This window comes from Pseudorasbora parva, chromosome 8 (genome assembly GCF_024679245.1).
Source record: "Pseudorasbora parva isolate DD20220531a chromosome 8, ASM2467924v1, whole genome shotgun sequence".
NCBI lineage: Eukaryota > Metazoa > Chordata > Actinopteri > Cypriniformes > Gobionidae > Pseudorasbora > Pseudorasbora parva.
The window spans coordinates 8216017-8277082 of NC_090179.1; the positions used below are offsets into that span (position 1 = coordinate 8216017).

Sequence of the window (61066 nt, forward strand, 5' to 3'; positions counted from 1 at the left end):
CCACGTCATGCTTTAAAGACACGGGCAAAATCAACTGTAACACTTCCTCACCTCCATCAGAGCGTGACACGCGGCGATAAAGGACTCCATCCTTTTTCAACAGACGGTCCCATTGCCGAAGCAATGTGAGAACAGGCTTGGGAAGCTGCTGCCGCTCCACAAAACTGGGAAATATCCCCTGCTCCCAAAAGGCCAAAACCCTCCCAATATCAGGATCTGCCTCCTGTAGAGAACTCAAATCCTCCAAGGAGAAACTGGGGAATGCTGTGACAACTGCTTGGCTTACTTGTACTGCTGGTTCTACCTCTACTGCCTGTCTTACTACTGCTGGAATGATAGTACCTGGTAAGAAACTCTCCCGTACTTCCTGACAAAACTGATTCTGTCTAGAAAGGGCATCAGCGTTCCGGTTGCATCTCCCAGAGCGATAACGAACCTCAAAGTCGAAGGAGGCCAATTGGGCTGCCCAGCGTTGTTCAGTAGCTCCTAATTTAGCCGATGTCAGGTGGCTAAGGGGGTTGTTATCAGTATAAACAATGCACTTCTGACCCAAAAGGTATTCTCTAAATTTCTCGGTCATGGCCCACTTGAGCGCAACAAATTCCAACTTCATGGAACTATAGTTGGTCATGTTGCGCTCAGTGGGCCTAAGACCACGACTAGCATAAGCAATAGGACGCACCTTATTTCCCTGGTCCTGCGAGAGTACTGCGCCCAACCCACTATGGCTAGCGTCCACCTCTAATATAAAGGGCTGGGAGAAGTCTGCATATGCCAACACTGGGGTGGAAGAGAGCCTATTCTTCAATCCCTCAAAGCTCACCTGACACTGCTCTGTCCAAGCCTCCGAAAATACCTCATCTGCTCGTTTTCTGGGTCCCGAACCAGCACACACTGCAACCAGCTTATGTAGGGGGGCCGCCAACTTGGCAAACCCCTCCACAAAGCGGCGATAATAACTGGCGAAACCCAGAAATGAACGCAACTCAGCCACATTAGATGGACGCCGCCAATTAGCCACCGCTTCAATCTTTGCAGGGTCAGTCGATACCCCCTGAGCTGATATGACATGACCCAAATACTTTACCTCTCTTTGGAAAAATGCACACTTGCTTAACTTTACTTTAAGTCCTTCCTGTTCTAGCCGGCTCAGGACCACTTCCAAGCGCTCCAAATGTTGACCTACAGAGGCAGAATATACTATCACATCATCCAGGTATAAAAGCAAGGATTGGCACTGTTGATCCCCAAACAGCCGCTCCATTAACCTCTGAAAGGTGCCTGGGGCATTGCATAGGCCAAAGGGCATACGGTTCCACTCAAAGAGTCCGAAAGGTGTACAGAAAGCAGTCTTAAACCGATCTTTCTCAGTGACTGGAACCTGATTATACCCACTGGCTAGATCAAGTGTTGAAAACCAACAGGCACCACTCAGGGAATCCAGGGACTCATCAATTCGAGGCAGAGGGAACGCATCTTTCCTAGTTCTGGCATTAAGTTGACGGTAATCAACGCACATGCGTAGACTACCATCTTTCTTTTTAACCAGCACAATGGGAGAGGCATACGGACTACAACTTTCCCGGATGATCTTTGCCTCAAGTAACTGATTTATGTGAGACTTTACAACCTCATACTCGGACGGGGGTATCCGCCTAAACCGCTGTCGTATGGGAGTCTCATCTACCAAAGGGATATCATGAGAAATTAAATTGGTACAACCCAAGTCTCCCTCCTGGGCAGAAAACACTGACTGAAACTTATAGAGCAAAGCCCTTACCTGCTTCTGCTCTACCTCAGAAAAACTTGACAAGTCAACTGCTTCGACCTGCTCCTGTACAGTAAGTCCCACTTCTGCATCCTGAGAACCAACAACAGCTATGACTGGCTGAACCTCGGTCACACCTGTGGGCAAACTCACCACATAAACACTACTCAAAGTGCCAAGCAGAGAACGAGGATAAAGCATGACATCAGTCACACCAACATTAACCACTGGGATATAAGCTGTTCCTTGGCTAACCTGAACTACTGCCGGTGAAGACAACAATCCAACAGGCAAACCAAAATCAGGAGGCTCAAAAAGTACCACACCACTGGAATATTCGGAGGAGCACGTTGCAGGGACAAACTTGAGCATGCCCCCTGGAATGCGACAGGGTCTACGGCCCCGAACTCTAACCTTACCAATGCGACTTATACTAGTCATAGTGTTAACGTCTGAGCAATGTTGTAATGCCTGAGATACGAAGTGCGGTGCTTTTGACACATCCGGTAAATTGAAAAGGGCAGGGCCATGCTGTCCAAAGAGCTCCTGGTAACATCGTTTAAGAACATTCATTCCGAGAACTCCCGGAACCTTATCACACAAGCCACCAGGAGGATCTTTGACAACAAGCACCCCACAATTTGAAATCATTTGGCCACAGAGCGAAATATCCAATTCCATATAACCAAGATAAGGAATGGAAAGACCGTTGGCGGCACGGAGCTGTAACCATTGACAGGACCTGAGTCGCTCCTGACCCCAAGGTTCAAAATGTTGCAGAAAACAGCTTTCTGTAATAGTGGAGACCATAGAACCTGTGTCAATCAAACAGGGCACTGGCACTCCACCTACAGAAGCAACAAGATGGGGACAAGACGACATTAAACGAGACGTTGAACTATGACCTTTCGACAAACCAGAACCGATATAATCCCCAACCGAGCTGTGGCTCTGCAGCCCGGTGGGCATTAGTTTTCCGAATGCGCATGAGAAGGCTGCTTACCCCCAGTGAAAGGTTCACCGGAATGTGAAGTGCGCTGAGGTACCCGCTCCCCATCGCACTCTCGAGCAAAGTGGCCTGGCCTTTGGCACCGCCTACAAATTATGGGCCCATTACGAGGGACTCGGTTACGCATTTCTGAACCTTGCAATCGGGCAAAATTTTGCGCAAGCCGATTTAACTGTTCTTGCTGTACTTTTAACATTTCCCTTAACTCCCCTAATTCAGATGTTTGAGGTGAACTACGAGCCCCCGCATTTCCATGAACGCCATACTGAATTCCGTGTGCCAATGGGACAGATAAACTTCGGGACCTCGCACCCCCGGGCATCCCTTCTTGCTCCCATCGAAGAGCTTCGCTCCGCACGTCTAACAAAGTGGAATTTGGCTGTTGGCGCACCAGCTGCTTAAGCTCCCGTCTCAAAGTGCTATTATTAACATATTCAACAAATTGATCACGTAACACGATTTCAGTGTTTAACATAGCATTCGGAGACTGTTGCTTAACCTTCTCCAAGAGACTCATCAAGGCGAGGGAAAACTCCAAGAGTGTTTCCCCCTCTTGCTGTCTCCGGGAGAAGAAAGCTTCCTGTAGAGCTACATATGACAGTGAACATCCATACAACTCACGCAGCGCGCTGATAACTTTAGCGGGATCCCCACGCTCCTCCTCTGAACGATAACGTATCTCTTCTCGCGCCTCCCCCTCTAAGTGATCAAAAAGGAAGAAGGCCTGGTCTGCAGGGGACAAATAACGGGTTCTCATACATGCCATAGCTTCTTCAACCCATTCATTAATATCCACCCCAGACTTCCCACTAAATTTTGGGCACCTCCTATCTCTAGGTACAAACACATACCTGTCAGTTACTGGAGTATTAGTACCAGTCAGTGATGGAAGTATGGGGGCTGGGACAGAAGTACTTGGTCCTGCGACACTAACCCCTGGGGATTCAGACGCCCTTTCCTGACGCAATCTCTCGTTGTCAGCTCTAAGTTGAGCCACAAGCTCCTTAAGTTCTTGTAATTCTCCTTCCATTATTAGACCACGTACCTAAATTTTGCAGTACTCACACCAACAATAAACAGCACCCAATAGTTGAATCAGAAACTGCAATCTCCTGGGCACACGCTGCTGCTTTGTTCCTACAAACAAACACAAAAAGAAAAAGACAAACAACAACAAACACAAAAAAAAAAACAGCAACTTACACAAAAACAAAATATATATATATACGGTCTCTCGCCTCTGCCAGATATTTTGTGGACCCTGCCGACTGCGCCACATGTAGCAAGTGGCTGGTTTGTAGCGACTACGCCACCCCGGAACAACGGGGAAATAACCAAAAACACAGAACACGCAAATACGTTCCACCAAAAATAGGCTGTAGGCGAGAGTTTCCGTATAAACAATTATTTTATTAGGGTTAAAATTGAAATACAAAATTTAAAATTGATATGAAACATCAATATTAAATGGTCTTGGTCAAATCAAAAGAGGAAATTAAATAAATGTAGGGGGCTGAGGTTTCCTTAATGAGAAGCAGGCTGATATGGTGCATACAGTGCACAAAAGAAGAAAATCCCTCCAATCAGAATCACATCCACAAAAAGATCACTGCAAATAATGACCAAATATAGTGACACCGCAATAATGACAATCCATATCTAAGTGGAGCCCGTGCAAACCAGAATCAGCCCACTTCCCGGAAACAACCAGCTCCTGCAAAATACCAAAAAAAAGAGAACTCACATTAGAAAAACAAACATTTAAATAAAGCAAAAAAAAGAGAAATGAAATCAAAAAGTCAAGGTACTAGATGAAACAAGGATAATCAATTCTCCAAACAAATATACATTAAAAATAAAACATATACTGTCACAGAAAGATGGCATAAACTCAGTACTGATCAAGGCTCAAGGTTTCAAATGACCGAGATCACAAATACCGCATATAGCGGTAATTAACACTTATAAAGAGCGACTGTTATTCAACAGTCAGATAACAAAACTGAGGGTTCGTGACAGCAATAACAAATCAATGAACAAAACAAAAAGAGCATACAATCCAAACGAAAACTACTCAACAGAAATGAAACAAATCAAAACAATACAAACATCAAGCCCATTTGACCAGTGGACCAGAAGAATGACGCCCAAAGCAGCAGCGCGGCCCAGAGCGAGGGTTGGAGAGCGAGAGAGAGAGCTGCACAGTGAACAATAAACCCTTATGATTAGACTAAGTGACACTCGCGCGCACACACACGGATGCGTCAAACAGTCATATAGTAGCTCCTTTAAACTGTTGATTAACAGCTGATGTTCTGACCTGGCTATTGTGCTGCCATGACGCACGAGTGGGCACTGTAAACACCGCACTGGGGGTAAGCAGAACACCACACACACACAGCCTTAACGGAGCGACGTCACACTCCAAAAATCCAACACAGTGAGAGAAAAGGGGCGGGCTTTCAACCAAGACGCATTCCAGGGGGCATAAACAACAGGTTTATATACAAAAACGAGGCGGTACCTTATTGGACACGCATTTAATAAGGTGACGTTTCAAAACACGTGACCCACATCACTACATATAGAAGAATTTTTTTCAGCATGGCGGTGGAAGGTATATGACCTGCGGCCCTATGACCGTTTGCCCCTCATTCAGGCCATGGAACAGGCATGTGATCTTATTGAAGCAGCTTCAGTGCAGGGGTGGATTCGTCACACAAGGCGATTCTTCCAACGGTGCCTTGCCAATGAAGCCTGTGATGTGGATGAAATCTTATGGCCTGATCCAGCCAGACGGAGAGACGGATAGTTACAGTATTCTTGTTGCTTTTACAGTAGTTTTCTTTCATTTCTGTTTACATTTACTTTACTTTTCTTCAGAGTTGAAGTGTATGTACTGTAATTCATGCAGTAATTTTTATTTGTCTATAGATTTTATTTGTTTACAGTAATTGATATCATTGTTGGTTGATTACTGTAACTGATTATGGTAAGAAATACTGTACGTATTGAAATAAATACTTGAAATATTCAGTCTGCAGCATCAAGTGTTGTGGAGTGCTTGGTAAGGTTATAGTAGGCCTACAGTATTTGTCTACATTCTCCTTATATCTCAAAACAAATCATGAATAATGTTGTGAGTTTCTCACTATTTTTTGTCACCTAAATTATCTCTTACATACAGTAAGAATGTCTGGCCAAAAATCTTTTTTTTTTTTTTTTTTTTTTTTACAAATGTGTTTTTTATTTATCACAGCAGTGTGAAACTGGCTGCAATAGTGTATGAAAACAAATAGCATTTTCACAAATATGTGTATATGTTTTGACTGAAGTGTGTCATTTTGCAAACAATCTAGGAATTTTGCTAATTGATTGTGGTCTTTGGATAATTGTGATTTATATTTTGACAAAAAGAACTCCGTTTTCAAAATTGCGTGTAAACAATTGAAAATAACTGTAAACAATTTAGTAATCTGAACTGTTTGGATGCTATGCCTTTGTTACTTAGAAAACTCAAGTAAACATTACTTGACTGGTTTGAGTACCATTTTGCCAAAGGAAAAAAAACAAAAAAACAGGTGGGCGGGCAAAAGGCTGAGGCGGGGCAATTCTTAATCGACTTTTCACTCATTTCATCCACTTCTGCAGTCATCGTTCTTCTTCATTTACTCATTTTCCAGTCATCTAGAATGTTAGTCTCTTTAACATTAGTTTTCTGGCTGCTTTAACTGTGTTTATAAAGCACTTTTGTTATGGCATGAAAAGCCAAGAAAAACATGGTCAGATGCTTTGTCTCTTTGTTCATGATGATATAGTGATCACTGGTCTTGTTCAGAGTCTAAGACTATGTTTATGTGTTATTAATTTTGTTTTATCATAATAGTGGCCAGTTGATTCTATAGCATGAGTAGCACTGTTCTGGCAATCTAATTTGCAGAATAAAAAAAAATAGTGCACAAAAGGTTTTAATCTTTCGCAATTACTAGACACAAAAAGACATCAAGAATCAGTGTATGAATCTCAACAATGGTGACAATCAATGAACCGCTTCATGCTGCAGTGAATGCTGGGTACCACCAATCAAAATTCTCCCATGGGTCCCAGCATGCATTGCAGCCTGAATAAATTATGCATCTGAATTGTGAGATTTTTGTTTTGTTTTGTTTTTTTACTTATCACCATTGTAGAGATGCACACACTGATTCTTGATGTCTGTGTTTGTCTAAATAATGCTGTAGATTAAAACTTTTTTTTTTGTCCTGCAAATTGTTTGATTGTCACAACTATGCTTGAGTTTATAATGTAAATCACATTGCTTTTATTACACATACTACACAATTTACACATTACCTCTATAACCAGAGCATTAAAATCTGAATTAGTGATTCAGCCACTACATGACGATTATGTAATCATCATTAAAGAGCCAAATCAACTGGCCATGGTTTGTGGCTTTTCATGCCATAACAAAAGTGCTTCACAAACAAAGTTTAAGCAGCCAGAAAACTAATGTTGGAGAGTCAAGGGTCAAGAGCCCAACTAAAGCAAACACTGCTCACCATCATGGTGACTTCATATAAAACCAGTGGTGGAGGAAGTAATGAATCTCAGTACTTAAGTAAAAGTACAAATAACCAGAGCCATATTTACTTTAGTAAAAGTAGAAGTACTACAACGACAATCCTACTTAAGCAAAAGTAAAAAAAGTACTTGATTTTAAATGTACTTTTAGTATTTAAAGAAAGTACTTATATAACAATTTATTCTCTTAATGTCTATATTCTAATAATTAAAAAGAAGAAAACAGTATGGGCTGTGGCGTTTTAATTAAGTTAGTTTTTGGGTTAATGTAGGCTAATTGTGCATATCATCTGTTGCCCAGTTTACATTCTGACTCACAATATCAGGGCGATCTGCAGAGTTAAATATCAATGTTCAGAAGAACATTTTCATCAGCTTTGATGTATTTAAATCTTCATATTTAAGAGGATTAATCTTAAATATAGGATATGCTTCAGCTTTCTTTTTATGTTCTTAAATTTGATCAATAAATTAAATTAGAATAACGCTATATGGTTGTTAAATTAAATAATTTACACTGACAAATTACAACTGCATTAAATAATGTTATGAGATTGTTTTAACTATATTTTTAATACAATAAGAAACGTTGGAAAGAATGTTTAAACATTAAAGGGGGGGTGAAACACTCAGTTTCAGTCAGTGTCATGTCAATCTTGAGTACCTATAGAGTAGCATTGCATCCTGCATATCTCCGAAAAGTCTTTATTTTTTTAATAATTATATAAGAAAGATGCGCTGTTCCGAGTCTTTCCGAAAAAAGCCGAGCAGGTGGGGGCGTGTCGTGTGAGCGGAGCTAAATAATGACGTGTGCTCGCTGCTGCTATGTTGAGTCGAGTGCGTCGTAAAGCTGTGTCAACAGCGGGAAAAAAACTTTATTCAAAATAAAAATATGGCTTTTAATCAGATACAGCCATACATCTATGATCCGGAATCAGACCCAGAGGCTGCAGTTGAACAGGAGCAGCAGCAAAAACGACTAGAGCAGGACGTCTCTATGTGGTACAAGTTATACACTAACTATATAATATGCTTAGCGGCTTGTGTTATTTACATATTTATACTTGAATTATATCGTCGTATTTTTGTCTTTGAAGGTGTACATGTGGGAAGTGCAGTTGTGCACGTGTGTGTGTGTGTTTACGCGTGGTTTGTGTAGACAGTAAGCGGACTAAAAAAAACACAGACATTTGAAGCAGTCTCACTCACCCTTCTAACGTTGGGACTGCTCCATCATTCAGCATTAGGCGATTGGGAAAATCCGGCGTCGAGCTGGGCCTTGTTTATGAAACAGTCGGCACCGAAATGCAGCGAACAGATATAAACATTCGCGCAACTCAGTTGCTGATCTGGAAAAGCAAATTACATCCACTGTTGCCTTAACGCGGGGGTTTTGGCGAATCTGTGCAGGACTGTCTTGGTCTGGCAACCAAAAACGCACTTTTTTGGTGACATTGTTATGTGCACATCACCTGTCCAGCATCCTACAAGCCAGCGCTTTGATGGGCGTAGCCTGTTACTTTCGCTCTCTCCCTCTCTCTCTCTCACGCGCTTCCGGTAGAATTGTCCGTAAGGCCCATACAAGGAAATTCCGCCCCCATTAACGTCAAAGGGGATGCATGATCTCAAAAAACTTGCCGAAACTTATGACTAACCGGAAGTAGTATTTTTGACAAAGAAATACTCCCATCAAACGTCCACCTTAACTTTTGAAACTTTGTCTATGTTTAGTATGGGATTCCAAGTCTTTAACAGTGTAAAAAGATCAGTATGCATGAAACAGCATTTCACCCCCCCTTTAAACTAAACTACCAGTAGGTGGTGGCAGGTCTTAATGAGTGAGTCATTGAGTCGGTTCGTTCAAACGGCTGATTCGTTCATGAATGAGGCAGTCGTTTACGAACAGATCATTGAATCTTTGATTCAACCGATTCATTCAAGCGCTGAATCATTCATTTTAACACACTATTGAGAATGAGATGTCATCACGACACCGCGCACTACCCCCTTCCGCCATTTTGGGAGGATGGTCCGCCAGGTAATGGATTCCATGTACATAATTTTCCAAACTCAATGGAACATGAAGTTTTAATCCACCCCAGCCAATCTGAGAAAGCAGCTGCTGGTAAACATACACCATTATTTCACCACAGGGTGTCAGTTATCGTCTTACTAGTGACCGCGATGCTGGAGTGTGTTGACATCTGATGAACACGATCCTTTATTTATTTGTATTAAACATTTTGAAAACTAATCTGTCATTTTTCATTGTCAATCATTTTATTCTATGTAATTTACATGTTAATGCCAAAATGACAAATATTCAAAGTAACTTAGGCCTATAGCTAGTTGACTGTCATTTTCCTCTAACGATACATGTACATACTGAGCATTTAGTCTATTCAAGACTGGACGTAAAGCACCAGCGCACACAAACTTTCCTTTTTATTAGTTAAATTCATTTAGAAATGTAAACTTGTCATCAGTTTTGTGGTAAGTATGAGAAAAACACTGTTAATGAGAGGACGATCACTAGACTGTTGCAGGATGGGGGAGATATATTTATTTATTATTCAGAATGCACAAAAAATATATAAAAACATTTCAGGAACGTGCAAGGTAGTAAGTTAAAGCGTATAACGTTAGGTCTCTGTTCCATTCTGCTGCAGGCAGCTCGTATGAATTGACGTTTTTGATATCATCCAGCTCCTCTAAATACCTCTTCCTGGTGCTGGTAGCAATTTCTCCCTGTAGTTAACCTCCATTTCTTTTTATTTTCCATTTTAAAATTTCTCTGTTTAAAGGACGTGATAATTCCTTGAGCCGTCTTTCCTGCTCTGATCTCTGTATCGCTCTTACAGTGTTGCCCCTGGCAACCCATAGTCAGATCCCAAAATGGTGGACGGGCCCAAACACCGCCCAATTTGTCACGTGACAGCAAGCTTCCATGACGTATGTCCTCATTCTCAATTGCTGTGAGATGCGTGGTTCTGATGTGGAAATATGATCTGATCTTGGAAATATTTCCGCTGCTGTAATAGAACAAAAGCAGTTTATATTGCATCTAAAATGTAAGTGACTAATTTTAATTAATTGTTTATGGAACTGTCATGAAATCAGTGTCACATTTTCAGTTTTGATGGTATTCAGGAAAACAGCACTCTTGGTCATGTCAAGTGATGTTTTTTTAACTGTATTATACGTTATAAAATATAAAAACCTTCACATTTTGAATATTTACTGCAGTATGTTACTGGTATTCTCTTTACGAGCGGCGTTGGTTTGTTTCCATTTCTCATCGAGAGACTGCGCGATTGTCAACAGCGCAACCGTCAGTTCATACATTAGCCTATTATTATCCATTAATTATCCAAACAAACCTTAACCTGATAACCGTCACGAGGACGAGGACGTGCTGAAACTCTCTTTGCTTAAATTAGCTCAAAATTACTATCAGATGTAAGTAATTACCTTGACAAACTATACATCATTAAAAAGATCTAAGACTAAAGTTTAATTTTGTTACCTCTGTTTTATTCTCAAAGTCTTATAATGACCGTAATGTGTTAATATGTGCCAGGAGTTATGAATATGATCTTGGGCGTCGCTACCTTTTGATTGTAATATGCGCGTCATTTGCTCCCATTCATAAAAAACTCCTCCTTGGTTGTCATGAAGACACTCGACAAAACAACTTCCCTCAGGGCTTTTACTTCAAATGTGTGCAGATGTGGAGAAATATTGATAGATTCTCACATGTTTGAGTCAAATTTCTATACAGAGAAGTATTATTTATTCAATCTTTATCCAAAATCCGCGGATGTATGATTATGAGCGCAGTAGACTGTGTTATGCTGTGTTTTCAATTCATTCTGGCAGCCGGAGGGCGCTGGAAAGCTGTACTACTGAAAATTCACCCCTTATGGAACACATGAAGAACAGACACACCATGTGACATTCAGGAAGTATCTGACATGCCCAAAGCTGCTTTCTAGCGATCGTCAGATGGCTATTTTATGCAGATAGACACGTTTTAAGACAATAAACACACAATCGCGGCAATATATGGTTGGTCTGTGTTCTTTATGCCATGTTGGGTGGTTTCATAATAGATGATATTTATAATGCAATGCTATTCCACATAGCTTTTAGCATTGTATATTTTCTGTCAGATTTTTTGACCCGAAGCTACATGAGATCACATATTGTTATATAAAACACTTGACTTATAAATTATAAAGTGATATGAAGCAAGTTTTGAATAAAACATGATTTTAATCGTATAAATTGTTGTTTTGCTGGTGTGCTAAGCTAACATGCTAGCTTGCCCTAGATGCACCTGCCATTGAGTAAATACTTTATTTTTATGAACATTTTCTAAATGTAAAACTACTGAAATGCTTATTTGGACGAAATGCATTCAATAGAGTCTCAGTGAGGGTAAAGTGAGAGGTTTGATTTAGAAATGAGGTTTGAATAGAACAGTTTGAATAGAGAATCGTTAGTAATTATAATGCAGACAAAAGAATAATAATTAGAGCCATAACCAGTCCGCAGAAGTGTGAATGTGTGTCGGGAGACAAACTGAATGGGGCAGTTTGCACCTCTAAACAATAGAGGCAAAATAGAGAATGAAAGCTGAGAAGACATGGCAATAAACATCAGTTGATATTTCAGAGATATCTCAAAATAAAATCACATGAAACGATCTTGTAAAACGTTTAATAAAATTCAGAGTTTTAGACTGATCATCTTCAGATCTGAAATATAACATGGTCAGACTTGTGGCTTTAGCTGTAGTGCATTTCTAGATTTCTCCAAGGCCCACTTCAATTTTATTTTCATAAAGATATTTCATACAAATAAATTTCTAATAACTTTACAAAACTTTGAAGCTTATTATAGCTTTTTTTTATTATAAAAAATATTATCATTTTGACTTTACAGTAAACTGCCAGGTGTCTGCTTTCAAATGAGACCATAATTATGCTTTTAGTGCAAAGGATTCACAAACTGTATTTGTTTTAGTCTGAGTATACATTTCTTAGGATTTTTTCAAAATTTAGAAATCAGCTTAACAGGTTAATCTCGAGCCCTGAAACTGATCAGAAAATGTAACGAAAATGTGACGAAACGTTGTAGAAATGTAGTGGAATAGAAAGTAAAATATTTGCTGCAAAATGTAACGAAGTAAAAGTAAAAAGTATGCACTATTGATTCTACTTAAGTAGAAGTACAGATACGTGAAAAATGTACTTAAGTAAAGTAACTGTGCCTCCTCTAACCACAGACTTGTACTTGTCCGCCTAATTTTGAATTTCATAGTGCGCATAGTTCATAATTCTCTGGTAACCACAGTTGCCAGCGTTTTCCTGTATAAATAACAGTTTTTTGTTGTTGTTTTTTACAGTGTACACTGTTAAAAAAGATCCCCATAAAATGTACCGTAAAAAACTGTAAGTAAAGTAAGTACGTAAATTTTATTTATATAGCACATTTAACCATAGCAAAGCTATCCAAAGTGCTGTACAGAGTAAAGAAAAAAATACAGACTAAAACAATAAAGATAGAATAAAAAATACAAAATAAAGTAAAACAGCAAGAAAAACAATAAATAAATCAATCAAACAAACAGTCAGACAGAAATATAATACTATTCAAATGCTAGGCAAAAAAATAGGTTTTCAATTTTGCTTTAAAAGTAGTAATGGAAGGTGCAAGGCGGATGTCCAGGGGCAGCTGATTCCAGAGACGGGGGCAGCAGCAGAAAAAGCTCTGTCTCCCTTCGTTTTTAAACAAGATCATGGGATGGCTAAAAGAGCCTTGTCGGAAGATCTTAAAGTGAAAAATGATAAAAATGATTTAAGTTTGGAAATGGTTCGCAATTGATAAAAACTATTCTTAACAACAGAATTAATTTGTTTGGATAGACATAAGTATGAATCCAGAATCACACCAAGGTTCCTAACCTGGGTGGAAACTGGGAAGTGATTACCCAACTCCTTAATAAATTTTGGTTACAGTGCTCAGAGCTCATTCAGTAAATGCACAGCTAATTAGATGTGTTTTGAGTCTGGATTTGAATGTGGCTACTGTTGGAGCACATCTGATCTGTTCAGGAAGCTGGTTCCAACTACGGCTGGCATAATAGCTAAAAGCAGACTCTCCTTGCTTTGAGTGAACTCTTGGTATTTCTAACTGACTTGATCCTGCTGATCTGAGTGATCTGTTGGGTTTGTATTTAATCAGCATATCTGCAATGTATTTAGGTCCTAGCTCATTGAGTGATTTATAAACAAGTAATAGTACTTTAAAATCGATCCTAGATGTAACCGGAAGCCAGTGTAAAGACCCGAGGACTGGTGTGATATGGTCATATTTTCTGGTTCTGTTCAGAATCCTCGCAGCAGCGTTCTTTATGAGCTGCAGCTGTCTAATGGTCTTTTTGGGAAGGCCAGTGAGAAGGCCATTACAATAGTCCACCCTACTGGTGATGAAAGCATGAACCAGTTTCTCTAAGTCTTGCCTGGAAACAAAACACCTAATTTTTGCAATATTTTTCAGATGATAGTATGCTGATTTAGTTATTGCTTTGACATGACTACTGAAACTCAGGTCTGACTCCAAAATCACACCAAGATTCCTGACTTGATTTTTTGTTATCAGGCCTTTAGCCTCAAGAAATGCGTTCACCTTGAGAGTTTCATCTTTGTTTCCAAATGTAGTGATTTCAGTTTTGTCTTTGTTTAACTGAAGATAGTTTTGGCACATCCAGTTGTTAACTTCATAAATGCATTTGCACAGCGAGTCAATGGGGCTGTAGTCATTAGGTGATAGTGCTAAGTAGAGCTGGGTGTCGTCAGCATAGCTGCGGTAAGCAATATTGTTATTTTTCATTATTTGGCTCAGTGGCAGCATACACAGGTTAAACAGGAGTGGTGCAAAAATTGACCCTGTGGGACTCCGCATGTCATGGACGTCCACTCAGACTTATGGTCTCCTATACTCACATAATAACCTCTCCCTTCTAAGTATGATCTGAACCATCTGAGGACCATCCCAGAAAGCCTGACCCAGTTTTCCAGCCTGTCAAGAAGGTTGTGGTCAACAGTATCGAATGCAGAACTGAGGTCCAGTTGTACCAGAATTGATGTTTTGCCTGTATCAGTATTTAAGCGAATATCATTTATAATCTTTATGAACGCTGTCTCTGTGCTGTAATGCGGTCGGAAACCAGATTGAAAATTGTCAAATAATCCGTTTGAGTTTAAGAATTTGTTTAGTTGATTGAAAACAACTTTTTCAATGATTTTGCCTATGAAGGGAAGATTTGAGATTGGTCTGTAGTTGCTCAGTATGGAGTTATCCAGATTTTTTCAGAAGAGGCTTAACTATTGCAGTTTTAAGGGCGGTTGGAAAAGTCCCATAGAGAAGTGAGGAGTTCACCACCTTTAGGAGATTTGCTTCCAAACAGTTAAACACACTTTTAAAAAAGAAGTGGGGAGTGCGTCAAGGGCGCAGGTTGATGTTTTGAATGAATGAGGCATTTATATAGCGCTTTCAAATGTACAACTGTACACCCAAAGCGCTTCACACTCATGTCAGGGGTCTCTCCTCAACAGTTTTAAGGTGCTGTACTGTGTCTTCTAAAATTTTACCGTCAATTGTTTCGAAAGCAGACATAGTAATTTTCTGAGGTTTTGGTCTGATCTGTCTGACCCCAGAGCAACTCAAGGATGTTCTGATTGCCTCTCTGATATTTTTGATTTTCACTGAGAAGTACGAAGCAAACTCGCTGCATTTGCTGTCTGAGAGCATTTCACTAGGAGTGTGACTCGGGGGGTTTGTTAGTCTACAGTAGCAAAAAGAGTGCGCATGTTGTTAATATGTTTGTTTATAATATTTGAGAAAAATGTCTGTCTAGCTTTGCCTAGTTCAACATTGAAAGCATGAAGGCTGTCTTTATAGATTTTATAATGGACTACAAGTTTTGTCTTCCGCCACTTTCGTTCAGATTTTCTGCATTGTCTTTTCATTATTTGAACTTCTGTTGAGTTTCTCCATGGTGCCTTTTGTTTGCCACTCTTTTTCCTAACTTTCAAAGGAGCAATATCATCAATTACACTCTTAACTTTTGAGTTAAAGGAGTCAAGGAGAAAATCAACACAGTCTGCAGAAATGCTTGGTGTTAGAGATAAAGCCTTCATAAACAGCACATTAGTGTTCTCATTTAAGCATCTCTTTTTGACAGAGACAGATCTAGCTTCAATGGCAGGAGAGATTGATATGTCAAAGAAAATACAGAAATGATCAGACAGTGCCACATCCTTAATAACAATCGTATGAAGACCCTTACTGATAAGTAAATCTAGAGTGTGTCCACGATGGTGTGTGGGTCCATTTACATGCTGTGTCAAATCAAAAGTATTATGAACAGCGCTATAACTATAATGCGTTTGCTTGTGCCGGCGTCCCTTTATACGAGTGACGGTATGCCGTCACTCGTTACGTCATTACGCAACACCAATCAGGATTGGACTTTTTTGATATGAACTCAGCAGCGTCATGCCGAGGGCGTTCCCCGATGTGTCATCTACGATGACGCAGTGCGAGTTCCCCCGATAACGGGAACATCTGATTGTGTGACAATTCTTGCTTTTTGCACAACGTACTGTTATTACTTTTTGTCCGTGGTTGCGCCTCCAAGCATGAAAGCGGTGGAAAGTTAATCCATTTTCGACATTTCCCATGGTGATTATGTGTTGCGCTGTTACATCCCAAAATGCAGCAACGGTTTACCATAGTTGAAATAACGCCAAAATAATCAAATTAAGACATACGACTGAGAGGGAGTACGTCTAAAAACAGTGCGCAGTAGTCCAAGTAGCAGTAAAGGATGCCATCAACATGGCCGCCACGCCAAGTAATGACGTCATGACGCCCAAGCCCTATTGTCCCAGATTTGGTTTGTTTGATGGTGGTAAACCTAACCCTGACTCCTGAATATTTAATTTAAGTTGCATTTTATACTTGCACTGATGTTACATTTTAGCCATGTTGCACTTTGACAGTCAGTTTGAGATATAGGCTATATTAGCTTATTGTGCTTATTATATCAATTATTCAAATGATTCTGACAGTTTTTGCCTTTGAAATGAAAGGGGGGAAAAGTGTCCCAATCAACCTGAATTCACACTATACTCTTTGAAATCAATTACATTGCATTATATTGCTTGAAACCCCAAATAGCATAACATTATTCATTAGTTATTTGTCATTGTAAAAAAAAAAAAAAAAAGTAGTTCCAATGTAGCTAGCTACTTTTTGATCGTAACTTGTAGTGTAGCTAACTACTTTTTCAAAATGGTAGCTTGAATGTAACTACTTTAACTTACAAGTAGCTTGTAAAGCTACAGTTTCAGAGTAGCTTCCCCAACACTGCATTTAAGTAACCATATCCTTGAACTTGCTGGTTTCTTCACAGCACGACCACTTCCAGGTTTCGATTCCAGGTTTTTTTGTAGTCGACTCTGATTCCCGACTCCCACTGTAGGAGTCTATGGAATTGACTCCTCGACTCCATTTACTTTACATCAAAACAGTGTCAAAAATAAGATGAAATTGCAGTTGTTACACACTTAAATTATATCCTATTATTAAAACCACATACTTTTAACTGGACTGTCCAAATTAGTCCAGTTTAGCGATGACATGATGGTGGCTATCAACTTATATACCTAGCTGTTCCCGATACCTAATTTTACAAAGGAAAAAGTTATGAAAAAATATGTTGTCAAGTGATGGCGCTAAACAGGCATGATCATTGTATTAAAAGTAGGGCTGCCCCCGACAAAGGATTTACACATTCGAATCAGAATGGTCGATTCTTTCTATGGTCGACTGATAGTTTAATCATCTGTGTGTGTGTGAATGGGTTGGGAGAGGCACGATACTAGTCAGCAGGAGGGTAAAACTTTTATTTTTCTTTACACACCACAAAGCAACAACTTTTAATAAAGTGGCCAAAACTGCCTGCCAACTGACAGACAAACTAACAATGGCTTTCTTATTTAGGTTTTTTAAAAAAAGGTAATGTGATGGATAATATGCACGTTCTTAAGCCAGTTGTGTCTAAAGAGGATTGCACACCGGACGTGAAGCTCAGCATCTCTGGTATCTCACACCATATATCGTGCACATTATATACGCGCAAGCTCAATTTTAAATCGACTTCTGATAGAAGAGCTGCACGATACGTGTATTTTATAGCAAATTGACGATTTGAGGGAAATATAATATAAATTTAATATAAAAACCCTAAAATTGCGCTCTGTGGCACAGCAGGATTTTAAACAACTTTCTGAGTCCATTTTCCTTAGTCGTTGCGGACAGTCATCGGATGCCGCCTCCAGTGTGCATACACTCATTGAATGTGTTCGAATTTTAAAGGTGTGGCGCTAAGCTTTGCCGTGCCACGTCTTTAAAATATTGAGCACAAAATGGTATGATCCTCTTTTCATAACACCCGCAAAGATTCGACCGTGAGATCGGTGGTCGAATCTGGCTCCGCATATCGATGCATCGAACCTTGGGCACCGACTATTCGGGGTCACCCCTACTTAAAAGCTGAGTTAAAGATACTAAATACTAAAATATATACAATAATGGACACTTATTGATGTGTTCATTCTTGATGTGAGTTTTTTATGGTTAGTTTAATGATTATGAACACAACGTTAACCATGGAAAACCAAATCTATATTTATTCCATTAATATACCATCGATTAAAATAAACCTAGTAAAGTTTCTGCGACATCTTTGACACAATGTATAATGTCAGTCTCTGAATTCCTTGCTTCATTTCATTCACTTGCTTAAAGTGCACTCAACTCAAGTTTAATAGAGAATCAATAAATCAGTGAGCAATTTCAGACAAAGCAACAAAGTCGACACTGAGAGACTTTAACCCCAACTCTGGGGCTATTCGAGTCAAGGAATCAACAATTTTGTCACCCACCGATTTTGGGTGGAGGGCCAAATCAGGAAGAGGATATTTAATATTTAATATTTAAAAGAGGATATTTACATCGCACATACAGATCATCATTTTGAGCTAATCATTCATCATAGTAAAAGAACTTGTTTTATTAAGTTAGGAGCTATAAATAAGAATAACGTGTGATATTTAAAATACGCAAAGCAATGAAAGCATGAGCGCTGCGTATCACACGCACAAACAACACTTACAGCTTGTTTTGCTATTTGTTGCGCTTAACTTTGAAAATATTTTAATGGTGTAGCTATTTCAGAAAAATGTCATGGCATGAATTACGATATTCTGAAGGAAGCACTTAAAAAAATTCCAAGGACCACAAAAACAGCTAAATCTAAATACTTTGTCGAGCTAATAGAAAAAATGCTAATAACCCTAAGACATTGTTTAATATTATAAACACAGAAGTAAACCCTTCTATTTCAAATGTAGATTCCTCTCCATCAATATGTGAGAATTTTCTAAACTCATTTAAAATAAAAATTGAGAATCTTAGAGGGACTATCCCGCAATTGAATTGTGACTTTTTATTTCCTGTCACACAGACCAACGTTTTTAATCAGTTTGAACTTATTACATTTCAGCAGTTAGGAGAAATTGTAAGTGGATTAAAACCTACTGGTTCAGTTATTGATATGGTTCCTCCATGGTTTTTGAAAGACAACTTTGAGGCCATTGGACCAAATATTCTTCAAATTGTAAATAAAAGCTTATATAACGGGGGATTTTCCTAACAGGCCTTTGTGCAACCTATACTGAAAAAAACCTAACTTAGATCAGAGCTGATTTGACAAATTTTAGACCAGTTTCTCACCTTTTCTCACCTTTTCTTTCAAAATTTTTAGAGAAAGTGGTGTTTAGCCAACTACATGTCTTTCTAGAACAAAATAAGATTGGTGATCTTTATCAGTCCGGCTTTAGGAAGTATCATTCCATGGAGACAGCCCTTGTAAAAGCCTTTAATGATTTACTGATGACTGTGGATGCTGGAGATTCAGCAGTGTTAGTTTTATTAGACCTAACTGCAGCATTTGATACAATAGATCATATGGTGCTGCTTTCACGGCTAGAAGAGTACGTAAGGGTTGCAGGGCAAAGCCCTAAACTGGTTCAAATCATACTTGACTGACAGAAGTATGGCAGTACAATATGGAGCATATAAACTCAGCAAAAAAAGAAACACCCCTTTTTCATGACTGTGTATTTCATCAATAATGTTGTACAAATCCAAATAACTTTACAGATCTTCATTGTAAAGGGTTTAAACAATGTTTTCCATGCATGTTCAATTAACCAAAATCAATTAATTAACATGCACCTGTGGAATGGTCGTTAAGACCTTAACAGCTTACAGAGAGTAGGCATTTAAGGTCACAGTTCTAAAAACACAGGAAACTAAAGAGACTTGTCTACAGACTGTGAAAAACACCCAAAGAAAGATGCCCAGGGTCCCTGCTCATCTGCGTGAATATGCATTAGGCATGCTTCAGGGAGGCATGTGGACTGCTGATGTGGCTAGGGCAATAAATTGCCATGTCCACACTGTGAGATGCCTAAGACAGCGCTACAGGGAGACAGGAAGGACAGCTGATCATCGAAGTTTATCATCGAAGGAATGAACGTTATACCGAGGCCTGTACCCTGGAGTGGGATCGATTTGAAGGTGGGGGGTCAGTCATGGTCTGGGGCGAATATATCACATCACCATTGGACTGAGCTTGTTGTCATTGCAGGCAATCTCAATGCCTTGCGTTACAGGGAAGACATCCTCCTCCCTCATGTGGTATGCATCAACTTTTACACATACTCATCCGGACATGATCCTCCAGCAGGACAATGCCACCAGCCATACTGCTCGTTCTGTGCATCAGTGTAGAGCCCGGCCACCGAAGAGCCCGAAGAGTCTGGGACCTGATGGATCGCAGGGTGAGGGCTAGGGCCATTCCTCCCAGAAATGTCCAGGAACTTGCAAGTGCCTTGGTGGAAGATTGGGGCAACATCTCACAGCAAGAATTGACAAATCTGGTCCAATCCATGAGGAGGAGATGCACTGCAGTACTTCAAGCAGCTGGTGGCCACACCAGATACTGACTGGTACTTTTGATGTTGAGCCTCCCTTCATTCAGGACACATTTTTTCTATTTCTGTTAGTCACATGTCTGTAAAACATTTTTAGTTTATGTCTTATGGTGTTGACTCTTTCAGTGCTCATTCAAATATTTACACGCATTAAGGTTACTGAAAGTAAAAACAGTTGAAAGTCAGAGGACGTTTCTTTTTTCGCTGAGTTTACATCGCTTATATGTGGTGTGCCTCAAGGCTCCATCCTGGCTCCCATGCTTTTTTCCATTTACATGCTCCCATTGGGAGATATTTTTAGAAAACACAATATAGCATTTCATTGCTATGCAGATGATTTACAAATATAACATTAACTAATAGAAACTAGGTCTGGCCTTGCTCCGTAGAGGAGTAATTATATCCGAACAGAAACTGTTCGGACCAATGAAATCATCAGGACGGGCTTTAGACGATGACGGACAGATGATCAACAGTAACGTAATCATGCACGTCATCAAAGGGGCTTGGATTATATTTTTTCGAATCCTAAACGGAGAGCTTGTTTGTATATGCATTCACCTTCACAATTTCTCTCAGAAATGATGATCATGTTGGGTAAGTACTCTGTGTATCGTCAAATCATTTTATTTTTTTACAACACCGACAAAGATTGTGTATTCCAGCCTGATTTCAGCGCGCGTGCAGACAGGGTTGCCAAGTTTTTACAACAAAACCCACCAACTACTAGCCCTAAAACATAGCTTCTCGGGGGGTTCTCCGGGGGGAAATGGCATTTGGGGGGTAAAATGTGTGTCATTTTGGCAAGGTTGCCTGCTAAAATTTGCACTCATGGGTCTATATATCACATAATAGTCGCTTCAACCCGTGGACATAGAAAACAACCTGCGGGGGAAAAAATGCAGACTTGGCAACACAGTGCAATTGAGCTCTGTTGAAGTCTCTTCGTTGCTCTGATTGGTTGTAGGTCTGTCCAATTGATGTCTTTCCTGGTTCGGTTGAAACACGCCTCATAATCACAGCCCAATGGAGCAGTTTCAGACTCATATTCTGACTAGAATTGAGTATGACCACGTCAGGCTAACAAACATGTAAATTACAGTGTGAATTAATGCCTGATCTGTGATCAGTGATATCTGATGTGAGGCTAATTATTCAAGTTCACACAGATTTTCTTTCTAAATCATTTAATACTGTTTATACATCAGTGAATCAAGCCAAACAATCAACTTTACATTGTCTCTCTTAGTAACATGAACAAAATCTGTTATTTAAATTGTGAATTAACTACAGAAAGCGATCAAAGAACACTCTCTTTATGATGTTTGAAGCTTTTAATCACACATTGCATACACTTGCCTAAACTTCCATTATAATGAATGACGCTGTTATGCTGGACAGCGAAGCTCTTACTGTATTCGTATCAATGTTTTTTTTTTGTTTTTTTTTTTGCTGTTAGTCTTGGTGAAAGCATTTTGTGAGAGAAATTGCATTGCACTGACAATGCTGTCTGTCTACTCAGTGCTCATCATTGCAACCTTTCATGTGATGGGAAAAGAACAAAAAAATTATGCTATAATCAACACTTTCACAATTCGTTAATCTCGAAAGATGTAATAGCAAAACAATGTAGTAAAAGCATTAGAGAGGTTTCCACATGTAATACGTATTTCAAATGCAAAGATGTAAGCCAATCACAGCAGTGGGTGTTTACACTGAAGTCTCACAGCAGTCCTTCAAACAAAACATTGAAGCCAGGGGGCTAAATTCAGGATAGAAAAATGCAGTTTTTCCTAAATTATGACATTTTATAATGTAAAAATCATACTAACGATATAAGTACACCTCAGGAAACATAAAATAATAAAATAAAAAATCCACATCATGGTACCTTTAAAAAAATCTGATACTGTGGCAAATAGATCTGTCCTCTCCAATGTATTGCAAGCTACACATGACTATAATACAGCATCTTAACATAATGTACATATAATAAAACAAAAATTACATTTAAGAATAAAACCTAGATTTTTTTTTTTTTTTTGGGCCTCCATCTTAAATCTCACACAGCTTGAAGATGAACTTCTGACTTTAGATTATGTTTCTTTGTTTTGACACTCGTTGCAGGTGATTAGGACAGATTTCTATGGAAGAGATGCTTTATTGTGTTATGTTCGGTGTCACACTGCTGGAGCTGAAGATATAATTACCGTGATTGTGACAATCGACTAGAAAATCAAACTCTGATGTGCTCCTCTCCAGTGTGAATCCTTTATATTTTTCCAGTGCTAATCGATTGAATCTCTTGTTGTTGTGAGAGCACTTGATAGTTTGAGATGTTCATAGTTTTTTTTCCTACAGTGTTGATCTTCTGGCACTCTTTCAATTCATCATCATCTTCAGCCTTGATGTAGATGTGAAATGTTTGTTTACACTGAGGGCAGGTGACAGTTTCTGTTTCTCCTTTATTGTTCACGTCCATCAGGTTTAAAAGAAACATTAAAACAAGAGAGATTTTAAATGAGAGACAAATGTGAAATGAAAAGTAAAGCACAAAGTCAAGATCACTGAGTTTATTAATCAATAATCCCATTAAATCTATTAATCAACTGCTGTGTATGATGATGATCTACTTTAAAGTTATGAATATGATTTATATTAGAAATAACTAGTTTGGTCGCGAAACAATGTAAATCATGAACATCAGCATGTTTTCAACATCATGATTGAGAAATCAAGAATAAACACACACCTCTTTGCTCTTCAGTTTCATGATGTTTCATTCTGCAGGTTCTGGATCCCTTATGTTCTCACTTCTCACTCCTTGCTTTGTGGTATTTCTGCCAAAAAAAGAAGAAAAAAAAAGAAGAAGAAGAAGAAGCAAATATTACTTTCCAACAGACAGGATTATGAGACCAACCAAAAAAAGCATCCTGTCGCTCACCGTAGTTCTTAAACGGTTACTTCAGCAATTAGCATATGGCTTTGTATCAGTAGAAACCCTGGAGTATATTAAGATGATTGTGCCGTTTGATATTTGCGTCATCGGCAGAATTTTTGGCCAAAGGCTAAAGACTACAGCCAGCAGAGGGAAACATTTCTGCATGTTTTCAACCCATGCATGTGGAGTGGGATCTCACTCACAGCACTCGGCAGCTGCAGGCATTCACGAATGGAGCTATGGTGAGCAATGTAATGTTAACTTCTCAAATTAATTTCAATGAAAGTTAAGCTTCCAAAGGCAGATCTGAAAACGCGCCAGACTGAAGGCGCGTTGTGAATGTATGCCACGAGTGTGGTCGCGATTACCTCAGCTCTCATCACGAGAGCTCATCAGCTCATTTATGACATTAAATGTAATCTGACTCCTGCAGCGTTAGTGCTGTGAGACTCACGCGGCGCCTCGATCGTTATATTGAACAGACACGTTCAGTATTTAATTGTAGTGTCTGTTCTCCAATTCAGTTACAGTAATCCAGTAGCAGTGGCTTGGGTAATTGCCTCACAGGGCAGCAAAGCATTCTGGGAATTGTTGTCTTTCATCCCCATGAGACAAAAATACATTTTCTGTCTTATCTCAGTCTAGAAAGCACCAAATTCAAAAATAATTTCACATTTCTACATTAATGACCCAGTTTAAATACAGATTCATCTTCCCAGTACATTACTATGTACTACTGTACACCCAACACTGATGATACGATGCCAGGCACAGAACACCAGAGAGCCCACCACATGCTAACCATAGGTGGAGAGGGGCGAGATAGAGCCTGTTTAGTGGATCGGGATTATTAGAAGGCCATGATTGATGAAGGCTAATGGAGTTACTTTGGCTGAGACACTGAGATTACAGCCCCACACTTTATAAGAATTAGTGCCATGGGATTTTTTTAATTACCAGGACCTCGGTTTAATGTCTCATCCAAAAAGTCAGTGCCTGTTATACTATATTTGGCTATTAGGACTCACACAGATCTCTTCCAGCAGCAGCCCAGTTTTCCCAGGAGTCTCCCACCCAGGTCCAGACCAGACTAAACCCTGCTTAGCTTTAGTGGGCAACAAGTCCTGGGCTACAATGTCATTTGGCTGTAACTGTCTTACACAGAAGAGACTTTGTTTGCTCAGCACATAGAGATGAACTACTTACCGTGATTTCAGACTGTGGTGATGTGGTTTCTCCACTGCATGGATCCTTGTGTGTAGCTTCAGGTGACTTCTAAAAGTGAAACTCATTTCACACTGATCACACGTATGCGGCTTCTCTCTGCTGTGGATCCTCTCATGAGTTTTCAGATGTATTGACTGACTGAATCTCTTGTCACAGTATGAACACGTGTAGGGTTTTTCTCCAGTGTGAATTCTCTGGTGCCGTTTTAAATGGTGTGCTAAAATAAAAGTCTTCTCACACTCAAAGCACATGTACTCTCTCACACCAGTATGTATTTTCTGATGTATATGTAAACTTTGCATAAGTGAAAAACTCTTTCTACATACAGAACATGAATGTGGCTTCTTCTTTGTGTGAACTACTAGGTGTGTCTTCAAGGCTGAGGACCCAAGAAATGTTTTACTACACTGGTCACATGTGAATGGCTTTTCTCCAGTGTGGACCCTCATGTGAATTTTAAGGCTTGTTTTGTGTGTGAAACTCTTTCCACACTTATCACATGTGAATGGCTTCTCTCCAGTGTGGATCCTCATGTGATCTTTAAGCAATGTTAATTGCGTGAAACTATTCCCACATTGATCACATGCAAATGGCTTCTCTCCAGTGTGAACTCTAATGTGAAACTCAAGACTTTTTTTCTTTGTGAATCTCTTTTCACACTGATGACACATGAATGGCTTCTCTCCGGTGTGGATTATCATGTGAATTTCAAGACTTTTTTTCTTTGAGAATCTCTTTTCACACCGCTCACACATAAAGGGCTTCTCTCCAGTGTGAATCATCATGTGTTCTTTAAGGCTTTTTTTGTGTGCAAGACTCTTTCCACACTGATCACATGTGTAGGGCTTCTCTCCTGTGTGGATTCTCATGTGTTCCTTAAGGCCTGATGATCGTGTGAAACGTTTCCCACATTGATCACATGTGAATGGCTTCTCTCCGGTGTGGATACTCATGTGGCGCTTAAGACCTTGTTTGGATGCGAAGGTCGTTCCACACTGAGTGCAGGTGAAATATTTTTTGCCTTTCCCTTTCTTTATTAGTTTATTTTTTGTCTTTGCACGACTCAAAGGTTTTTCTCCAGGAGAGACATGTTTCTTTTTCAATTCACCCAGTTCTTCAATCTCCTCATTCTCTTCCATCAGGTCTGAAATTAAAGTAAAAATAATTAATTTAATTTTAAGTACATAAAAATTAAAAGCGAGATATATGAAGTGGTAAAACATAAGCTCTAATATACTGTGAAAATTGTGATAGTTCACCAAAAATATCATCAGAATATACTCACTCTGTAAAGTTATTCCAAACCTCTAAATATTTCTTTGTTTTGCTTTACAGAAAAGATAATTGGAAGAATGTTCATTGTCCCCCATTGACTATCATAGTAGGGGAAAAAAGGTAGACAATGGGGGGCAATATCTGCTTGTTCTATATATTATGAAATGTATGATTGAATATAAAATTACATAAATTATGATATATTAATAAATATATAGTCACAGTTTTCAATATATTAAAAGGCCCGGTCTCATAAGAATAAGTGTCACTGCAGCCATTTTAATTCTGCTGGAACCATGGCAGATACTAAACCACAATAAGGGCTACAGTAGTTGAGCAAATGTTTTTTGAAAACCAGAGAGTGCACCACAAGTTCAGTTTTCCTGTCCAGTCTTTCCAGGCAATGACCTTTAGCTTTCATTGCTCAAAGTTCAGGTCTGAACCAGACTGAGATATGAGTAGATTGAACCAGTATAGGTTTAAAAGAAGCATTCTTTTCCAGTATTTGGGAAATAGTATTATTATGATACAGCAGATTTCTGAACAATAGTTAGTTAATAAACAATCGGACAAGGTAGAAGCTCTTAGTGAAACAGAAAAATAAGATGGGTTGACAGAACTGATGAGGTGATAGGTGAGTGTAACCTCTCGTTCAAACTACCGGCTCCAAGCGGGACTCGAACCAGGGTCTGCTGGTGTTTTATCGATTTGTCCTACCATGTCAGATTTTGCTACCTCCCAGTTGGTAGCACAATTTGACAGCAAAAAAAAAAAAAAAAAAAAAGATTGCGCTGCCAGCATCATATCATCATGTGATTTGATTTTTTTAAATTATCCATACCTTTCCCTACACTAAACCTACCCTTAAAAGTATTAAAAGAGGTAAAAACAATGTAAATACTGTTCCTTTTCTCACACAAACCGCTCGTTTCGTGTTTTAGGCCATCAGTGTATACTTACGATGGGGGATTGTTTAATTTGGACTTCTCTGTGTATGCTCTTTGAGGTGGTGACCATATACCTGCATTATGTGAGACACAGACAAAAACGGTTTGACCTAAAATGATCAAAATTGAAACTACTGGGGAAACAAAAAACTCCTAAATCTCGGATGCCCATGAGGTAAGCCAAAACATATCAAAATTTAATTTCAAAGTGAACTATCCCTTTAAGGGGTAATTATCTGTGTAGTTACGGGGTAAGTATGAATGTGCGGGCTGTAAATTAAAGTGGCTCTTGTTCTCCTCTTGTTTCATGTAGTTACGGGGTAAGTATGGATGTACAAGCTTTTATTTAAAGTGGCTATTGTTCCCCTCTTCTTTCATGTAGTTACGGGGTAAGTATGGATGTGCGGACTTTAATTTAAAGTGACTCTTGTTCCCCTTTTGTTTCATGTAGTTACGGGGTGAGTACAATAAAAACAGAAATACAATCTGATATCACTCGGAAACCTTTATTTAAAAAATGAAAAATAAATATATATATACAATTTTTTGTTTTTTAAACAGATTTAGAACACATTAATTTGTCTTGCTTGGCTGCATCCTCCTCTTGTTACTCTTCTTTTTCTTCCTTGCCACAGATGAATCTTAAGAAGGATCCCACATGTCTCTAGCTAGTATTCTGTAACTGTTACACTGAAAATACAGTGCGTGCTGAAATGTCCTCACCGTTTACTCGTAAACCATTTTGGCATGGTTTTTGACTTATTTATGAACCATTTATGGACATACAGTCTTGTTCAAAATAATAGCAGTACAATGTGACTAACCAGAATAATCAAGGTTTTTCGTATATTTTTTTTATGCAACGTGGCAAACAAGTTACCAGTAGGTTCAGTAGATTCTCAGAAAACAAATGAGACCCAGCATTCATGATATGCACGCTCTTAAGGCTGTGCAATTGGGCAATTAGTTGAATTAGTTGAAAGGGGTGTGTTCAAAAAAATAGCAGTGTGGCATTCAATCACTGAGGTCATCAATTTTGTGAAGAAACAGGTGTGAATCAGGTGGCCCCTATTTAAGGATGAAGCCAACACTTGTTGAACATGCATTTGAAAGCTGAGGAAAATGGGTCGTTCAAGACATTGTTCAGAAGAACAGCGTACTTTGATTAAAAAGTTGATTAGAGAGGGGAAAACCTATAAAGAGGTGCAAAAAATGATAGGCTGTTCAGCTAAAATGATCTCCAATGCCTTAAAATGGAGAGCAAAACCAGAGAGACGTGGAAGAAAACGGAAGACAACCATCAAAATGGATAGAAGAATAACCAGAATGGCAAAGGCTCAGCCAATGATCACCTCCAGGATGATCAAAGACAGTCTGGAGTTACCTGTAAGTACTGTGACCGTTAGAAGACGTCTGTGTGAAGCTAATCTATTTTCAAGAATCCCCCGCAAAGTCCCTCTGTTAAAAAAAGGCATGTGCAGAAGAGGTTACAATTTGCCAAAGAACACATCAACTGGCCTAAAGAGAAATGGAGGAACATTTTGTGGACTGATGAGAGTAAAATTGTTCTTTTTGGGTCCAAGGGCCACGGACAGTTTGTGAGACGACCCCCAAACTCTGAATTCAAGCCACAGTACACAGTGAAGACAGTGAAGCATGGAGGTGCAAGCATCATGATATGGGCATGTTTCTCCCACTATGGTGTTGGGCCTATTTATCGCATACCAGGGATCATGGATCAGTTTGCATATGTTAAAATACTTGAAGAGGTCATGTTGCCCTATGCTGAAGAGGACATGCCCTTGAAATGGTTGTTTCAACAAGAAAATGACCCAAAACACACTAGTAAACGGGCAAAGTCTTGGTTCCAAACCAACAAAATTAATGTTATGGAGTGGCCAGCCCAATCTCCAGACCTTAATCCAATTGAGAACTTGTGGGGTGATATCAAAAATGCTGTTTCTGAAGCAAAACCAAGAAATGTGAATGAATTGTGGAAGGTTGTTAAAGAATCATGGAGTGGAATAACAGCTGAGAGGTGCCACAAGTTGGTTGACTCCATGCCACACAGATGTCAAGCAGTTTTAAAAAACTGTGGTCATACAACTAAATATTAGTTTAGTGATTCACAGGATTGCTAAATCCCAGAAAAAATGTTTGTACAAAATAGTTTTGAGTTTGTACAGTCAAAGGTAGACACTGCTATTTTTTTGAACACACCCCTTTCAACTAATTGCCCAATTGCACAGCCTTAAGAGCGTGCATATCATGAATGCTGGGTCTTGTTTGTTTTCTGAGAATCTACTGAACCTACTGGTAACTTGTTTGCCACGTAGCAATAAAAAATATACTAAAAACCTTGATTATTCTGGTTAGTCACATTGTACTGCTATTATTTTGAACAATACTATGTATGTATGTATATATATATATATATATATATATATATATATATATATATATATATATATATATATATATATATATATATTTTTTTTTTTTTTTATGCGCAGAGATCTACAATTGATGTAGTTAGTAATTGTGGTTGTAACCCATTAAAGTATAGTGTGTACTGTATTTTATTAGTATTGTAAAAAAAAAAAAAAAATTGTCAAAGACAAATATAGTAGTAAAATAGTTTTATTCCAGCTCAGTTTGATTGCCCAAAGCTTAAACAGTCAAATGTAATAAGAACTTATTACATTTACATGATCACAACATTTAACATAATTGTCAAACAAAAAAGTGTGATGTTTAACTTAAGTTCACAGAGTTCTTTAATTTCTGTAGCAGGGTAGTTGATGTGGGATATTGTTACTATACTGTTACCACCTTTTACAGTGCTGTACAGTGTGGTTGTGTCCCAATTCCATTACAGCAATGTGAACTGTAATTTTATCATTTATTTTTGCTCAATAAAGACATTAAATATGCTGTTCAGTATGTTTTTTCTCCTTCAGTTTGGTATGTTTCCACAAAGCTTAAAATGAAAAATTAGAACTTTATAATTGCAATTTATAAATAATTTCTAATTTAAATTTAATTTCTATGTTGAGTTAACTTAAATATGCAAGTACTTAAAATGAACACTAAGTTAAGTGAACTTAATTTTTTAAATACATTATATAAACACCAACCTTGGTGAATGTAACAATTTAAGTGCAGTTAACATGAGCATCAAGTTAAGTTAACTTAAATATACAAGTTTCGGGAAACTATTTTTAAATTATTTTTCAGTTATTGAAAGAATAACTTTTTAACTATGATTAATTTCTCAAATTTATAAGAAATAATACTTTATCAGTAAATCTGAAAATTATAATGACACTTAACATCTTCAGCATCCTAAATAAATACAAAATGAAGAATAAACACCAACCTCTCTGTTCTTCAGTATTTTCAGTGTGTTTCCTTCTGCGGGGTTCTGGATCACTCATGCTCTCACTGTCCTCTTCAAAAAGTCTTTGCCGATTTCAGCTCTTCCTGATGCTTCGATGCTCATCTTCACTGGTAGGCTAATGAGAATATTCCAGTATTTATTGGTGAATTGCAGTGGGAGGAGCTTCAGTGATTATGCGATTGATGTGGGAGGAGATTAATTGATAATGTGATTGCAGAAATATTCTACTGCTTCATTCAAACATAGGCAGATATATAGAGTATAGATAATGTAATGCAAATTTGTCCAAATATAAATCATGGTACGGAAAACAGTTGCATAAACACAATAAATGTCATTTTGTATTTTTAGCCATCAAATACCCTCAGTTTGTTTGTTGCCAATGAAATGAGCTTTAGGTGTCATTGTCTAAAATGAGGTGAAAACAGGAACTATTATATGAAATTAGTCTTTTCAGCAGCACTGTTCATATTGATCTTCAGACTATCAACACTCATTCAACAAGCCATTCAGCCATCATCAGATAATCTCACTTTTTGTTCATGTAATCTCACTTGAGTGTTTGCTGTTAGAAACAGATTATTTGAGTCAGGATATCATGCTAAAAGCCTATCAAACTGCTCCATTGAAAGACAATACTGTTATTTCTACCAATATGACAAATAAAACATCCAAAAACACATAAAATAACCTAAAAAAAAGACGTCAAAATGTACAGAAGCAGATTGATCAAAAAGGTTACTTGCATTGGCTGGATGCTGAAGCACAGACATTCTGGATGAGTTTGATAGGAGTGAGCTAGAAGCTTTCGTTGAATCTGAAAAAAGTTAACTTGATAGTAAAGTCGGAGTGTCTGTTTTAAAGAGACTGAGCATAAATGTGTTTGGGTCTGTTATGTTATAGACATCACACACGTATCAGGTAAACAACCAATAGACCAATAGAGTGGCAAGAATTTGAGCAGGGGGAAGTCCCTTTGTCTCACTTTGTTGTCCGACGCAACATTTGCATATTTATGGTAGTTGGGAGAGTTTTTGCTGTTTTACACCAAAGGAAAGTGTAAGGCTGAAAAAAAAAAAAAACTAGCAAATGCCGAAATGTCTAATTGAGGAACAAGAACCCTCTGAGAAAACAAAGGAAATTAACATCTGAACTGTCCCTCATGCACCACTGGAGACGCAAGTCTCACCTCAGTATCAGATATGCATCTTTCCCTGTTGACACCCCCTCCCCCAAACTCCTGCTTTCCCTCATATGGAGATCACCTGAAATGCACTAGAAATCTCCTTGTTACAATGTCAATCCTCACTATACAATATTATATGTTTTGACATCATTTGAAATGTCTCTACTCCACAAATATCTAAACTCCACAGAAGTAAACTAGAACATCATAAAATGTTTTTAAATTTAAAGTTTAAAAGATATCTTGCCTTGGTGTGTGGTGGGTGTGACTTTCAGCCATTTGGCCTCTCTTCCATATAAGTCTATAGGACTTGATTAATGCAAATTCCCACTGTGAACTCGTGTTTACATTTGAAAGAGTTTGTGCATCTGGTCTGGGTATTTAAAGAAATGTTGCAAAGAGATCGCGGCTTGATACTTTAAACAGGTCAGCCCGTAGTGCTAGACATCTCAAGATAGCCAGCATTATGAAAATTTCATAAGTCAGGTATATATTTCATTCTTTACTTCAGAGTATTTGATGTTATATGGATTAGTCTACCTTTGAATTGATTATGTAATTGGCATTATACATTTACCTGACTGTTAATAAATTGTTACACTTTGATTGATTCGGACTTGCTCTGGAATTATTCAGGTTATGAACGGGTATAATTTCAACAATTGGGTTAAACAGAATAATTAAATCTGTTGTTAAACTATTAAATATGAATGACCAAATAACAATTTGGCATTCTAACCTTATTCAGGTTATGAACGGGTTATGAAAAGGTATAATTTCAACAATTGGGTTAAACAGAATAATTAAATGTGTGTTTAAACTATTAAATATACCAAAAAACCATTTGGCATTCTAACCAAAATTCGAAGTAATGATTAAATGGAGTCAGATAATGAGGAATTGGAATAAAATCCCTTTGCCCCGGCTAAAAAGACCGAACGCACAGCGACCTTCACCTGCCGATCGTTAGCCTCCATTGGGATGATTTGGGCCGCCTTAAAAAAGTAAAAACAGTGTTATGTAGATTATGTGAACATGCTATACACCATAATTCATCACAATCAGAGAGAATTATTTTAAAACGTGGCATGCCAAAATATTAGTTGTATGGAGAACAAACATGTATGGAGGCTCGCTAACACAACTACAGAGGCAGATCTGAGAAAATGTGAGATGGGGACATGCATTCAACATAGGAGTACACTTTAAAGCATTTGGGGCAGTTTCATTGTTGGTTAAATGGAGCCAGTATCCTCTCCTATGCTGCCAGTTTGTAGTGCATCCCTTCCCCCTGAAAGCCCCTGAAGCTGGAGCACCCACTGGTCTGTTTGAGTAGAGCCAGCAGAGGAGACAACCATCTGGTAGCCAACACCATCTAATGAATATGATTATGTGGTCAGTTTAAACAGATTCAGGGCAGACTCTTCCTTTAATCATGATTATTGAAGAATGTGTTTTGTGTCTTGTATTCAGTGTCTCAATCATAATCATAAATGGACTGCATTTATATAGCGCTTTTTTAACAGACCCTACTGCCATCCAAAGCGCTTTACATTTTGCCTCACATTCACCCATTCATACACCGACGGCGATGTCAGCCATGTAAGGCACCATCCAGCTCGTCAGGAGCAGCTGGGGTTAGGTGTCTTGCTCATGGACACTTGGCTAGGTGGAACTGGGGATTGAACCACCAATCTATTATCATGCTATTCATGCTACATCATGCCCGCAATGCTATTATCATAGACTGAGATCAGTCCAGGCAGCTCTGACTCTCCCTTGTCAATTGTATTCAGTCTCCTGTGATGATTCTTGGGTCCATTCTAAGATACATGAGATGACAGACTCAATATATAGTGAGTCAGCATTTTTCTGAAGTCTCCTTCTACATTCTTACAATGCAAATGTCCTATGCATGTAAATGGGTAGGTATTTGTTTAAAGTGGGGAATTTTTCCTGCTTATTAAAAAGTTGTGTTCACATTCAGGAGTGAACATCAGCTTGGCGAGCAGACGAGACACTTCAGCATAGTAGGGGAGAGCAGGGCACAAACTAAGGCTATTTGACTTTTCTTTTGGCTATTTGAGTTTGTTTAAATCCACTTGTTTTTATCCCACATTAACTGCACACATCTAGTATAATTATGTGGTTTTGTTTCTTTAATACAGTGTATACATTTTTCTTGATTTACCCCGAAAGAATGGAAGTGAAACATGACAACATGCTCCATAGGTGGGGTACATTGTAATGTGTGAGGGGGCACATTGTAACGACCAAATGACAGCTTAAAATGTTACCTGATATAATAAAATATTTTTTTAAATAAAATACAATAATTAACTCTTTAGAATAAAAATAATGGCATTTTTGGTTTTGTTTGACAAGCGTTTCAGAACATCAATTCAGTCTTTATTCACCTATTTTCTCATAGTTTCTCAATAGAATTCATAAAAGTATAGAATATAATAGCATATTTCTAATAGGGGCACGTTGTAACACAGTGTGGCAACACACCCAACCTGCGCAACTGGGATTTAAACCGCGGCTTGTGTCTTCTGCTGTTAGATCAGCATTAAAGAAACATCTCCACTGTTAAATAACAGATATAAGATTACAATAACATAATATTTGTAGTAAATAATTTTTAAATTATTGCATATTTAAAAATTAATGCAAGAAAGAAATTTGCATTTATTTACCTTACATTTATTTAACCATAGCAAAAGTAATGTTGACGCAATTTTTTTTCTCTATATCAGGGTGGTCCTGGAGAGCTACCGTCCTGTAGATTTTAGCTCCAACCTGTATCAAACACACCTGAACCAGCTAATCATGGTAATCAGGGTGCTAGATAATTACAGACAGGTGGGTTGGAGCAGTGTTGGAATTGAAATCTGCAGGATGGTAGCTCTCCAGAAGCAGAGTTGGACACCCCTGCTTTATATAGTGTTGATATGGCAACCTGTAAATCGAATACACAAAATTTTCATCATTCTAGCATGTGTGGAAAGTTTTAAACCATGTGCTTAGGGTGTTTAGCAGTTTAGGGTGACCACCTGTTCCGCTTTGAGTTGTACTGCAGAGCATTTTCACTCTATGTGCCGCATGTCGCATACTGAGAAAATGTCCCTCATTTTCCTCAGTCTGTTGTTTTTTAAATGATCATATTAAGAAAACATGCATGCATTTTTTTGCGTTTTAAAGAAAGCATTTTATTTATTATTTTTGCAGCATGCTTTTTCAGGGCTTCGTCAGAAATACCATCCCACCTTACAACTACAACAGCCATTTTTTAAAAACCTTTCCAATGGTTGAAAAGAAAGGAGTAAATACGGTCACTAGTAGGTTGTGACGACTGTCAATCAAAATGTGGAGCCGTGATTAATTTAATGTGCTCAGAAATCTAATGGATAATTCTGTAAATTTGTTATATTCTTATAGCCTGATAAGCCAGACCCACATCAAGATGTTTGGTCTGGAAACTCACCATTGACAGCTCAATCCGAGGGGCGGATAAACGGTTGTCTTTCAAACTCCCTCTGCAAGCGATAGGATAGCGCTACAACCAACCAGAGCAACGAAGGGGAAGCGGAGCTAGTAGACAGATTCAACTTTCGCCGTATTCGGTCGGCAAAACTCCGAACACATCTTCCCTCTTTAAGAATAACTTCAGAGATATATTATATATATATATATATATATATATATATATATATATATATATATATATATATATATATATATATATATAGTATGTCATTATAGGTGTATTAGGTTGAATAACTCACAATGAATCAATTAACCCTATGGACATCACCTCAACCGATACCTTCAACTGACAGCACCCCGAGCTAGGAGGAAGGGAAGCTTCCCTGCTGGCGAGAGTAAGTCAAAAAGTAAGCAGCAGAAACTAGAGGACACCAAAGCCTCACAAAAGAGCATGGACCAGGCAGTCAACAACTTTATTGTTCAGGGTTTGCATCCCTTCAGGGATGTGGAGCAACCAGGATTCATTCATTTAATACAGCATACTATGCCAAACAACACAGTGATGTCCAGAACAATGGTCAGAGCTAAAATAAAAAAAAACAACGACAGAGAAAATGAAGGCCAGAGTACGGAAAGTGACGCAAAACATTAAATACATTGCAACTACCACAGACTGCTGGACGGCAATTTAACTTTTATTGGGGGTGATTGAGCCAGACAACCTAGAGAGATGTTTGGTTGCATTTGCGTGTAAAAAGGCTTAAAGGATCCCATATATTTGATGTATTAGCTGGAAGCTCTTAGTGACATCCATACTGAATACAGCATTTGCAAAAAGATTGTCAGGACCACTACTGACAATGCTTCACATTTCAGATGAGATGTGAGTGACAGTGAAAATGCTGAAGATCTGGACTGAGAGATACAAGGTGTCATGAATGAAGAGGATGGTGGTTCCGAATATCGGCTCCAAAAGCATCACCGTTGTGCATGTCATCTTCTGAACTTGATCTCAACAGTAGATGCTGCAAAAGCCAACTCAAATCAGGTCTACATATATAATGTCACATGCACCATTTGCAAAGTGCACAACACTGTGGAAAAAAAGTGATCACTAACTTATTCGCCCAAATGACACTAGGTGGAACTCCATTTCTTTCAGTGGAACAATTGCTAAGAATCATCCAAGACAGTGGAGAAGAAACCGTCAGAGCAGTTTGCATTGCAATTAAAGTCCCCACGCATGAAAGTGTTATCCTGCCAAACACATTGTCTTGCATAAACATATACAAATAGCGGTTATCTTCCAATATTTGCTTATGCAATATTAACTAATGTAACATTTAGTAACATTAGCCATGTCTCATAAGTAATTTTGTATGATTCTCTATCGCTGTGTGACAGGTTCAGCCCTGCAGAACTTGCCTTCTTGACTGAATATGCTGCTACCATGAGACCAACACTGTACATAATGCAGACAGAGGTTAGGGCTGGGACGGTTACCACATTACCGCGGTCAAGTCACGCCTACCGCGGGTCTGAGATTCACGAGTTGGGGAGCGGGTCCAGAGTTGGTTTCTCACACAAACCAATCGTTTCATGTCTTAAGACATCAATGTGTCGTCACGAGCCGCTGTGTTTAATATGGATTCGTATGTCTCTATGTTTTTTACTCTCATAGTGGATCTCGTAGAAAAATTCCCCATTGACATGCATTACACGGCAATGGTTGGATTTAAAAATCTTTGTGTTCTACTGAAGAAGCAAACACTGGACACAGTCGCCGGCAGCTTTTCCGGTCATGAGTATGAGGTAACAGCTCTGTTTATCATATTAGAAACATTTATATATAATATTTACATATTAGATACAAATTATGATGTTATGGCGTTACTGCGTTTACTCAGTAACTGCTATGAGACTTGTTGCACACTGCTAAGAGTGAAGTTTTTCTGCTAAATAAAACCGGAAACTGAGGGTAACGCAGATATGACGCAAAGACAGGCGACTCCCTCAGACACCCCCTTTCCATGGTTAAAATAGCAATTTTCTCACAATTTACAAATAGTTGGAAACATTTGGGATATTGTAAGAACTCAACTGAACAAATAACACTGAGTTTGTGGTTTTTGGATTTGTTACTGCAAAAATCCTATGTAGTGCATCTTTAATTCGTTTTCTCTGATCAGATATCTAACATATTGGGAAAGATCAAGAGTGAATGTCTTCCGAAATTCTTTCAAGGAAGATTTAAATCTGATCACTCAAACAAATTAATTCAGAATGTGGTTTATGGGACGAATTTCAGATAAAACTGTGTTAATGCATATTGGTGTTTAAACCACATATATACATTTTGCTCTTGGCAAATTGTTAAAAAAATAAATGTGTGTTATAGGCTATATATACAGAAACTAGCCTATAAGTCTCAGATGCTCAAAAACACAATCATCTTCATTAAAACGAATCAGATTAAATGATCTTCAAAGTGCTTAGGTCACTCTTTCTCCTATTGCGGTCTTTGATCTTGAAATCAGCTGGTGATGAGATGCAGCTCAAATCTTTTGCTTTCGTTGGCATGAACTCCGTGAAATGTGGAGCGGTAATTGAAGATTGCATTTATATAAATTTTGCGGAGGGGTTGTTTTCAAGGTTTTAAGGTAAGAAATTTTATAGGTAAGACAACCTGCATATTTTTTATTTTGCTTGTTAGATTGTATCGCCCATTTCGTTTGCGAGCGCCGTTGCGATTGGATTTATATACATTTTGCGGAGAGGTGTAAGATAAGACAAACTACGTTTTATTATTTTATTTTGTTTATTAGCTTAGATTGTATAGCCTGTTTCGTTTGCGAGTGCCGTTGTGAGATATATATAGGGGCTGTCAAAATTAATGCGTTGCATTAACGCAAATTGATTTTAACGGCACTAATTTTATCAATACGCGATTAACACAGCGTGCATTTTCTGTTTGATACTAAATGGTAGTACAATGTAAAAACATGTACACAATATGTGCATTGTATCAAAAATTGTATTCATTAAAATGTAAGAACATGGTAGTTGAGGCAACCTAATATAAAGTGAGTCCCCTTGCATCTGGGTTTTCAGTCTCTCTTAAAAGTGTTACAGCCAATTCTTCAGCATCCTGAACAAGAAAGGTTTGTAATAAGCTTCTACAGTACTCCATTAAAGAATAAGCGAAAGTAAAGAATAAACTACAAAAGATACTTATAGGGTATAAGACCATTTAACAATGTGAAACTCAAAAGCACACAAGAATAATTTATAAAAACATGATATATAAAAAAATAAACATTGTGATATTGTTCTTTGGGGAGGAACTCCATCTTTGCAGTGGACTGATACGATTATTCTCCAGTGTGTATCCTCTCATGTCTTTTCAGATTTGCTGACTGTTTGAATGTCTTTTCACAGTATGAACACTTGTAAGGTTCCTCTCCACTGTGGATCCTCTTATGTGTTTTCAGATGTCCTGACATTATGAATCTCTTGTCACAGTGTGAACACTTGTAAGGTTTTTCACCTGTATGAATTCTTTGGTGCACTTTTAAATCACTCCCTATAGTAAAAGTCTTCTCACACTCAAAGCACATGTACTCTCTCACACCAGTATGTGTTTTCTGATGTACTTTTAAATGTTCTAGACGTAAAAAACTCTTTCCACATAAATAACATGAATGTGGCTTCTCCTTTGTATGAGATTTCAGGTGCATCTTTAGGACTGAAGAGCACAAAAACGTTTTTCCGCATTGATCGCATGTGAATGGCTTCTCTCCAGTGTGGATGTTCATGTGTTCTTTAAGATATGCTGATTGCCTGAAACTCTTTCCACATTGATCACAAGTGTGTGATTTCTCTCCAGTATGAATTCTCATATGCCCCTTAAGGTGTCCTTTTTGTTTGAAACTCTTCCCGCATTGATCACACGTATATGGTTTCTCTTCACTGTGGATTATTTTGTGATTTTTCAGATTTGTTGAGCGGTTGAATCTTTTGTCACAGTGTGAACACTTATAAGGTTTCTCTCCAGTGTGGATCTTTTCATGTTTTTTCAGGATTCCTGACTGATTGAATCGCTTGTCGCAGTGTGAACACTTATAAAGTTTCTCTCCAGAGTGGATGTTCATGTGTTCTTTAAGGTGTCCTGATTGTGTAAAACTCTTTCCGCATTGATCACATGTGTACGGTTTCTCTCCAGTATGAACTCTCATGTGAACATCAAGCTCATATTTGCTTTTGAAACTCTTCCCACACTGAGTGCAGGTGAACGGCTTCTCTCCAGTATGAACTCTCATGTGAACATCAAGAAAAAAATTTGCTTGTGAAACTCTTTCCACACTGAGTGCAAGAGAATGGCCTCTCTCCAGTGTGAACTCTCATGTGACGCTCAAGATTTTGTTTGGTTGTTAAACTCTTTCCACACAGAGAGCAGGTTGTAGATTTCTTAGCACTTTTCTTTAAAAAAATATTTTTAGTCTTTGAGTGACTCAAAGGTTTTTCTCCAGTTATAAAATGTGTCTTATCCTCAGCTTCACTCAATTCTTCATTCTTCTTGTTTCCTTCAATAAACTCTGAAATAAAAGTAAAAATAATAAACTTTCAGAAACTCATAAAAAAAAACGAGAAACGTGAAGCAAATAAAAGTTATCCCTGTTGCAGTGGACAGTAGACAATTGCTATACAAAATGCTGCATTTTGATGCATTTCTATGAATTACATGTCCCTGAAACTGTACATGAATGAGGTACAATTATCCTCAAATTAGGTGGGAGATCTTCCCAAAATGTCATATGATCTTAAAACAAACCATTACGATCTGAATCGTGATTTTCACAATTTTAAAACGTACTATTGAGAATATTCAGACTGGAACAAGACTCTGGACTTAAAACCAGGGGTGCTAATAAATTAGCTTTTCAAAGAAGCGCCAATGTGACTGTATTTCTCTAACAGGATGAGAACAGCCGACTGTTACCTGGCAAGGATACAGTTTCAAAGGAAAAGCAAAAAAGACAATAAGGTGTGGTAACAAAACACTGGTTGAGCTATATGCTGTATACCGAGAGATGGGACACATTCCTCTGTCTTACAGACAGTCTGCAAGATAGAGCATTTCTTGGGTAACAGAGGCAAAACCCAGGGACCGCAACACTTATGCGTGCTTTGACCATGAAAACATGAGGCTTCTCATAGAATTTAAAAAATAATAATAAGAGTATGCATTTTGCAACATCAAATGCAACATCAAGCATTTCAGAGCTCTTGTCTGCAATAGTGTGACTTCAAGAACAAAAAAGCTATGCACAGAGTACAGAGGAAATTATCCTGACCTACTGTTGCACGATATACCGGTACTAGAAAAGTATTGCGATACCCTGCTATTACAAACGGTACGATATGGACTATTATTAGTACCGGTACTTTAAGGAGGACAGCGCCTATATGAGCTGCATTTCTTAATTTGTGTGGATGTGACAGCAGGTGTCAGGACGTGTGTGCAGAGCTCTTCTTCAGCCATTCAATAAACATTAGAAGCAGAAGAGTTAAATATATACACGCATGACAAAGAAAGCAACAGAAATATGAGCGCATGAGAAAAAAAAAGCGCGGCACGGGACGTGCTCACGCTGCCGGACTCTGACCTGAAAGCGCGCGCACACACCTTTCAGACAACAAACATGCGAGTGCCATTCAGTTCTTTCACAGATTATTATTTGGGTTTTAATGGTCAAAAATATGTAAAAATGTACGGTCTGGGGAGTATTCAGGTAAACACAGTTGGATAGCCTATGGCTACACTAATCCGGATAAATTTAAAAACTGAGTTTTCGTCTAAAAACGCTCCGCGTCCACACTATCATTTTCAATCGTTTTCCCAAAAATTTTCATCTACACTGAAACGTCTGGAACTGCTTACATCCCCATACTGCGCATGAGCAAATCCAAGACGCTTCGACTTGCGTCATTTCCGCTACTCGTTTATTTACTCTTTGAAATTTTGCGAGTTTTTAACAGCATGTACAAACTTACATTAATTTTTAACAAGGCTGTCAAAACAGAAAGCATACAAAAAAACTGCTGTACAATGTCGTTCTCCATCTTGGCTGAATTGGTCATATGACTGCATCACATGGCTAAAAATGAATCATCGTATTAAAAAGCCTCCGTTTTCACAGTCCACACTACGACGCGAAGACGGCGTTTTCAAATGTATCCGCTTTGGAGAGCGTTTTCAAAACGATACGTTTTCAGTGACTTAAAACGCTGCCTCAGTGTGGACAGAAGGACAAAACGGAGAGAAAAATATACGTTTTCAAATAAAAACATAGTGTGGACATGGCCTATGTCTTTAGTGAGCGTGTAGCCTACAGCTGAGGTAATTAGATCAGTGCAGGTCTTACGCCAAACCTAATATTCTGTGATTAATGTTAAGCAAACAATGAAAAATAGAAAACCACCACATGCTTGGCTAAATAACTAAAATATTTTTATTAAGAATCAGTGTATAGTTAAATTATAGAGTGAAGACTAAGTAAGCAGTTTTATATTTGATTATTTAATTTATTTCTTGACTTGCAGCTACTGTTAAATAGATCTAATGTAGCTGAAAAATAAAGAACTGTTTGTCATATTGTTTTTAATTTGCATTTTTTGCTTATTTTATAAAACAGATACAATTAAAAATCTACATTATAATATAAGATTACATTTTTAAAAATATTAAAATACTCGAATAATAAAATAACTAAGATTTTGGTCATCCCAAACTGTTGGGAACTGTTGAGAAGTGAAAGGTTAGTGAATGATAACATGATTGATAATGTAATCTCTGTAAGGATGTTCACACTGGCATGTAGTTATTATAGCAATAAGAGGAGGGAATGGGCAAAAACCAGGGCAGGAACATGCTGGCCAAGTTAATTTTTAGTCAAAAAATAAAACAATGAATAATAAGTTCTGTTGTCATATTAATCATATTATCTGTTTTTTTTTTTTTTTTTTTTACAGTGATATCGATTTAGTATCGGTATCAAGGTATTTTAGTCTGGTATCGTATCGAAGTCATAATTTTGGTATCGTGACAACACTACCCTGACCTTTGAGCAGTGGGAGAAATAATCTGGGTCCGTGGATGGAAAAACATTCACAAACTTTGTAAAAAAAGACAGACACATGCTCGCTGCAAGATCAGCAAAACTTCAAGCGTAGTTCAATGTCAGATTGGATAACTAACCAGGCACCAGTTTAACTGGATAGAGCAAGGTGAGGCATGTAGAGCACTAGAAATGCACTGATAGCACTTGTTTTCAGACTAAGTACAACTACTTACATTTTGGGTACTTGTCAATACAAGTACTTAATAATACCATTATAGTTTTTCTAACAATGTATTTTATTTTCATCAGATTCATCAGATGTTTTTCACTTTCTGACTGTAACAAAGTAAATATACAAATTGATGCTCTTGCTGAAATTTTAACATTCAACTTGGTACCATTGTGTTAATGTTATATCTTTAATTTAAGTGTATGTCTGCAGCAAAATGAAATAATGAATCATTTTAAAATAATTTACCCATTTTACCCAAAATAATTTAACCTTTTGCATGCCTTGTTTTTCTATTTACACTTGCCGCATCCGCTGTGCACGGCAAAAAATGAATTCATTGCAGTCATGCGCTTTGAGAGCGAGAGACCCCTTTTCACTTGGCGGTGTGAACGACGACCATAACGGTTACACTTTAGAATAATGGTCATAAGTTAACATTAAATAATATATTGGAATGTTAATTTCAACATTCACTAATGCATTATTAAAATCTTGTTAACATTAGTTAATGCACTGTGAACTAACTTGAACAAACCATGAACAGCTGGATTTTTATTAACTAACATTAAAAAAGATGAACAATAACAGCAACAAATGAACTGCTCATGGTTAGTTCATGTTAGTTAATACATTAAGTAACACGGCACATGGAAGCCAGGCCTATGCAACTCTCTCGGATTTCCTCTGACACGACGAAAGAGCAGTATGGGCACAATCTCTGTCAACTTAGGGGAAAGTTTGTCATTGTTTCCTAAGATGAGTATCGCTTTGTAGGCCAAGTACTCAAGGTGATTGAAAATGAGCTTGAGGTCAACTGCATGCAGCAGTCAGGGGAGAAAAATGTCTTCATATGGCCAGCCAAACCAGACAAAATCATCAACTTTAAATTAGATGTATATACAACCATAAGTGAGCCAGATCCTAAATTCACTGGCCTCAAGATTATGCTCCGAAGACTTTCCTGAATATTTAGCTGCTCATCATTTGACAATCAATGTCAAATCAGGTTTGTTCATTAATAATTATCTGCAAATTACTTATCTGAAATAGGGCTGTGCAATATGAACAGGATAATCATGTTGCGATTTTATTTATGAATATTGCAAATGCAATTTTATTTGTGAATTTGGCAATTGTTTTTGCTTTTCAAACAAACATTTCACAATGAAATAACTATTAACAACAGTATTAATAGCTTGATAAACACAAAATGTAATAAACTGTCTTTAAAACTTTAAAACCGTTAAACATACGGATTTGAATGTGGTCCATCGTTCTGCTGGACCACATATCTGTGGGCGTAGCATAGTAAATGTGTTGTTTTTCTCTCGTAATATTTGTTTTTAATCAAACAAATAAATACAGTGCCTTCTAAAAGTGGTTGACAGATTATTTTTCAGATAAATTTTGACTGCATTACAGTTCTGAATATAATTTAAATATGTTGCTTTGGAATTATATTCAATGTGAAATGTGAGAAATCTTAAATTAATTATTCATCATGCAAGTTGGGGTAAAAAAAACTGAATATGCAACAAATATTTCCAGATCATTTTCAAGAATTTGCTATGGCATTAGTGGCAGCAATATAAAAGCTAATTATTCAAGTGTGTAGTTTAGTACAGTTATGGTTTGAACATTAGCTTATTTGTATTAGCCATGGTATTAGCTGGCAAAAAAAAAAAAAACCTTTTACTAAATCTCTTCACATAAATGTAATTTTCTACTTTAAAAAACAATAATTTAATTATTTTACAAACCCAAATAATGACTCCATGCCTTCTATAGCCTATAGGTTGCACATGAGGGAATACTACTTTCTTCTACTTAAGAAGTTTTGCACTTTTAAGCACAATTTTACTATATCTCTTTACATAAACATTGTTTTCTACTTTATAAAACACATTGTAATCACATTTTTTGAGTGAATCCCACATGTATACGCCACGAAAAGGTCAGTGTATTGAAACGTGCATGTGGCCGCTTGTCAAGAATGGAAAACAAAGGTTTCATCCCTTTATAATCACCAAAAGCTATCACTCATTCAATAAACCCAATTTCACAAAGTTCCACAGTGAAGCTGGTATACAATGAATCTCTTTTTTTCAGGGGATTCCAAATTCAACTCCTGTGATTGGCCAAATGCGTTGAAGATATCTACAAACATGTCCGTGATTACGACATTACTCACTGAAGCGAAAACATGTTGGAAATTGAATCATTTTACAAGGGCAAACACAGATACACACTGGATCTTTTACTAGCTCCTTTTCGCTAATAATATGCTATTATTACGAATTCTTACAGAGGATAATGAGGATTACATATCCTAGATAAGCAGTTATGGGCAGCATTTACGATGTAAACCAGTGCTGCCTCTCAGTCTTTTTGCCACTCAGTAGCGGTGTAACCGCAGTCGCTCCAGCTGACGATGTCACGTGCATTCCCTCTATATAGGTTGTACTTAAGGGGAAAAAAGCTTCCTTCCACTTAAGAGTTGTGCACTTTTTATTTTAATATCTCTTTACATAAATATTTATTTATATTGCCAAAATCGCATGCGGTTTAATCGCGTTAATTCTTCCTAGTGCACACATTTACATTTAATCATTTAGCAGACGCTTTTATCCAAAGCGACTTACAAAAAAGGGGAGAGCAATAGAAGCAATGAAACAAACAAGGCCAACAACCTGTAAGAGCTGTAAGAAGTCTCAATTGATTAGCACAGTACACAAACTTAAATCACTGAGTCCCCTGTTGGTTACAGTGTTTACTTACTTTTTATTCATATTTTTTTTAAACAATTTCTGTATTTGTGAAGAATACTGTAGTATGATTGGGTCATTGACAAATACAGTTTTTAAAAATATATATAATGGAGAGATCTTGAAACCATTTTTTTTTTTACAAAGTGTTAACAGTGAGAATGTGTGGTTTTTACAATAAATTAACACTAAACTTGACATTTTTTATAAAATGGAAAATTGTTTTAGTAAAAGTGTTTTGGTTTAACCATAAATGTATTACACAATACGATCACAAATGGACAAACAAGTGAATATGACACACAAGCATATTCAAGCAAAAGCCAGCATATATTATTTCTCGGCTAATGTCCGTTATCTCTGTCGTTTGTTTTGAATAATGACGTGCGTTGAGCCTTCTCTTCTCACCATCATTTGTAGACATGCCTAGAGATGCAACGAATATTATGCCGCCGAAAGACTTTTATCACCGAAACAATACGGCTGAAATGTGATGATGCAAACAAAAACGGCAACCTGAACGTGACGGTCACGTTTTGGCGGTGTGGATGTATGTGGCTCATCTCACATCTAATGACGCATCTATAATATGGGCTATAACTTGAAAATAATGCTTTGTTTATGTTTCTGTCGATGGATACATGTACTGGCCCCTCAGTGATACACTACAACAGCAGCGATAATAAAGGAAAAACGTGGGCAAAACGGTCTCTCTCTGTACACTTTGTTCAATGCATGCGAGTGTTGCCGTATGTTCTAATATAAGCAGTCACCACCTGGTGTAGTGCCAAGAAGACGCGAATGAGAACTTGTGTGTTGTGAGAAGATCTGTCTCTCTGCACTCATCCGAAAGCGCGCGCGTCTCCAAGCACGCAAATATTGAGTTAACTTTCAAGTCTTGAGCTTAAACGGACAAACTCACTCAAAAGTCTCTCAACATGTCCATCTTGAAAGTATCCTTGCAGACATAGTCTGTATAAGCATTAAGTTATCTTTTTACAGTCGAGAAAGACTGTAAAAGATATGTTACACAAAAATACACATTACAGTAGTTCAACGATCACCCGTTTATTTTGCCTTCATGCTCGGGGAAAAACAACAACTACGACACTTCCGGGGACTTCATAATAAGAGTTCCCTTTTCCTTTTGGTAAACGGTCATGTGCAATCATAAACAATATTCAGCACAGGGGTATACATATGCATGAAACTTTTTTTTTTTAAATGCCTTAAACTTAACAAACTCCCTCTCAAAGTCTGCAAGTTGTTATTTTGTGTCGTACCACAGTACTCGCTAAACTCTCTGTGTTTGGACGAGTTCTTTGATACTACTCATCTCCAGGCGGGGGTCTTTTCTCAGAAACAGACTTTGTGGACTTTAGGGCATTAGCCAGTGAATGATTGTCTGTGACAGATTATTGGTGGAAAACGTTCAGCATCACCAGTTGTTAGTTCTGAGAACAGTGTGGAGAGAAAATGTTTAATGTCAATTCAATCAGACTTTACCAGTGTTTCACCAGCAAGTGTTCTCCGCACAATTCTCTTGACTCTCTTTAATTACCAGGAAAGGTGTGAAAATGTTCTGTTTTCTCCCATTAGAAGAATCAGGTGCCCTCTTTGGGTGCCTCCATCTGAAAGATTACCAAATGAGGCATCGCTGAACACAATCATCTTAAGAGCACTGTCCCCGCCCAAGTGTTGAAAGTTTAGAATTACCTTCTTGGACTTAAGTTTGCACACTATCCTGTTTGCTTCATGGATTGTCTGCACAGTAGCATTTATTATGTCTAATGCCAAATTGCTAGCGTCAAATATAACATCTGGCCTGCTCGGTCTTGCCACCCAGGGAATTTGGCCTATTTTAGACCTGAGCTGATACTTTTTCTCCTCACAGAGAGATGAGTCTTGTTCCACAGCTCGTGAAGGATCCATATGTATGGGCTGCATGTGTTGAATGTAGTTTTCCTGGTGTATTTGTACTTTTCTGTTGACAGACACAAACTCTATTCCCACATAACAGAAGTGATCATGTTCCTCACGTCCAACTTGAAAAACAGATCTGAGATGTGGTATTACAGTTGTGGAGAAACTTTGCGTGCCCCCCATATGAAGTCATCCACATGACAGGCAGGCACCCCATTTACAGTGCAGTCCTGATCTAGCCAGTAAAAAACTGCTGGATCTACCTTGGACCTTTTCCTCCTGCTTTCAGCACAATTTCTTTCACTCATTTATACCAGTACAATGAGGCATCTGCCAGACCATATACACACTTTTTGAGCTTCCAGAATGTTCCTTCAGAGACAGTCTCAGGGGGAGGCCTGATGTATGTCACGTGACAGTTCAGTTCCCGGCAGAAACGAAGACTTTATATCCATGGAATGAAGTGCCCACTGTCTTTGACAAATAACTGCTACAAGCAGTCGAAGGGACTCTGAAGCGCATGTGGGTGAATCCTTTTGTAGTTCTGACACATCCAACTCCTCAAAAACTCTGGCCCCTAATCGTGCTTTTGGTACTAGTCCAGTTGGTGTTTCCTTGAGAGTGCACACCCATCTGGTGGAAATGCACTTTTGTCCCTCATCTTGAACTTCTTCAAACACACCGTTATCTCTCCAACTCTTAATTTTTGATTGTTTGGCTAGGTCAAAGGATAGATCTTTTTTCACAAATACATCCTCACTGACATTAGTGGTATTGACATCAGTAACAGCAGGTTCTATTTGAAGACTCTCTAAATATGATACATCTACTGAATCTTTACTGCCTGCAACATTACTTGGTCCAATGAGTAGAAGATTGTACCAGTTTTTATATTTACCAGTAGCTTTGCCTGCACTCCCAAGTAAAGTGTTCATGCCGGTGTCCTTATTTAAATAACCTACCGGTATTTCAGTATCCATTTCTCTTGCTCTTCCGGACAGCGCCAAAGCCACAGACAGCACCGGTTTCTTATTTTCTTTTTTTACAGTAGTTCAACAATCACCCATTTAGCCTTTGTGCTCGGGGAAAAACAAAAGCCACGACACTTCCGGGGACTTCATAATAAGAGTTCCCTTTTCCTTTTGGTAAACGGCCATGTGCCATTTACATCACATTTTAGTTTGAATTTTATTTTTTACTGTGCATGGTTGCAATGTGCTAAATTTTTAGTAAAGTTACACAGTCATAGTATAATGGCATCATTAATTGCATAATAATTGGCATCATTTCTTTCAGTGTTTCGGCCTTGGTTTTTTCTTTTTTGGTTTCGGCCAATAATTTTGATTTCAGTGCATCCCTCGCCCCTTACCTGCTGATTGGCTAGTTTTTTTTTTTTTATTAGACTCAGCCCGAGTCTGTTTTGCAAAACGTTTTTGAAATAACACTTACCCCACCTTTAAAAGGTGCCATGTGTAAAAATTGAGGTAAAAAGTAGGGGTGTCAACAATAATCGATTCGGCGATGCATCGTGATGCGGGGCATGAACGATTCAGCATCGATGCGGCAAAGTGCCATAATCGATTATGTGCAATTCCCCTTTATTCCACAAGGTGGCAATGTCTGATACCCAATGATGAAGTGACGTTTCACTCAGTTACCTCTGACAGAAAACGAAACAATAATTATAATCTGCAAAACTTGAAATGGGTTAGTGATTTAGTTCAGAGAGCAAGTACTAAACACAATCATATGTTAGTGTCACAGTCTCTTGATGATGGATGTGGTCAAGAAGCTGTCAGTGATCAAAATATTGATTTTGAAGACGTTGAAAATGAGTTTGGAGAATATGCTGGAGATCGCGAATATGACGCAGATGCTGAATATACTGGTAAACTCTGACGAGGTCATATGATGATGGTATTAAACATCTGCTCAAACTGAATCCTTCCAAGCTCCAAAAGGTAACGAAATAAAACCTATTTTGTTCTTCTGTAGCTGCTACTCTAAAATCAGGAGTTTTATATATTATCACGACAGGTAGAGGTCTATCCATGTTAAATATAGATCCGGGTCGCTAACGACCTGAATATGTAAGAATGTTTGGTGAAACAGTCATGCATTTAAGGGTTAATTGCATTTTATTTAATTTTATTTAATTACATTTTATTTTATTTAATAACTTTTATGTCAAAGATACAGGAGACACATAGCAGCAAATACAATCTGTTGTTTAATATCTGCTTGTATTGCATCATGACTGATGAAAAATTTGCTTTGTGTGCAGTAGAATTTTGATGCATCACAATGCATCGTAGAATCGAATTGAATCGAATCGTTACCTGGTGAATCGTAATCGAATCGAATCGTGAAGGCAGTGCCAATGCACACCCCTAGTAAAAAGATCCCAAAAATTACCTACACATATTAAAAGAATGAGAAGTAATAAGGGCGATGATGTCATCAAAAAAAATTCAAGTTATAGTGCTGCAGAGATATCAACCTTAATTAGCAGGTAGCATTACTAGCCCCGGCCCGACAGGTATCGTAATACCAGTCTCGGTCATGGAGGCGGTATGCGGGCAACATAACCACCAGCCAAACTGGCGTACTTGAACCTGATGTCAATCGTGTGGAAAGTACAGCCCACTACTTCATTTCAGTTCAGGGAAGAGAGTGGACGGATGGCCGAAGCCCTTGGCCCCTTCTGGGGTATCTGATATGCTAAAAATAGCTGGTTTTACCTGACCGGAAAAAGCGGAAGGGACTGTGTCCCGTCCCGTCACAAAAGTCCCGGTACTCGTGAGCCGTTTAGAATAGGCACCCTCCAGTGGACGAAAAGTTGCATAGTGCACCTTTAATGAAGATTACTTGACAGCTCCTGTATCAATATTTAACAAATAGAAAATAGCCCAATATAATGTATACTAGTGATGTCATGGAACCAAAATTCCAGAGACACCAGTATGTGTATATATATATATATATATATATATATATATATATATATATATATATATATATATATATATATATATATATATATATATATATATTCGGCTACAGTCTAGAGCCCTGCGCTTATAAGGGGGAGGGGACTGAAGGCAGCTGCGGGTAATGCGGAGTCGGTACTACAGAAATGCTGGTATAGTCACATTTTTTTTTATTTCAGTACCGACTTGGTACCGAAGTACCGTTACCCGTGACATCCCAAGGATAAAATGTATATTGTAAACTTTTATAGCGAACTGTAAATCAGCTGTGGGCTGCAGTATTACCTAAAACGTAGTCTATTAATTCAGACTGTCTGTCAAGGTAAAGGACGGAGCCGGATTAATTTTAAATGATTAAATTTTAATTTTAACTTACATCAGTCATTCATGTTAGTGCTGGGCTAACGTATGTGCTGCTATTGATACAGTTTCTGCATGTGCACCGCAATATATTAGACTAAAGACACACACACACACTGATGGTGAGAAATTACTTTTGAAACATCTAAACATCTCAATGTACCTCAAACTGAGTAGCATCACTGAGAAACTGCTCAAGGTTCAGGCTGAATAACTAGTTCTTCCAATGTTTCATCACTGATTTGGACTCACACTGGGATTGGTGTAAAATCAGCATATTCATTACTATCTTTACAGTGTGTACAATCACTGAGCTTCAGGAAGCCTCCGGACAGAGATGGAGTTCAGTTATGGTAATAAACTTTAAAATAGCATAATGGGCCGTTATAAAGATATTTCCGATTACAACAAACCAAAATTTAAATCTTCTTGAAGCTTTTTAAGCTTCAGTATTAATAATAAACACCAACCTTTTTGTTCATCAGGATCATAAGTGTGTTTCATTCTGCAGGGTTCTGGATCACTCATGTTCTCACTGTCCTCTTCAATAAACTCAGTCTTTGCAAATTCAAGCTCTTCCTGAAGCTTTGATGCTCGCCTTCACTTGTAGGCTGATGGGAATATTCCAGCATCCAGTAATGGTGAAATCACTGAAGGCAGGATTATTGTGGAAGGAGCTTCACTGAACATGAACTTCTGTTAAAAAAAGCAGATTATCCAAACTCAATGCTCAATTACTGACTTTTTAAAACTATTTTACACATTTAAGTAGGGCTGGGCAATATGGCCCACAAAAATTAATCACAATATAATTTTCCATATCTGTCGATATCAATAAAGATCACAATAAATGTAAAATCTTTTTTTCTTTAAAGTTTAACAGGATATTTTTGCTCCTGAGTGAAAGAAAGAAGAAATGTAGAAAACACAGTTACTGTGGTTTTAAACTATCATTTATTGTCAAAACATGACAAACATGTGAACAATTTATTACAACTGAGTTAGATTTATTTATTAAAATCTTAACTGAGGTTAGCATTTTTTTTTACTGTACACTATATATCAATAATATCATTATATATACTTAATTGTGTAAGTAGTAAAACACTAAAAAAGCAAATTTGGATTGGTCCACCGTGCATCTCACACACACGCACACGCACACACACACAAAACAGTAAGCTGGTCGGGAGAGGAGGGAGAGAGCAAAGTTCAGTAGATGTGTACTCCAGTAAGGGAATGTCTATTTTATTTATTTTAAACATCAGATGAAACTATTTCTCTTTTGATACAGGCGATGTTAAGTCATTAATACATCACCAAAGACAAACAATTATGATAGTGATGTACAAGTCCGATGTTTTAGTGATTATAGTTTGGTAACGTTAGCTTGTTGTTAGGCATTTTTGACGAGCTACGGCAGCCTGATACTGCTCGCAATGGCACTCACAAACAAAACAAGCAAATCGAATAAAAAATTAAAAGAACGTGCAGTTTGTCTTATACCTTACACCCCCGCAAAATGAATATAAATCAGATCTTCAATTCCTGCGGTATAGCCTATATTTAACGGACTTCACAGCAACGAAAGCAGATTCAAGATGCATTTTATTCAGCAACTCATTTCAAATTCAAAGACTGCAATATGAGAGTGCGACCTAAGCACTGGTAAGATAATTTATTAATTTTTATTGAGGATGATTGTGTTTTTGAGAATCTAAGACTTATCTTAAATTTCAGATACATTTACACTTGTCCATTTTTTTTCTGAAATGCTTTCAGACCACCTTCTGAATTGGTTTGTTTAAGTAATCGGAATGAAATACGTCTCGAAAGAATCTCAGAAGGCATTTAGGCCTACTCCAGGTCATTTCACAGATATTTTGAGCTATCCACGTGTATGTTTACGCCGAAACAAACCATCATCTCGGCGTGTATGTCTATGCCGTGTGATTCCGCCAACCTGATCTCTCAGAATCAATATTTATAGCATAATTTTATATTTGAGCAACTAACTCCACTCCTACCCTAAACCTACCCACTCTCAACAATATAAAACACGTAACAGGCAAATAAATGTACAGACACATGTATTTATTGCAAAAACAGACCAAAAAACAGTATAAAAGTATTAACTCATGTTGAATTCCAAGTCTTCTGAAGTCAGACGATATCTTCATGTGAAAAACAGAGTTGATCTTAATGTTTTAGTCGCTGAAATGATGATCACACCTCTTTGTGAACAGAACACAAACGCACTCGTTCATATTTCTGATTCAAATGATACACACGTCACAAGTTTAGAATGACGCGATCGGTCACGAGACACACGAGAGCCAAAGGCATTTTACAATCAAAGCTGACGTAATGACGCAATTGGTCACGAGACACACGACAGCCAATGCTGTCAAAGCTGACCTGACGTTACTTCCGCGGCAATATTTGAAATGTATTATTAATCTTTGGCGGATGGACTCGACGTTTTGATCGCTTTTGGGGATTTTCTTTACAAATAGTTGTGGAAATTTTGATTCTTTTAAGAGAGTTGTTCATTTTCAGTTTGCTCACCAAAATGATTTGTTCAGATTCGTTCATTGATTCGTTCAGTAACATTTTTTTTTTTTATATTACATAAATATGACCGCAGGTGACTAAAAAGAGTGTTTTATGTGTAATGTCTTAAGTCAACGAATGTATTTACTTATAAAAAAAACTGATTTGGCTTTATTAAAATGTGCATAATCTGCTTGTTTTCTTGCTTGATTAACATTTATTTGTTTGGTCAGACATTTAGACATTCATATAGCTGGGATTATGGTAAACATGGGGTTATAAACATGAGGTTTGTCTATAACTGTGCTTTGCTATTTAGAGAATATTATAAGAATGCTATTTACTGACGTGACGCACGAGATCTTTTAAACCATAGGCCACGGTCACATTTTTATTTGTTTTACAGTTTTAGAGAAGTGCATGACATGACTCAAACGTAATGAAGAAAACGGTTCAAACATAAAATAAAATACAAACACACTTTACTCTGTAGTAATCATTTAACCATCAACCTGCATTATTACACTTGTTTTTATTACAGTGGTAAAGTGTACATTTCTTTCTTTACACGAGCCGAGCTGTTCGCTATCAGTATCCTTCAACAACTGGTTCATTTCGTTCACGAACAAACGACATGTAGCCTACCAATTCGTTCACGAATGACATTTCTCATTCAGAGTCAGACTCAAAGGGCGTATTCGTTCACTGAATTCAACAAAACAAATGCTCCGTCACATCTCATAATCGAACGCAATTGGCTTGAGGTTGTCATTCTTTGACAGAATGAAACAGTCGACAGAGCCGCGCATGCGCTCGCTGCTAATAGCGCCACGCTGCGGTGGAGGGAGGAATTTCAGTGAACGAGAAACATGAGTCAATAGACTACGTGAACGAGAACGATTCGTTCACCTAAAAGATTCGTTCAAAAAGAACGATTCGTTCACCTAAAAGATTCGTTCAAAAAGAACGATTCGTTCACGAACGTAACATCACTATTCACAAATCAATAATTTGGCCTCAGAACACTTGAAATATTTGTCCTTTCTGAATAAATTGTGCCTGCAGTCATATCTGCCTGTTTTATCCTGTTTTTTATAATACACAAATGGGTAGGTTTAGGGAAGAGTTTGAGTTACGCGTTCAAAATGTGTCTGCATGTGTTCACAAGGTAAATGGATTTATAAACATACTAAATTATGTTTTTTGGAAAATGTAAAAATGCAGAATGTTTCTTGTGATGGGTAGGTTTAGGGGCAGTGTGTGTGTGATGGGTAGGTTTAGGGGTAGGGGCAGTGTAAGGGGGTAGAATGTAACACCGTTGATTAACACACTAAAAAGCGATTATGCGTCTTGATAGCACGCCAAAATGGCAGACGAATTAGCGTGTCATATAGAGCTGCAACTAACGATTATTTTTTCTGTCGACTAATCTAACGATTATTTTTTCGATTAGTCGACTAATCTAACGATTAATTTTTTTACCCTTTGAAATTTTTCACAATTCTGTGGCACCCCCTCACATAAGTTACGCTAAAGGTGTAACAGTACAGACTGCTCACAGTTCACTTTGTATCACGGTTTTAGGTTCACGTTTCAGTACAGTTCGGTATTTGCTATGTTCAGGGGAAAAAGGACTACTGTCAAATGAAAATAAAGAAAATAAGAACAGATAACTTAAATAGAAGCAGCAGCACAAATAAATACTATTGAGCAAAGATGAGAATAAAATAAACAATGCTTTTCAGGATTTTCAGGTAGGTCTAACATTAGTTTTTAGGTAGAGAAATGGAATTAAGTAATCAAAAGTAAAATAACCACACATTTAACTGTTTAAAATTAAAAAATAATCCTTATTAAACTTACAAAAGCTTTTCAGTCAGGAGCAGTGAGTGATGTCTTTATCTTTTGTTTGACATTAAACAGACAGCAGTGAATGCTACTGCCCCTTTAAGACCCACGGATAGTCGTCGTATTTTCTGTATAAAGTTCACTTAAGGAATAGAGTAGGCTATGACATTTTGACATACTTTTTGTGAGTTTGTCCGTTTAAGCACAGGATTTGAAAGATAACTCAATATTTGCGCGCTTTGGGACGAGTGCACAGAGACAGATCTTCTCATTCGAGTCTCCTGGCTACACGGGGGTGATGACGGTGAAAATGACTGCTCATATTCGGACGTACAGCAGCACTCGCATGCGTTTTATAAAGTTTACAAAGAGAGACCGTTTTGCCCACGTTTTTCTTTTATTATCGCTGTTGTTGTAGTGCATACCTGAGGAGTCAGCACGTATCCATCGACAGAAACATACATAGGCTACAGCATTATTTTCAAGTTACAACCCATATTAAAGATGCGTCATCAGATGCGAGATGAACCGAAGTGTAAGTGCATCCCCGCAACTTTTGCTCGGGATCCCGGTTGGGAAACACTGTCTGTATTGATTGACACCGCGCTGGCTTGTTTAGAATTATATGAGCGTCGTGACCGCGCGCTGCCGCGTGATGAAGGCGTGTCGCAACTCTGTTATTCAACTGCTCTGGTTTTAAAAGCTATGTCATACTAAATGCGCCAAAATGCAATAAAACTTGTTTTACGGTCGAATGCAACGCGTGTGTGTGTGAGTGAGTAAGAGACGCGCAAAAGGGCGGAGAGAGAATTTAAGGAAATGCAGCTAAACGAATATGCGTGCTTCTTTTAAATAGCGTAAAAATGAATGAATGACGAATGTGGCGGCCGTTATTGATTATGTGGCGGTCCGCCACAAATTAGTCTATGTGTGGGAAACACTGTTTGGCCTCTGTTTAAAGTATTCCCATACTTTTGATATTCGCGGTCTAGGTTTTTGTGATAGAACCAGGAGCAGAAGCGAGATGAACGTCTGACACGACGCGTCGACGCATTTCACGAACGTCGACGTATTTCCGTAGTCGACGTCATCGATGACGTCGACGCGTCGTTGCAGCACTAGTGTCATACATACGCCATTTCATGAGATCAGTCTGGAAAAAAGTGTAACTTTTAGTCCAGAAAATACAGTATACTTCTTAATGCAAAAGAGATTAATATTTAGATTTAGCATATTGTAACCTAGAACCTGAATGTGGGAAATAATTATAGTTAGATCCAAAAGATTGTTCAAGCAACATAGCGCCGGTGCCCCACAACAGAGTTAGCTTACTAGCTGTATAAGATTGTGTGCTACACTAATTATATTATACATATAAAGTTTATTGATGTTCTGTGGTTTTACACTCCTATAATTTTTAAATATTTTTATATTATTTTAAGGTGAGCTTAAAGTGATTAAAAAAAAAGCAGCTTCAGTGTGATAAAAATAAGAAAAATAATAAATTCATAGATATTTTCAATAATATTTGTTAAAATATGTATCAACTAAATACATGACCTAGATTATTTATTTAGCCAAATTGTACTTTTAAATGTATAAATGTAATATTTATTAATAATAAAAAAAGGTTTGCTGTTCCAGTTAAGCTTAATTGATGGTTGTCACTTAAAGGTAATCTTTATAAAAAAATGTTTTGAAAATGTTGTTTAAAATAAACAAGAATCCCTTAATGAGAACGGGGTGTAAATGATAGAAACATGTACCCATTAAAAGGATAGTTCACTTTGAAATTAAATTTTGATATGTTTTAGCTTACCTCATGGGCATCCGAGATGTAGGAGTATTTGTTTCCCCAGTAGTTTCAATTTTGATCATTTTAGGTCAAACCGTTCTTGTCTGTGCCTCACATATTGCAGGTCTATGGTCACCACCTCAAAGAGCATACACAGAGAAGTCCAAATTAAACAATCCCCCATCGTAAGTACACACTGATGGCCTAAGACACGAAACGAGCGGTTTGTGTGAGAAAACGAACAGTATTTATATTGTTTTTACCTCTTGTACACCACTACGCCCGACTGATCCGAGGGCGCGTGCGTGTTTCCTGTTGTGACATTCGCGCATTCTGGCTTTAGTCTGCGCAAGCGCGGAAAGCGCCGGAAGTGGATCTCTCGCGCTTGTACGTCTCTCGTTGTTTACACAAAACAGAGATTATAGGTGAAACGGCTAACAGAAAAGGTACTAATTTGCGCTTATCCTGGATGTTTAAACCAACGTAAAAGAAAACAATTACGTATGCTTGCGCAAACTCATCCGGGAGTGGTGAGCTTTCACAAATTCCCAATTTATGAGCGTGCTCTCTTGGAGTTATGGTTGATTGCTCTTCGGCTGGATATCAACACACCCATAAACGTACTAAAGTTGTGGAGGGTCTGCAGCGATCATTTTCCCCCTGATGATTTTACAAAGCAAGGAGTGGATCGCATAGTACTGACATCATCAGCTGTGCCTATGGTGTTTTCACATCCAACGGAGGTATGTGAACAACGTCTTTGTATGTGTTATTTCTATTTGTAAAGCTGGCATTACATGAATAAGAAATAAAATGTAGTTTTGATGTAAGTTAGTAAAACCATTTTCGTGGGGCGTTACTTGCATTTCTATAACTGATCAGTCAGGCGTAGTGGTGTACAAGAGGTAAAAACAATATAAATACTGTTCGTTTTCTCACACAAACCGCTCGTTTCATGTCTTAGGCCATCAGTGTGTACTTACGATGGGGGATTGTTTAATTTGGACTTCTCTGTGTATGCTCTTTGAGGTGGTGACCATAGACCTGCATTATGTGAGGCACAGACAATTCATTTTATTTGAACATAACTTCTTGTACTGAAACCAATACCCTGTGCACTAAAATGTCTCAATGTAGATTGTGGTGAGCTTAATAGGTACATTTAGCCTAGATATAACCATCACCATACTTCCTCAAGTTTATTGAAAAAAAATAAAACAAGTTTTCTGAAATGTTAAATATAAAAGTTATTTGTTATCTAAATAAATATACACTAATTTCCATACATTTCTAGAACAAATATTTGAACACTGAATAAAGTCAGGTTCAAAATTAATTGACCTTATTTTTTTAGTTTTAACAGAGGGGTGATTCATTGGATATCTCTTTTTATCACTCCATAAATCAGAAAATACAGTCAACAGCCAGACAAAAAAATATATTTTAAACTATTTGTTTAGGAATAATATATATAGAATCTGGCAAAGTAAGAGCAAACCTTACTTTGAAAAAAAAAAAAAAAAAACTTCAGAATATAGATAGGAATAAAACGGTGGAGTTTGGTGTAAAAGGAACTTAAGTTAGAGATGTATGGCTCAGTGCAGGACAAAAAACTAATTTTGAGAATATGGCCTACACATGTATTGTAATTTATATCTACAAAAAGCATTTAGATAAAGAGCTATAAAATATACAATTAAAAGTATCATTCATTTTGGAAGTTTCCTTTCCACCAATCTGAAAAAAAAACTCTTTATGAAAAGACAAAAAGCACATAAGCTCAAAATGGACACATGCATGTAAAAATCAGTGCTGTACTCGATTCAAACACAGCAGAAACGACCTCGTGTATCTTTGCATGAACAAACAATGTAAAATATATTTTGCAACAGTTTAAATATGCGAAATAGTGCGACCTGCTCACCTCTCCTCCAGAAGACTCGACGCTATCGCGCGCATTGGTGATGACGTCACTGCTGCTCATCTTCTTCTTCTTCTTCTTCTTCTTCTTCTTCTTCTTCTTCTTCTTCTTCTTCTTCTTCGGGTTTTAACCTGGTTTTAACGGCCGCTTGCATCCTTGATGTTGCATTACTGCCATCTTCTGGTTCTAATTATTTCCCAGATACTTCAGTCGACATATTCTTGTCATTAGCCCTGTTTTATTCAGAAAGCAAATCAAATATTTAATTCCATCTTCACTTCTACTGCAGTCCATTATACTCTTTACTTCATGTCCAATTAGTCCTATTTTTTCCATGTCTTTGTAATTCATATTTAAAACAATTTATAAGCACATGTTCTACAGTCTCAGGTATCTGACACTGGTCACATAACCCAGTAGGATGTTTCCCCATTATATGAAGAGTGCTATTTAATTCATTATGCTCTATTCTTAATCCGGTTACAATAGTCTCTGCTCTCCTGTTTCCTCTCTTATTTTCCACAGTACCAACTCTTTTTTTAATTGAGTCACTGCAACTCATCAAACAAGCGCCACATTATATTTAAAATGACAAAACATCTATAAAACAACACATCAAACAAAAATAAGGTATACTGATGTAGACACATCTGTCTCATCCAAGCTCGGTCATGTGTGGAGTATAGTTTATTAGGGCAATTAAAAACTGTATTTAAAACATTTAAACATAAAGATTTTACTTCATGGCTTTCATATAATAAAACCAAAATTATATTTTCCTGATGCAGACACAATCAGCAGGGGCAATAAAAGTTGTTGATAAAATAATATATATAAAGTAAAGACAACAATTATTTAAAAAGTATTAATAACATTTTAAAAAGTCAGAAACCAAAACGAACAGTTTATAGTTTTAAAGTATGAATTGAATAGCATAATTCACTAATCTTAATCTTATAAAATGACCTTAGTTATATCTAAATGATATGATATAAACCGATTATGTTTACACACAATTATTTCTTGCCTCAAATCAAACATTCTGAATTGAGACTTATATACACTAAAATAACTCAAAAAGCACTTCTGCTAAGATCTTGAGATATTTATTATCTTTTATCTTTAGTTGATTTCAGGCTGTGTGGTATAATAGTGATGGTCCAGATGAAGCCTCATGAAGCATTGAAGCTTTTCAGCCAAATGGGTCACAAAAGGGTTCATTTCTGGAGGCTTAATTTGCTCACACCATCTGGTGGTCAAAGAGTGTAAAACCAGCCGATACATTACAGGTGAACTGCGATCCACTGTATTTTAAACCAGTTAAGGCTTAGAAATGGCGGTCAAGGAAAATACATTTCCACATAGACTAATCTATTTATATGAATATAATGCACTAAAAAATCACGGTACAAAAAAAAAAAAAAAACGAACTTTACCATAAAAAATACAGCAGTAACGTTATCAGCAACATATAATTTAAAGGTAATAATCACAGTTGAAAACCGTTTATTTTACTAAAAGTCTGAACTATCAAGGCCAATAAGTATGAACAGCTACGTGTTTCAGAAGAATATTCACATCACTGAGGAATGCATCTTTTTATAAAGCTTTAGATTGCCTTGAACACTGTAAATAAATCCCCGTAAATCCCCGTTTACGGTAAAAAAAAACGTTGCCAGAATTTTACCATAAAAAATACAGCAATTACGTTTTAGTTTTTACGGGACAACAACATATAATTTAAAGTTCCCTTTCGAAAAGGGAACTCGCACTGAGTCAGCTGACGCTACGGGGAACGCCTTCAGCGTGACAGATGTCTGAAATCGCTATCAAATCACAATCCTACTGACCGTCGGCAGCTGGTGATGTCATCACCGTGCGACCAGGAAGTATAAAAGGGCACCGTGCCAACATGACAATATCCTTTCGTCTTCAGGGACTGTTTTGTCTGGTTCGCTAGAAAGTCTCTCTAAAGTGAAATGAAGTGCACACGTAAATCTAAGGGAGCGTACAGGAAGTGCGCTGATCCGTGGCCCAGGTTTCTCACGCCTGGGGACACGCACACCCTTTGTGTGCTCTGCCTGGGGGAAGAGCACGCGTGGGAGGTTCTCGAGGGGGCTTCTTGCGCAAACTGCGAGCGTTTTCCGACTGAGGACGCTCCGCTCTCGCTTGGCCTTCTTCTCGAGGGAAGAAGAGCCAGCATCTGGGAGCGGTCCCGCTCATGCCGAGGCTGAGCGGAGCCGTTTGTCCTGGGGCTCCCAGATGGATCTGGCTCATCGTCTGGAGAACACAGTGCTCACGGACGATCAGCCAGGTCGCGAGAGCAGGTGGACGGAGGAGGAGTCGGATGGAGACTCCTCCTCTTCGTCAGCCCGTGCTTTTCCAGACGATCAGAGGATGGCTGTGGATGAGGAGGAAAATGAGGCTGAGGCCAAATCCTCCCAGCCATCCTGCCCCGTGTATGGGGAGCTGCTGGATGTGATGGCCATAGCCGCCCAGCTCCCGGGAGCCTTCCATTCCTCCCCGACCTTCACGAGCAGGTCGTGGGGGCATGGAAGAAACCCTACTCCGCGCGAATCCATCAAAATCAGCGTTTTAA

General features: G+C 38.0%; 2 protein-coding genes across 3 annotated transcripts; both read right to left on the minus strand.

Annotated features, from left to right (window-relative positions):
• Positions 1-21674: 21674 nt before the first annotated feature.
• LOC137084086 (zinc finger protein 271-like) lies at positions 21675-58601 on the minus strand. 2 transcript variants are annotated; one of them, XM_067450032.1, is made up of 5 exons: positions 58471-58601; positions 50821-51046; positions 24642-25806; positions 23247-23334; positions 21675-22957 (listed from the first exon to the last, which is right to left on the minus strand). In XM_067450032.1, the coding sequence occupies exons 2-4, from the start codon at positions 50876-50878 to the stop codon at positions 23274-23276; spliced, it is 1284 nt and encodes a 427-aa protein (XP_067306133.1). In that variant the 5' UTR covers positions 50879-51046; positions 58471-58601; the 3' UTR covers positions 21675-22957; positions 23247-23273. The 2 variants fall into 2 exon arrangements, with proteins under 2 accessions (XP_067306133.1, XP_067306134.1); XM_067450033.1 differs by lacking the exon at positions 58471-58601 and adding an exon at positions 30264-30399 and having other exon boundaries at positions 50821-50884.
• Positions 37834-39440, minus strand: LOC137084087 (zinc finger protein 431-like). Its single transcript, XM_067450034.1, has one exon. It carries the CDS (start codon positions 39276-39278, stop codon positions 38331-38333), a length of 948 nt encoding a protein of 315 aa, XP_067306135.1. The 5' UTR covers positions 39279-39440; the 3' UTR covers positions 37834-38330.
• Positions 58602-61066: the final 2465 nt, after the last annotated feature.

Excerpts from the sequence above, each read along its gene's own strand:
- LOC137084086 (XM_067450032.1), bottom strand. The coding sequence starts at position 50,878 with ATGAGTGATCCAGAACCCTGCAGAATGAAACACACTTATGATCCTGAT. Across the intron at positions 25,807-50,820 it reads TGATCCTGATGAACAAAAAG|ACCTGATGGAAGAGAATGAG; the intron begins GTTGGTGTTTAT and ends CTTTAATTTCAG. Across the intron at positions 23,335-24,641 it reads CACCACAGTCTGAAATCACG|AAATACCACAAAGCAAGGAG; the intron begins GTAAGTAGTTCA and ends TTTTTTTGGCAG.
- LOC137084087 (XM_067450034.1), bottom strand. The coding sequence starts at position 39,278 with ATGAGAGTTCATACTGGAGAGAAGCCGTTCACCTGCACTCAGTGTGGG.